The sequence below is a fragment of the Thamnophis sirtalis genome, unplaced genomic scaffold (assembly GCF_051295495.1).
Source record: "Thamnophis sirtalis isolate CommonGarterSnake01/CBP01778 unplaced genomic scaffold, rThaSir2_p1.2 scaffold_2, whole genome shotgun sequence".
In the NCBI taxonomy this organism is placed as follows: domain Eukaryota; kingdom Metazoa; phylum Chordata; class Lepidosauria; order Squamata; family Natricidae; genus Thamnophis; species Thamnophis sirtalis.
Genome location: NW_028261382.1, coordinates 35055936 through 35124992, shown reverse-complemented (window position 1 = coordinate 35124992; position 69057 = coordinate 35055936). Strand labels below are relative to the sequence as shown.

The 69057-nt window shown below is 45.7% G+C and overlaps 5 protein-coding genes across 11 annotated transcripts in view; 2 read left to right on the top strand and 3 right to left on the bottom strand.

Annotated features, from left to right (window-relative positions):
- GARNL3 (GTPase activating Rap/RanGAP domain like 3) overlaps positions 1–13417 on the top strand; it is a 64884-nt gene extending 51467 nt beyond the window's left edge. Inside the window, exons 15-29 of the mRNA XM_087704751.1 lie at positions 1–58; positions 194–298; positions 871–945; positions 1877–1988; positions 4097–4195; positions 4524–4637; positions 4840–5015; positions 6220–6378; positions 7183–7249; positions 7638–7745; positions 8004–8122; positions 9453–9588; positions 10415–10624; positions 10858–10972; positions 12598–13417. The exon at positions 1–58 is cut by the window's left edge and continues 58 nt beyond it. Coding sequence (XP_087560877.1) covers positions 1–58; positions 194–298; positions 871–945; positions 1877–1988; positions 4097–4195; positions 4524–4637; positions 4840–5015; positions 6220–6378; positions 7183–7249; positions 7638–7745; positions 8004–8122; positions 9453–9588; positions 10415–10624; positions 10858–10972; positions 12598–12808 — 1864 coding nt within the window. The 3' untranslated portion in view covers positions 12809–13417. The remainder of the gene's footprint in view (positions 59–193; positions 299–870; positions 946–1876; positions 1989–4096; positions 4196–4523; positions 4638–4839; positions 5016–6219; positions 6379–7182; positions 7250–7637; positions 7746–8003; positions 8123–9452; positions 9589–10414; positions 10625–10857; positions 10973–12597) is intronic.
- A 9274-nt stretch (positions 13418–22691) lies between these two features.
- On the bottom strand, positions 22692–39132 carry SLC2A8 (solute carrier family 2 member 8). Of its 3 annotated transcripts, none has more exons than XM_087704750.1 (11): positions 38904–39132; positions 35949–36105; positions 33981–34143; positions 32487–32693; positions 31423–31522; positions 30201–30412; positions 27948–28094; positions 26108–26216; positions 25226–25390; positions 24030–24175; positions 22692–23143 (listed from the first exon to the last, which is right to left on the bottom strand). In XM_087704750.1, the coding sequence occupies exons 2-11, from the start codon at positions 36044–36046 to the stop codon at positions 23003–23005; spliced, it is 1488 nt and encodes a 495-aa protein (XP_087560876.1). In that variant the 5' UTR covers positions 36047–36105; positions 38904–39132; the 3' UTR covers positions 22692–23002. The 3 variants fall into 3 exon arrangements, with proteins under 3 accessions (XP_087560876.1, XP_087560874.1, XP_087560875.1); XM_087704748.1 differs by lacking the exon at positions 38904–39132 and adding an exon at positions 37891–38151 and having other exon boundaries at positions 35949–36055; XM_087704749.1 differs by lacking the exon at positions 38904–39132 and adding an exon at positions 37891–38021.
- FBXW2 (F-box and WD repeat domain containing 2) lies at positions 38228–55001 on the top strand. 2 transcript variants are annotated; one of them, XM_014071031.2, is made up of 8 exons: positions 38228–38327; positions 41576–41681; positions 45746–46255; positions 47596–47790; positions 48859–48992; positions 50726–50812; positions 53072–53241; positions 54393–55001. In XM_014071031.2, the coding sequence occupies exons 3-8, from the start codon at positions 45766–45768 to the stop codon at positions 54679–54681; spliced, it is 1365 nt and encodes a 454-aa protein (XP_013926506.1). In that variant the 5' UTR covers positions 38228–38327; positions 41576–41681; positions 45746–45765; the 3' UTR covers positions 54682–55001. The 2 variants fall into 2 exon arrangements, with proteins under 2 accessions (XP_013926506.1, XP_013926510.2); XM_014071035.2 differs by lacking the exon at positions 41576–41681 and having other exon boundaries at positions 38246–38327.
- Positions 55002–60192: 5191 nt separating this feature from the next.
- LOC106552687 (uncharacterized) lies at positions 60193–61977 on the bottom strand. The gene has a single exon (XM_014071021.2). It carries the CDS (start codon positions 61731–61733, stop codon positions 60387–60389), a length of 1347 nt encoding a protein of 448 aa, XP_013926496.2. The 5' UTR covers positions 61734–61977; the 3' UTR covers positions 60193–60386.
- A 5999-nt stretch (positions 61978–67976) lies between these two features.
- The window catches only part of LOC106552692 (glycosyltransferase family 92 protein BAH-4), a 15175-nt gene continuing 14094 nt past the window's right edge, over positions 67977–69057 (bottom strand). For all 4 annotated transcript variants that reach the window (XM_014071028.2, XM_014071026.2, XM_087704746.1 and 1 more), the window contains exon 2: positions 67977–69057. This exon is cut by the window's right edge and continues 3609 nt beyond it. The gene's annotated coding sequence lies outside the window, so the exon portion shown is untranslated.

Sequence of the window (69057 nt, the reverse complement as noted above, 5' to 3'; positions counted from 1 at the left end):
GACACTTGACATGTTGATTCGGTCCTTGTACCAGGATCTGATGCCGGATATGCACAAGGTGAGCTCCGCCCTGCCCCGGGGGGGGGGGGGGAAGCACCCAGAGGTTATCTAGCCCAACCCGCTGCTCCGATCCCATCTTGGAAACGCCCAAGCTGTCCCAAGACGCCAACCCCTTTCTTCAACTGGTTTCTAGAACATGCTGAACCGGAGGTCCTTCAGCGACGTTTTGCCCGAATCCCCCAAATCAGCGCGGAAGAAAGAAGAAGCTCGCCAGGCGGAATTTGTTCGGCTTGGCCAGGTGTGTGTTGACGGGTGAGAAGGTGCGGTGGTTTTTTTTTTTTAAATCAGGTGTAGGACAGGCCTTCAGGTGCTTTTCGGAATAGGTTGACCCCCTCCCCTCTTCTCTGGAACAGCCCGCTAGATATTGGCAGGGGTGGGCTTCAAAAATCTCAGCAAGGGGTTCTCTGCCTGGATGCTGGGTGGGCGTGGCTATGGTGGGCGTGGCCTCACCGATCTCCTGCACCGCGGCCAGGCGTCTCGTTTTCAGCTTCCCCAGGCTCCGGAGGCTGGCCTTGCGCCTCTGGGAGGGCGAAAACAGCTTTCCATTTCTTGCCACGGTTGTTGAGTGAATCACCGCAGTTGTGAAGTGAGCGGCCCGGTTGTTCAGCGAATCTGTCCCCCCTCCCCCTGGTCGACAAAAAGGGATCACTTGATCCCAGGAACCATCGTCAATTTAAAGCCAGATACCAAGCATTTTACCTTTATCTTACATGAGAAACACAAGCAGACAAGCGGAATTCTACTTTATCGTAATGCTACCTTAACAGAATGTTGTTGTTATTGTTGTTGTTGTTGTTATTTCCTTTGAAGGCCCTCAAACTGAAAACCATTGTGAGGGGGGACGCCCCGACTATTTTAGCCACGACCAGCCTCTGTAAAAAAGAGGTGAGTGAATAATCCTCTGTAAAAAAGAGGTGAGTGAATCGTTTGGGGGGCAGTGGTGAACCTTTGCAAGGAGGAAGACGGTGGTCTTTGAACAAGATCGAACTGTTTTCGGTACCAAACCCATTGGATCCTTTGCAAAGTTCAGAAGAATGTCGTAAAAAAGGTTGCCCAGAGTTAAGACTTTGCTCTTAACAAACCAGCATCCCCTTTTTCATTTGGGAAGTTTGGGGCAATGGGGACGCTGTTATTCCTTGGTAATGAGGAGGGTGAAGAATTCTAAAGCAACACACTGCCTTAATTTCCATGGTGCCCTTTCTTTTTTCTTTTTCTCTTTCTCTTTTTATCTCTCTCTGTCTTTCTCTGCCTTTTCCTTTTCTCTCTGTGTGTGTCTGTCTCTTTCTTCTTTTGTGTCTTTGTCTTTGTCTCTCTCTCTCTCTCTCTTTCTCTTTCTCTCTCTCTCTTTTTGTCTCTCTGTCTCTTTCTGCCTCTCTCTTTGTCTCTTTTTCTCTTTCTGTTTCTGTCTGTCTCGCTCCTTTTGTCTCTCTGTATTTTCTCTCTCTGTCTCTCTCTGTCTCTCTCTCTCCTTTTTTTTCATTCTCTGTCCCTCTTTCTATCTCTGTCTTTCTTTCTGTCTCTCTTTCTCTTTTTGTCTCTCTGTCTCTTTCTGCCTCTCTCTTTGTCTCTTCTCTTCTTCTCTTTCTGTTTCTGTCTTTCTCCTTTTGTCTCTCTGTATTTTCTCTCCCCTTTTTTTTCATTCTCTCTGTCCCTCTTTCTATCTCTGTCTCTCTTTCTGTCCCTTTCTTATTCTGTATCTCTCTTTGTCTTTTTCTCTTTGTGTTTCTTTCACTGTGTCTCTCCTTCTCTCTCTCCCTCTCTCGGTCTCTCTGTCTCTGTCCATCCACTCACCATCCATAATTGCATTCTTCTGCAGCCCTGGGAGTCGCAATGCTTCTGCAGCAATTTCCCGCATGAAGTCATTTGTGCGGATTCCTGGGGACAGTCCCTGCTTGTCTCAACAGATGTTGGTGTCTTTCTGTTAGACGGTGAGTAAACCACCCCACGGCGGTGAGAATGTCTGCACCTGGCCTCACCCCACTGCCTTCCCCCTTTTGGAAACAAATGAATTTTAACTGAATTTCTGCTTTTAAAGTGCCCTAGAGAGTCTCAAGGGACGCGGTGGCTCAGTGGCAAAGACGCTGAGCTTGTCGATCAGAAAGGTCGGCAGTTTGGCGGTTCGAATCCCTAGCGCCGTGTAATGGAGTGAGCTCCCGTGACTTGTCCAAGCTTCTGCCAAGCTAGCAGTTCGAAAGCACGTAAAAAAATGCAAGTAGAAAAATAGGAGCCACCTTTGGTGGGAAGGGAACAGCGTTCCGTGCGCCTTTGGCGTTGAGTCATGCCGGCCACATGACCACGGAGGCATCTTCGGACAGCGCTGGCTCTTTGGCTTTGAAATGGAGATGAGCACCGCCCCCTAGAGTTGAGAAAGACTAGCACATATGTGCGAGGGGAACCTTTAACTTTACCTTTTAGAGAGCTCTCAGCAAAAACCTTTCTGGGGAGGTTTTTCATTCTCATTTAGAGAACTGCTTTCCTTTCAGTCTATTTCCTGAAAATGTAAGTGTCAGTCTTTGGCTTCAACCCCGGATAGAAATATAACACAGCTAGTATCCTTCTGCTTCATGCCTTTTTAAAAAGAAAAAAAGAAAAGAAAATAAATTAGGGACCTTTTGCTATAGAAAAGATATTCAATCATTTTATGAAATGTGTGTGTGTGTGTGTGTGTGTGTGTGTGTATTTGTGCTGATAAATAAATAAAGGGAGACTAGTATAGATCTATTTCAAGCAATTTAGCTCTCATCAGCTAGCCATACCCTTACTGGGAATTGAACCTGTGCTGTCTTGCATCTCACCTTTCACCCCAGCACAGCTGGTAAGGAGTCGAACTCTGTGGCTTAGTGGTTAACACATCTGCCTAAGATGCGCGCGCGCGCACACACACACACACACACACACACACACACACACACACACACACACACACACACACACACACACACACACACACACACACACATATATATATATATATATATATATATATATATATATATATATATATATGCATGCATGCAAAATATCACTCATGCATTATCACGAAATCTCCAGAACCGTAAAGCCTGCATACTTGAAATTTGGCACATATGTTCCTCTTGGCTTCTAGGTTCTCGCTAAGAAAGGATTTGTTGAAATGACCATCAGATCATTAATATTTCTTATACAGTAATTAACACACTCTGATGCTAAGGAGTTCTACTCTCCCTCCCCACCTGAAAAGAACTCTGTTCCAACTGCCAGTTGCCTCGCATTCCGTTACCATTAGTTCAAACTGGCAGACGTTCCATTCCTTCACTCAGGAGCAGTCTGGGGCTCCTTATAGTACTAAACACCTGTAACTTACCAAAATGTCTATGCCTTCCACCTATGGAAGTGCTTCCGGACTCAAGGGAGCCAGAGCGATATTCCCTTATGAGTTTCAATCACCGACTACCATGAAAGCCAACGGATTGAACTGAAGTGAATCGGATTTCTCCTGCATTGCCTGATCACAAAGTTCCATTGTGAAGCATTGGTATCCAGCTAGTATCAAATAAACAACATGCTTAAATGCTCTCTGAGCTTAGTTGTTTTGTTGCAAACATTTCACGATCCAACTAGGTAGCGTCGTCAGTGTTACAGAAGCAAACCCCGCTCCCTTCTGTCACTGAAGATGTTACCTTGATCGGTCATGAAACCTCTCCAAGAAACCAACCAAGCTCAGAGAGCATTTAAGCATTTAAGGACCGTACAGTCGTCGTCGTCCTCCTCCTCCTCCTGTCTATAAACCCCACTCCCTTCTAGTACTGATGATGTTCCTTAGTTGGGTCATGAAATGTCTGGAATAAAACAACCAACCTCAGAGAGCACCAAGGACCCCATAGTCCTCCTCCTCTTTCTCCTCTTCCTCCTCCTCCTCCCCTGAAAACCCCACTCCCTTCTAGCAGTGAAGATGTTATCTAGTTGGGCCATGAAACATCTGCAAGAAAACCGCTCAGCTCAGAGAGCACTGAGGATGTTCCAGCGGTTCCAATGCTCTGCAACCTTCCTTTTCCAGATGGACAGCCTCCCGTCCCAGTGTTCGATAAAACATTACAGATCAAACAGATGCACGTCCTGGAAACGTTGGACCTCCTAATCACCAGAGTAGACAAAGGTAAGAAGCACCACTGAGCTATTTGGGAGACTTAACATTCCCCAGCATCATAAGACAGAACTAAGGAACAGAGCTGTGTTTCGTTCCCGCAACATGCAGAATTTTCATCCGCATCCAGGACCAAAACGTCCTGCAACAGCGGAATTCCTCTGTTTTTCTGGTTTTGAGGACCCGTGTGTGTGTGAGAGGGGGAGGGGAATTCTGCGTGAGTGGCCGGCAAGTGTGTGCGTGCAACGCCATTCGTCCGAGCAGTGTGCATGCATGCTGATCAGGGCCCTTGGGATGAGGTAGCCCTCTTGACGTGCTTGCTTGCCCTTCCGTCCGGTAGGGAAGGAGGCACGCTTGCTGGTCTTCAGACTGAAAGCCCTATGGAAAAGCATCGAAGCAAAATCAACCAGGAGTAAAAGTGATTGCCGGGAAAACAAATTGGAGAAAACCAAAGGTATTGCGGAAGTTTCTGATCGGAAATCAAACCATGATTCCCGAATTAGTAGTTTTGATCAAGCCACCAGGGCTGTCTGTGGGAGGGGCTGTCACAAAGACCAGGGGGTTAGGCTATTTTAAGCTTAATATATAAGCTTATATGTTTGTTTGTTTGTTTGTTTGTGTGTGTGTGTGTGTGTCTGTGTGTCTGTCCCCATCAGGCTGCCATCTCTACGCCATCAATACTCACCACAGCAACGAACTGCGGATCATCGTCGCGATTCGAAACAAGCTGCTTCTCGTCACCCGGAAGTTCAGGCGGTGGGAGACTCTGAACGGTGCCCCCTTGGCGTCCCCCCAGTCCGAATCCCCCGTAGAGGAGTTCCAATACATCAGGGTAGGTTCGTCGTGGCCCACCAGCAGCCAGCAGAACTGGCGGCAGATTCGGACAGTGAGGAGGTTGGGGCAGATTCGGACAGTGAGGAGGTTGGGGAGGAAGATGGGCCAGTCCTGGAGTCTGGGGAAGGCTCTGAGGAGGGCTCTGTGTGGGAGGCAGGGAGAGGTCCAGGGCCGTACGCCGGTTATCAAACATCAGTGAGGCAGAAGAACAGCTGGAGCTTGTTCCCAGTGTGCGCATGCGCAGAGTTGCCAGACGAAGGGAACAGCTAAGGAACAAGGGTCAACTTGGGAGGAAGGCCACAGGTGGATGATGAATGGCCCCTCCCAGAGGGAATAAAAGAGGTGCGAAAGGGGAGTGGAGTTTGCAGGAGACAATTAGTTCATTCTTGCCAAGTATTGCGGCGTCTGAAAGATATCGGCCTGGCCACTCTCCAAGCCTGATAAATTTCGGTAATTGTGAACTATTTTGAAAGGCTGTGGGAGAGGAAAGACTTTGCTGGAGAGGAATTCACTGTCAAGTAAATAAAAGGGGTTTATTGGGACGAGGACCCAGCTTTGTGCTACTGGGGGAGCCTAGGTCAGAACAAGGTTTGAGGTAAAGCCTCAGCAGATGAGCTGCCAAGCTGAGATAAAACAATGACAGATGTGCGAGTCCGGTGTTTCCCAACCTTGGCAAATTTTAAGTTGTTTGGGCTTCAATTCCCAAAATTCCCCAAGCCTGGCTGAGTTCCACACCTATTAAAGTTGTTAAAGTTGAGGAACAAGGTTGATAGTCAACCAATAGTAGAGAATCTTGGTAGCTCAGGGTTGAACTGTGGGATCCCTTGATGCCCTCTGAGCTTGGTGTCAACTGTCCAGTTGGCGAATCCAGAAAAAGCAGTCATCATCATCTTTTAACTACCCCATAATCCCTTGTGGGCAAAGGAATGGAGCTAGCAGAGTGCTTTAATGGCCAGATGCTCTTCCTGTCGCCAGCGCAGAGTTTTGTTCGGCAGATATATTCTCTCTGTCTTGAGATGGAGAGAGCTCTTTAAATCCTTTTGGAAACACCAAAAACATTACAAAGAATAAGAAATCCATTTAGACGGACATCCTTAACTTGTCTGTGCTGGTCTTAATATTCAGCATTTTTTGTTTTGGCTTCTCCCTGCCAAATTTCACAGTCCCCTTTTTTTTCGTGCCTTGTGACTTTTCCGGCACAGGAAATCTGCTTATCCGATCCTCCTGTGGTCATGACATTGGTGGATGGACCCACCGGCGAAAACGACAACCTGATCTGCGTGGCCTACCGACACCAGTTTGACCTGGTCAGCGAGAGCACGGGCGAGTGCTACCGAATGCACAACGTTGACGCGAGCAGGGTAGGTCCAAGTAGAGAGTCCGGAATTAGTTTCGCGTCAGAAGATCCTTGTCTTGAGAATCGGAGGGGGGAAGAAACCCAGGTATTTTTCCTGGGAGTCCAATAGTAATGGGAACATTGCGCCACGGTGGCGCAGTGGTGAGAGTGCAGTACTGCAGGCTACGTCCGCTGACTGCCGGCTGCCTGCAATTTGGCAGTTCGGATCTCAACAGGCTCAAGGTTGACTCAGCCTTCCGTCCTTCCGAGGTGGGTAAAATGAGGAGCCAGATTGTTGTTTTTTTGGGGGGGGCAACAGGCTGACTCTGTAAATTGCTTAGAGAGGGCCGTAAAGCACTGTGAAGCGGTCTATAAGTCTTAAGTGCTATTGCATCCAGTTTTGGTCGCCATGATATTAAAAAAAGAGGTTGAGACTCTAGAAAGAGGGCAGAGAAGAGCAACCAAGATGATTAGGGGACTGGAGGCTAAATCACACGAAGAACAGGTGCAGGAGTTGGGAAAGTCTAGTGAAAATGACTTGTGGGGTGGGGGGGACGGACATGATAGCAATGTTCCGATATCTCAGGGGCTGCCACTAAGAAATCTATTCTCCAAAGCAACTGAAAGCAGGACATGAGGCAATGAATGGAAACTAATGAAGGAGAGAAGCAATTCCAGCTTCGGCGGGGACACGAAACAATCGGGAAAGACAATTCTATACAGTTTCTGGAAGATAGAGGGGAGAGCAGGGAAAGGAGAGATCCTTGCACTGGGTGGCAGTCAGCCTGGCCTCCAGTTTGCCCACTATCCTTGCCCACTATCATTGCAGGTTAATTTTGTTGCAGCTATTGATGTATATGAAGACGGAGAAGCCGGACTGCTTCTGTGCTACAATTGTAAGTACCGTTTTCTGCTCGGAAGCTCCGAAAAGCAGAGCCTTCTTTGGGCTTCGACCTCCTCCTGTTTTTATTCAGTCCAGTTCTCCTCCTCCTCCTCCTCCTCCTCCTCCTCCTCCACCACCACCACCACCACCACTACCACCACCACCACCCCCTCCTCCTCCTCCTCCTCCTCCTCCTCCTCCTCCACCACCACCACCACCACCTCCTCCTCCTCCTCCTCCTCCTCCTCCACCACCACCACCACCACCACCACCTCCTCCTCCTCCTCCTCCTCCTCCTCCACCACCACCACCACCACCACCACCACCACCTCCTCCTCCTCCTCCTCCTCCTCCTCCTCCTCCTCCTCCTTCCACTGTTGTTTCTTCTGTCGTTGTTGCAGATGTTTGCTATTACCGCAAAGTGTGTCCCTTCAACGGGGGCACAGCGTTGGCCCAGCCCCTGGCCTCGGACTACCATTTCAGCTGGAACCAAGTTCCTTACGCAATCGGTAAGAGAACCCAAGTGACTTTCAGCTGGGCTGGGTTGTCCAGGAGCACATCTGGACAGCTTGAGAAATGCTGGGTCCGAAAGAGCCTTCTAGGTTGTCTTCTTCATCAACATTCCTTTAAAAAAAAATACATTTTTTTACTTTTAAATATACATCCATATTGTATCAGTCACATTAATCCAATTCACAATAACAGTATTAGTAATCTCTTATCACATTTCTCCAACGTACCTAACCTTCTTCCACTCTCTCCTGCAGTTTGCGCCTTCCCTTACATCTTGGCCTTCACTACCGACTCCATTGAGATCCGGTTGGTGGTGAACGGCAACCTGGTTCATACAGCTGTGGTCCCAGCCTTGCAGCTGGTGGCATCCAGGGTAAGGAGATCTTGATCTGCCACATCAAGTTCCTTTGGTGGCTGTCCTCACCATTTGGAGTTAAGCTATGAGATACCCCTGTTTCCCTGAAAATAAGACCTTCCCTGATAGTAAGCCCTCCCCGGGGGAAACATAACTAGGATAGACTAGCGAAAGTAAGGGAATAAGAAATGATACTAAATTATATTTGGGTTGGCGGAAATACCATCACAAGGAAACATCAACTGAGTTTTAAAATATACACCAACAAACAATAGAAAAAGAAAGGGAGAGAGGAGGAGAGAATGAAAGGAAGATGGGGGAAAGAAGAAAGAGATAAGGAGAGGAGGATGGAAGGGAGAGAAAGAGAAGGAGAGAGGGTAGGAAGGGGAAGAGGAGGAGTAGGAGAAAGGGAAGGGAAGAAGGAAGGGAAAGGAAATGAGGATTGAAGGGAGAGAAAGAGAAGGAGAGAGGGTAGGAAGGGGAAGAGGAAGAGTAGGAGAAAGGGAAGGAAAGAAGGAAGGGAAAGGAGTGGAGGATTGAAGGGAGAGAAAGAGAAGGAGAGAGGGTAGGAAGGAGTAGAGGAAGAGTAGGAAAAAGGGAAGGGAAGAAGGAAGGGAAAGGAGGGGAGGATTGAAGGGAGAGAAAGAGAAGGAGAGAGGGTAGGAAGGGGAAGAGAAAGAGTAGGAGTAGGAGAAAGGGAAGGGAAGAAGAAAGGGAAAGGAGAGGAGGAAGGAAGGAAGTAGAAAAGGAAGGGAGAAAAGAAAGAGAAAACAAGGTGTTACAATAGGTGGAAGGGATGGCAAATAAAGCAACCCAAACTGAACATTATAACTTATTAAATGAAATAATAAATGTATAAGAACGATAAATGTAAAGAAGAATAACAATTATGTGAATGTATACTTAAAATAGTATGTAAGAGAATAAAAAAATAAAAAAATCTTTGAAAAAAAAAGTTTAAACCCCCCCCCAAATAAGCCCCCCCCCCCAAATATTTAAATGTATGCGCAGCCGGGCCAAAGCACCCGAAGGGTAGAGAAGAAGAACAACTAAGAAAACAGGGTCGATTTGGCAGTAAAGCCACACCTTGGAGGTGATTGGCCCCTCCCAGAGGAAACAAAAGAGGAGCGAATGGGGAGGGGGCTTTTGCAGGAAACAATTCGTTCCTTTGGTCGTTTCAAGAGTGGAAAGTTCTGTTTGTGACTATAAGAGACTCTGTGCCAAGTTTTGCCTTGCCCTGCATTTGGAAACTAGTTATCTGGCAGCTCTCCAAGCAAGATAAGGTTCGTGTGGATAAACATTCCTCGGAAAGTCTGTTTGCCAAGCCTCAATTCACTTCTCCTTCCAGTCAGATATCTACTTCATAGCTGCCACGGCAGTGAGCGAGGTGTCCAACAGCAGCTCGAAGGAGACCAGCTCACCCGGATCCCCCCAGACGCCTTCCGTCCAAGAAAATCTCATTTTCTCCCCTTCTGCAACAGAAGGTAAGGAAACTGGGCTGGAGGCCATTGATTTGCTGATTGCTAAAGCGTCGTTCCTTTCCGAAATCCGTTCCAAATATTGGGCTTTCTGTTTTACCCCATCCTAGAGGGACGTGGTGGTCCAGTGGCTAAGACACTGAGCTTGTCGATCAGAAAAGGTCGGCAGTTTGGCAGTTCGAACCCCTAGCGCTGCATAACGGAGTGAGCTCCCATTCCTTGTTCCAGCTTCTGTCAACCTAGCAGTTCGAAAGCACATCAAAAATGCAAGTAGAAAAATAGGAACCACCTTTGGTGGGAAGGTAACAGCGTTCCGTGCACCTTCAGCGTTGCGTCATGCCGTCCACGTGACCACGGAGACATCTTCGGACAGCACTGGCTCTCTGGCTTTGAAAAGGAGATGAGCACCACCCCCTAGAGTTGGGAACAACTAGCACATATGTGTGAGAGGAGCTAAATGCTGAAGGCGCACGGAACGCTGTTCCCTTCCCACCAAAGGTTGTCCCTATTTTTCTACTTGCATTTTTGACGTGCTTTCAAACTGCTACTTTGGCAGAAGCTGGGACAAGTCACAGGAGCTCGCTCCGTTACGTGGCGCTAGGGATTCGAACTGCCAAACTGCCGCCCTTTCTGATCGACAAGCTCAGCGTCTTAGCCACTGAGCCACCGCATCTCCTATCCTTATCTTTAGTTACTCTTATTGTTGGGGGTCACGAAACAAGCAGTTGTAAGTCAGGAATTACCTGGAACGTTTGGTTGACCGTTCAGCTCTTTGGCCAACTGTCTTGAACCACGTTGGGTGGCATCAACCCTCTTCCCTTCCTCCACTCAGGTGAAGCTCTGTGCAGGAATATCTACAAAATCCCCCTCAGCAATCTGGTTGGCCGGAGCATCGAGCGCCCGCTCAAGTCCCCCATGGTGCCCAAAGTCATCACCACCCCGACCTCATCTGGCGTGTCCTCGATTCTGGTGGCCCCTTCCCTCTCCTTGTCGCGGATAGAGATCAAAGAGATTGCCAGCAGAACTCGTAAAGAATTACTTGGTAAGGACTGCGAGAACCCGGGCTTTTCCGAACCATCCACCGAACGGGACTTTTGAGACCAACTTCGAGCCTGGGCCTCTGCAAAAAAAAAGTTCTTAGGTTGCATTATAAAAATGAATCGGATCGATCAGAATAGAGCTGGAAGGGGACCTTGGAGGTCTTCTAGTCCAACCGCCTCCTCAAGCAGGAGATCCTATACAATTTGAACAGATGCTCTTTCCCGGTTTCTCCAGGTCTCTTAAATGCTCCTCCTTCAAAGTCTGAAGGTGGCCCCAAGCAGAAGAAGCTTCCATCAAAACAATCAGATCCTCCCAAACAGGGAACTCTACGCTCCTCCAGCAGCGACAGGTAAACAACGACTGACAGGAGAGAGAGTTGGGGTTGAGGCTATAAGCCTGCACTCTTAGCTTGGAAGACGCATTTATCTCAAGGCGACTATTCCGATTTGATGTTTCTGTGATGGCTAAACCCTTTTTAAGATCAATAGAATAGTGTAGAGTAGAGTGGAGTGGAGTGGAGTAGAATAGAATATGAATTTAGAATAGAGTAGAGTAGAGTATACGTTTAGAAGAGAATAGAGTAGAATAGAATATGAATTCAGAATAGAATAGAATATGAATTTAGAATAGGATAGAATATGAATTTAGAATAGAATAGAATATGAATTTAGAATAGAATAGAGTAGAATATGAATTTAAAATAGAAATAGAATATGAATTTAGAATAGAGTGGAGTAGAACAGTATAGAATAGGAATTTGGAATAGAGTAGAATAGAATAGAATAGAATAGAATATGAATTTAGGATAGGATAGGATATGAATTTAGGATAGAATAGAATATGAATTTAGAATAGAAATAGAATATGAATTTAGAATAGAAATAGAATATGAATTTAGAATAGAGTAGAGTAGAATATGAATTTAGAATAGGATAGGATATGAATTTAGGATAGACTAGAATATGAATTTAGAAAAATAGAATATGAATTAAGAAAAATAGAATATGAATTTAGGATAGAATAGAGTGGAGTAGAATGGTATAGAATATGAATTTAGAATAGAATAGAATATGAATTTAGAATAGAATAGAATATGAATTTAGAATAGAATAGTAGAATATGAATTTAAAATAGAAATAGAATATGAATTTAGAATAGAGTGGAGTAGAACAGTATAGAATATGAATTTGGAATAGAGTAGAATAGAATAGAATAGAATATGAATTTAGGATAGGATAGAATATGAATTTAGAAGAGAATAGAGTGGAGTAGAATGGTATAGAATATGAATTTAGAGTAGAGTAGAGTATAAGTTTAGAAGAGAATAGAGTAGAATAGAATATGAATTTAGAATAGAGTTGAGTAGAATAGAATAGAGTAGAATATGAATTTAGAAGACAACTTTATTGTCATTTTAAATGTACACTAATCAGCATACATTAAAAGGAAATTTCGTTGCATTCAACTCTCAAAAGACAAGCTTTATGCACACGCACATACACATACACACACATAATATGACACAGAGAAACATCACAGTCTAGTTCGAATATATACATGGCGGGGGGAGGGGGAAGAATCCTGCAAATTTAAAACACGGAACAAAGCCATTACAGAATCTATCAGTCCCGCTACAGATGCTTCGTAACTTCCTCCCAGAGGGAAGAAACAGAAACAAGCCGTGAAGTTCTGTGGGCGTGGCTTGGTGGGCATGGCTTGGTGGGCGTGGCAGGGGAAGGTTACTGCAAAATCCCCATTCCCTCCCGATCAGCTGGGACTCGGGAGGCAGAGAATAGATGGGGGCAGGGCCAGCCAGAGGTGGTATTTGCTGGTTCTCCGAACTACTCAAAACGTCCGTTACCGGTTCTCCAGAACTGGTCAAAACCTGCTGAATACCAACTCTGCCGGGAAGGTGATCGCGTACTGCTACAACCCACCCACCCCTCTTCCCCGTTTCTGCTTTCCTCTCCCCAGGCTTGTTGTAACCTCCTTTGAGAGCCCTTCTGAAGAGCCCCCCTTCTCTACCGGTTTGGACGTTGACCCTGTCCCACTGGAGGAGGAGGAGCAGGAGCAGGAGGAGAAAGAGGAGGAGCAGGAGGAGAAGGAGAAGGAGCAGGAGGGCCAGCCCAGTGCTCGCTTCCAACTTGGGGCCTCCTTTGACGAAGGTGTCATTGACTTGAAGTGAAGACAGCTGGGACGGCCCCTCTTTGCACGCACTCGCCCCCTCCCCCCTCCGTTCTCTGCCATTGGCCCCCCCGCCCCAATTTTGTACAGCTCTCTTAAAACGGTATCCATCACAGCCAAAAGTCCTAGTAATGTTAGAAGTGATCACCGCATGCAGTCCAAGAGAGGAGCCCAGGGATCCAACTCGGGATGCCTGAATTGTCTCAGTCGATCGATTGATCGAACGAGTGGCCAGCTCCAGATGCCTGGATTGTTTCAGTCGATCGATTGATTGAACAAGAGGCCAGGGGTGTGGGTGCGTATGCGTGTGTATAGTCTTTTGGGTGACAAGAGAGCGGTCACCCAATTTTTTTGTGTTGTTGTTGTTGGAAAAAAATCTAGGTGAAGGATCGGAGGCGTTTTAATCAGTGAATTGATTAAACCTCTATATTTTCACATGGCACATGGATTTCGAGGAACAGACTGCTGACAGTTCAGGGGTGGGGCAAGTCCGAAGCGCCCCCTCCCTTCATGGCAACGACCAACAGTCATGTTCCCTTTCTCCATCAGTGCTGGAGAATGGTGATGACCTTGGACAGGCGTGGAGATTGTCCCCAGATTCGGAGATCAGAATGGAGAAGCAGCGAGTCATTGCAATCTGCCCTACGAGGAAGATCCTAGAAGCATCTGGCATGTTGCTGTAGGGCATAGGCTGCTGTACCCGAACATCACAATCCCAAGGTGTATTAGTGTGTGGAGTTGCCTCTCCCACCCCTCCAAATCCTGCACTTGACTGCCAAACTAATGGGATCAGAAGGGAGGGATTATTAGCAAACGATGGTCGAGCCCTCTTTACTCAGTCAAATGCTTTTGCACACTCAAAAGATTTGATTGTGCATTCTTGAAATAGCTTTTTGATCTGATCTGGGGGAGGGAAGAAATCTGGAATTCTTTAATTTAAAAAGGTGTGACAGAATAACAGAGTTGGAAGGGACCTTGGAGGTCTTCTAGTCCAACCCCTCCCCTGCTCAAACAGGAGAGCCTATCCCATATTTAGACAAACGGTTGTCCAATCTTGTCTTCAAATCTTCCAGGGGTGGGGCGCCCACAGTTTAACTCCCTTCCCCACCCCCAAATATATAACTCCTGTCCACTTAACGACGGTTGCTTCTACTTAGGAAAAAATCTTCTCGAGGAACCTGATCCATTGCACACACAAACCTGAGAGTTCTTTTAAACCATAAGCTTTTCCTCTTTGGTTGCAACAGATAGGAAGAAGAGAGCTGTCTTAAGCTGAATGTCTGTTCTTCCCCTTCCTGCTTCATTTTGATTCATGGATAAATGTTTTTCTATCCCCACATTTCTGCCAAGTAGAAAGAAGAGGTTAGATAGAGCATAAAGCTGTTCCTTTATCCATCTCCGAAAAATACTGCATTCCATCTCTTAGAATGAGTGGTTTTTCCTCGCGACTATGAATTGATTGGCCAAAGAGTTTAAACTTCAAGGTGGCCACTGTGATAAGAGCTGCCACTGGGACCCAGTAACCAGCTTTTAGCTTTTTCAAAAGAGACAAAGAAATCTTGCAAGAGACACCATATCTCCAGGGTATGGGCACTTGTTCTGACCCCAGCAGCACAAAACGGGGTCCCCGTCCCAATAAACCCCTTTTATTTCATTGACAGTGAATTCCTCTCCAGCAAACTCCTTCCTCTTCCCACAGTCTTTCAAGATAGTTCACAATTACCGAAGTTTATCGGGCTTGGAGAGTGGCCAGGCCGATATCTTTCAGACGCCGCAATACTAGGCAAGAACGCAGGAAGGAACTAATGGTCTCCTGCAAACTCCCCTCCCCTTTCTCCCCTCTTTTATTCCCTCTGCTGGTTTATTTATGTGTATTTATTTATTTATTTATTGCCCCCCCTCACCAAAATCGACCAACCAAGCAATACTTCCAAGTAACAATCCCCTTCCGAGAACCAAATAATTTGCTTTTGACCATGGGAGATGTCTTATTTTTATTTTTTTCATTTTAGAACCGTATCATTGTCTTAGCTTTCCTGAATGTCCAAATATGGAACAGAATACTGTATAACAGAGTTGGAAGGGGCCTTGGAAGTCTTCTAGTCCAACCCTCTATTCAGGCAGGAAACCCTATTCCATTTCAGACAAATGGTTATCCAACATCTTTTTAAAAACGTCCAGTGTTGGAACATTCACAACTTCTGGAGGCCAGTTGTTCCACTGGTTAATTGTTCTCACTGTCAGGAAATTCCTCCTTAGTTCTAAGTTGCTTCTCTCCTTGATGAGTTTCCATCCGTTGCTTCTTGTCCTGCCTTCTGGTGCTTCGGAGAATAGCTTGACTCCCTCTCCTTTGGGGCAGCCCCTGAGATATTGGAAGACTGCTATCATGTCTCCCCTTGTCCTTCTTTTCATTAAATTAGACCTATCCAGTTCCTGCAACCGTTCTTCCTATGTTTCAGCCTCCAGTCTCCTAATTATTTTGGTTGCTCTTCTCTGCACTCTTTCTAGAGTCTCAACAGTTTGTCAGTTTCCCTCCTTCCCGTGCAACGTCTATTCTGAGATTAGAGTGAAGCAGGTCTAGGAAGGGATTCTCAACCTCTGGGTGTGGTGATCTCCAGATTGCAACCCTTCCTGGAGTGGATCCTCCACTCCGCCTTCGATCTCCTACCTCCTTTGCCCACCAAGGTTCCATGATCCAGATTCCCCCGGCCTTCGCCCAATTGCCTTATATTTTCTCATTGGACGGAGCAGTTAAATCCATCTTGGGCAGGGTAGCTATATAGAAGCGAACCTGTTGGATTGTTTCGCCTGCCCCACTCTTCCCAGGGGGCCTGGTCTCTGCTAGGTTAAAAACCTCTCATCCTTGGCTGGTGGGAAACGAGCTGCTGGATTTCTAGATTGAATAGAAGAGCGTCGATTGGGTTGGGTTTGAAGGTTCACCCTACATGAAATACGGTGGGAAAAGGAAGCAAGTCAGGCCACTAGCTGATCGATGCAGATCTTCCTTTTCTGAGGACACAGCTGTCCATTCCCCACGTCTTCCCAAAAACGGCCAGTCGGCAAGGTGAGGACCGGCGCACAACGAAACGTCGAACCTGCCGTTGCGTCCCGAACCCATTCTAATTTCTAACCGGCTTGCGCTGAACCAGGCACAACCACCCTTGCTGAAGGAACCAGCTGGGGACGATGGGAGCTGGAATACACAGCCCCTTTGGGAAAGGGACACAACCTTCAGAAAAGTCCCAGGGAGAAAGAAGCTGGGATGAGGGACGGAGGGAAGGGTGCAACAAGCTCCGTAGGGTTGCCAAGACTGGGGCAGAAATAGACTCAGTGGCGTTTGGAATTTCTTTTGAATGTAGCATTTCTTCGTCAGTGTTTATGCGCTTTATTCGCTGAGAAGGACGTGTGTGTTTGCTGGAGACGATAAGGCACTTGCGTTTCTGCTTTGGTGAAAATCATCCTGCCCCCCTCATTCTCTCGGCCAGCCCCTCTTCGTTTCCCAAAAGAGCATTTTTATTTTGTGTTTTGTTTTCATTTCGGGAAAAGCAGGGTGTACTCTTGCTGCTGCAAAATCTGGCCGGGAGGAGAGCCAGGATGCTTGTTGTGAATTTAGCCGAATGATTCTTTACGTGTCGCTCCCATTCTGCCGTGCAGTGTGTTCTCTTCTGCCTCGAGGGTTGTGCACCGCTGACAATTGTTCAATCAAAGGTCTTCCAGGCGGGCTAGGTTGAGAAGATTCGAGTGCACACATAGGAAGCTTTGAAACACTGTTATAACCATTTCCACTCTAGATTTGTAGCTCTTGGTTGCGCTGTGGGGGTGTTTCGGTGCTCTCTGAGCGTGGCGGTTTTGCGCGCAGGCGTTTCGTGACCCAGCTAGGTAACATCATCAGTGCAAACCCCAGCCCCCCTTCTAAGCACTGATGATGTAAACTAGCTGGGTCACGAAACGCCTGCGAGCAAAACAACCAAGCTCGGAGAACACCAAAGACTTCACCAGGTCAACTCGTCTTCAATTTTGTTTCTTTTTGTGCCTTTTGAGTCGGTGTCGACTCCTGCAAACTACCTGGAGGAGTCCGGGTAGTTTTCCTCGGTAAAATGACAGAACTGGGTTTCCCCCCACTTCTTCCCAGGGCTGAGAGAGAGAGAGAGAGAGTAACTGGCCCAAAGTCACCCAGTTGGCTTGGCATCTAAGGCAGTCTAGAACTCCCGGCCTCCTGGTTTTTCTAGCCTGATGCCTTACCCTCTGCCCCAAAACTGGGTCTCCGTTGCTGGTGCTCAGCACTTTGACCACAAATTTGCCACGCTTTTTTTAACGCTTCCAAAAAAAAGAGGCGCCCTTGTGATGCCTCCAATTTAAATGTTGCCTTGAAGCCGAGTCTCCCAATGGAAAAAAAAGTGCCCCCCCCTGAACTGGGAAACCTGCTAATCCTCCCCCCTACCATTTTCATGGTGAAAAATGGTGCTGTATTTGTGTAATAAGGGACGCGGTGGCTCAGTCGCTAAGAGGCTAAGCGTGTCGATCAGAAAGGTTGGCAGTTCGGCGGTTCGAATCCCTGGCGCTGCGTAACGGAGTGAGCGCCCGTGACTTGTCCCAGCTTCTGCCAACCTAGCAGTTTGAAAGTGCGTAAAAATGCAAGTAGAAAAATAGGGACCCCCTTTGATGGGAAGGGAACAGCGTTCCATGCACCTTCGGTGTTTAGTCGTGCCAGCCACATGACCATGGAGACGTCTTCGGACAGTGCTGGCTCTTCAGCTTTGAAACGGAGATGAGCATCCCCCCCCCCTAGAGTGAGGAGCGACTAGCATGTATGTGCGAGGGGCCTTTATCTATTTGTGTGATGGTTTGTGACGCCCCTTTTGAAATTGCAGCGATAGTAGAATTCATCCATCCAGTATTGGGGGGTTGTTTTTTCCCCGCCAAAGGCAATTGTGGAAAACTCACAGAAACCAAATGCAGAGAAGGAAAACTGGTTAAATTTTGACTTTCTCCCCCCCCCCCCTCCCCGAAAGGCAATGACTGATTCTGTTCTAATATGCTCCCAGCCATGGCAAATTCTGATTTTCTTTTGCCGTGACTTGGAGGCTGAAGCCTCTTAGGTCAAACTTTGCGGTCTTCCTGCTGAAAAGAGAAGCAGGATTAAAATCCGCAGGAAGGGGTTTGTACTTGATTCCATGCTGAAGTTTATTTCCTATAGGCCAGGCAAGGTTTTCTGCTGGCCCAGGAGCTGCGTTTACAAATTGTAGGTGACAGTTGATTGTTAATGAAAGAATGTGCAATCAGAGTGGTGGGTTATGGTGGTTTTTTTTTTTAAAGAAAGGATGATCTGCGCTTCGATTTTTCATGTACATCCTAGCGGGGAGGGGGGGTGTTTGAGGCAAAGGGTCAGTCCCCAGAGTCTTCTGGCTCACGAGAACATTTTTTTTCCTTGCCGCTTAAAACTGAAGGGGTCGTAGCGTTTGCTACACCCATTTACTACGCATTTACTCCTTTTCCGCTTTGCCTCCCGACAAATGGGATTTACTCTTCGAACGACAAAACCAGGTTGAACCTCCACCGGGCCTGGCACCTGTTCAAGTGACAAGCCTCTTCCTCCTCCTCTTCCAGGCCCTTGGCTCAGGCTGGTTGGGGATGCTGGGAGTTGTAGTCTTAAGAGATGTGGAGGCCTGGTTTGTTTGTTTGTTTCTGTCTTCCTCTTGAGCCGAAGGCGTCCCGGAAAGGCTGAGCGGCAATTTTTTTCCCTGCCATCGGTAGTAGACTGTTTTGCAAATTAAAATAAAAAAATAAAAAAAAACACCGAGAAAGGAAAGGGTCTTTAGCAAAACGAAGCCCTCGTTTGCCCAGAAAACGTGGCAAATGTTTTGCCTCTTTCAAGGTCACAGCCGCAATTGTAGCGTTTTAACATTACACACTGATCTGCTGTGGTGGGCTTTGCACATCTGTTCTGTTTGTGTCACTTGACTTTGGTGTCTCAATTTTTCCATGTTTCCTTGAGGTATTCCGATGTTTCCAGAGGAAGAATTCTTCCTCCTCCTCCTTTCTTCCCTTCTCCATCCCTTCTCCTCCTCCTCTATCCCTCCTTCCTTCCTCTTTCTCCATTCCTCGTTTCTCCCCTCCTCCTCTCTTTCTCTTCTCTCTCTTCTTTCTCCTCCTTTCTTCCCTTCTTCTCCTCCTCCTTCTGCTTTCCTCCTTCTTCCTTCTTTCTTCATTTCTCCTCCTTTCTTCCCTTCCCTTCCTCCTTCTCCATTCCTACTTCTTCCTTCTTTCTCCATTCCTTCTGCTCCTTTCCTTCCTTTTTCTCCTTCCTTCTTCCCCTCCTTCCTCCTCTACTCTTTCTCCTCCTTTCTTCCCTTCTCCTCCATTCCTCCTTTTTCCTTCCTCTTTCTCCATTCCTCATTTCTTTTCTTCTCCTCCTCTTCCTTCTCCATTCCTCCTCCTTTCTTCTTTCTCTATTCCTTCTGCTCCTTTCCTTCTTCCTTTTTCTCATTTCTTCTTCCCCTCCTCCTTCCTCCTCTATTTCGCCTCTTTCTCCTCCTTTCTTACCTTCTCCTCCATTCCTCCTACTTCCTTCCTCTTTCTCCATTCCTTGTTTCTTCCCTCCTCCTCCTCCTTCTCTATTCCTCCTTCTTCTTTCTCCATTCCTTCTGCTCCTTTTCTTCTTCCTTTTTCTCCTTTCTTCTTCCCCTCCTCCCTCCTCCCTCTTCCCCTTCTCTTCCAAGTCTTCCTCCTCCTCCTCCTCCTAAGTTGCAGGTGGGAGAGAGCGGGTGCTTTCGGCAAGGATGATTTGCCAACATTTCCGAAATAACTCCCTCTCGCCAGACAGAAGGCACTTTGAAGCTGATGCGTGTACAAATCCCTTTGTCGTCGACGACACTGGTTGCTTGTTTTCCTGTCCTCCCTTTCTTTCCAAAGACTGTGCCCTTCAGCATCGTCCGGCACGAGTTAGGTGTGACTCCCCTGTGCCTCCTACTCCTCCCCAAAGCAATGGATGGAGTAGGAAAGCAGATTCGGCCACCTCCATCCCACCTTTCCCTGCCACCTCTCCCCGTTCTTGCTTTCAAGAATGATGTAGCTTCTCCCTTGGATTTGGCGATCTAGTGACGGCGGCGCCTTGGTGAGAAGTCACGTCTGGATGGTCCAAGCTGGCCTAGAAGAAGAATGGGGGGACAGCCGATCGATGGGCAGGAAGGAATGGGAGAATCAAAGCGACGTTTACCGCTGAAATCTACAACACCTTAAATCTCTCTCTTGTGATTTACTGCTGAGTAAAGGTGTCAGCCACCGTGGTTGATTTCACCGAGGTGGATCCCATGCCGGACAATATAGAAAAATGCGAGTGAAAGTGGCTGTGAAGATTCTTGGTTAACCCCATCGCATTCGTATCAGAAGTGATGTTTTAAATTTTTCTTTTGAAAAGGCCACTGGATGGAATTTTTTCCCCCCGCTGAGGAGAAAGAAGAGGTTTCGCTTCCCATCCTGGAAGCTTCATCGGTTCCATTGCATGGTGTGGGAGATGGAAGGGGCAGTTTTTGACCGTTGAGATGAGTTGGCGGGGGACGGGGAATGATACGTTCTGACGAGATGGATTGAGGAGGATGAGAATGGAAAAATTGTGTTTTCTTTGCAGGCAACTGGTCTGAGGTGCCCCTGAGGTGACGAATAAAACTCCAAGTAACCACAACGGCTCTCAGGGAGTTGTTACCAATTCTCTCCCCCAATTCTCTCGGCTCGATTTATAGCTCGGGGTTCAACTGTGGTGCTCTCTGAGCTTGGTTGTTTTCTTACAGACGTTTTATGACCCAGCTAGGTAACATCATCAGTGCTAGAAGGGGGTGGAGTTCGAGGAGAATGACTGTGAGGTCCTCAGTGCGCTCTGAGCTTGGTTGTTTTCTTGGAGACGTTTCATGACCCAGCTAGGTAACATCATCAGTGCTAGAAGGAAGGAGACAACTGTATATAAAAAGAACAAATCCCCCTCCCTTCTAGCACTGATGGTGTTACCTAGTTGGCTCATAAAACGTCTACAAGAAAACAACCAAGCTCAGAGAACACCAAAGACCTCACAATTTCAACTCCTCTTGGCTGTGTTCATTGTGTGCATTTGTTGTTGTACCTTTGAGTCAATCTTGACTCCTGGAAACTGCCTGGAGAAGGCCTGGCAGTTTTCTCGACAAAATTTCAGAACTCGCCTCTTTCTTCCCAAGGCTCAGAGGGAGTAAATGGGGCCAAAATCATCCAGGTGGATTCTGAAGTCACAGATAAAACCCCGAGTAACTACAACGGCTCTCAGGGAGTGTTAAGGCCATCTGACGACAAAGAAAACACAACTTTCCTATTCTCACCTTCCCTCACCACCATCCTGTCAGCACCTATCGTTCCCCTCCTCCACCAATTCACCTCAGCCGTCAATAACTTCCATCTCTCACACCACGCGATAGAACTGATGAAGCTTCCAGGATAGGGAGCGAAACCCACTCAAAATATCAACCCAGTTGCCTTTTTCCAAAATAATATTGATTTCAAAAATAAAATAAAAAAACACACCGCACTTTTGATTCAAGTTAAAGCGGGCTCGGGACGGCCTTTTCACCACGCCCTGCTCCATGGGTCGATCAGAGAATAAAATAACCTGAAATCTTTTTTGGGGCTTAAACCCACCCCACTCCCCCCTTCTCGACGCCTCTCGGATCATGGCTTTAATCACACCTAACTTAGTTGCTGGATTGTGCCCCTTTGACTGTTAACTCTTAACTGGGATTTTGTACTTTTCAATGATTCTGTGCTGTCAGCCTGTGGCTTATCCTCTTGTGAGTCTCAAAAGTTTAAATTATACCACCAAGTGTCTTAAACTTAATTGTATTGGCCATTGTTTTTTTTTTCCAATGCTACAAGTAATAATGTATTATTTTCCTTTTTTTTTCCTGTGTGTTTTCAAAGCTTGTAAAAAAAAAAATTTAAGAAAAAACACAGAGAGAGAGAGAGAGAGTGCAAGAGAGAATCATACTTTGAATATAATGGCAAACATTTCTTCTGAAAGTTCCATAGACCACAGCTGTAAAAAATCAACTGTTGGGGTATTTTTTTTTCCTTCCTTGATATGTAATAAATATTTATGACATTTGATAATGCGGTTTTATCATTGATTTCTTCCCCTGGAGTCAGCAATCTGCGGCTCCGGAGCCACATGCGGCTTTTTCATCCCTCTGCTGCGGCTCCCTGTCACCGGTTGGCTCCACATTTGATAGGGTTTTTGGTTAGGACAAATAAGAGGAAAAAGGGTCCCAACAGGAAGCAGTTGTTGGAGCTAAGCAGCCGCCGGGAGAAAGAGTTGGCAAAACAGCTCAGTTAAAATTGGATTTGACTGAGGAGGAGGCTCAGCAGAAGCACATCACTGAGCACTAGGAGTATAGGCTTTCCAAGCAGAAGGATGAACTGCGGGAGTGCAAGGCCAGGTACCGGCACCTGGAGGCTCAGTGGGCTGAGAGAATCAGCCAGTTCCAGGCCATGATGCAGTCCCACTGGAATGATGCCCTCCGGCTCTTTGCCACCAGCAGTTCTTCCCCCCAGCCTTCGCCCAAAGCCCCCCACCAGGAGGCCGAAGCAGACCCCAAGTCGGGATTTCTGCCCCCCTCCACAAAAAGACCCCAAAGGGGGAGACTCTCTGCAGCCACACAAGCGTTCACTGCATGTATCCATCCCAGGGGCCGTAGTTTGAGGACCCCGGATTTAGTGCCATATAAAAAATGCAAGTAATTTTTCTAGGGACCACCAAAACTTTCTCGCAGCCCATCTGTTGGTGACTGTTGATTTAGGTAACGAACGTTACACCACCCTCATCTCTGTTTCCACACTCCATACAGGTACAAATGGCTCGGTTACTACAGTGGTTTTTAACAGTCATTTATTGAAGCCACACTCAAACAGTATCCTCGTTTCAAATGTCAAAAGATTTACATCAGGAAACCTGAGCCCCCTGGGCTGGCACATCAGAAAAAGGAGCACCGCTTTCGTTAGTGTCATTTTCGCTCCTTTCTGGAACTGGGCCGAACCGCGGTGCCATCTTCATCAGATCATTCTCCTCGGAAAAACGAAACAAACAGGAGTCTTTTGGCCTCCCCAACCAATGTCTTCGCCACCAATTTATGGAAATCCACGATGAAGGGGCAAAAAAATAAAATATCGCGCGTTGAGGTCCTTAACGCGGCGTGCGAAAATGCGCCTCGATCTCTTCTAGGCTTTTCCCTTTAGTTTCGGGAACGCAGACGATGGTGAAGATCACGTTGAGCAAACAGGTGGATGAGAATAACCAGAAGGTCCCATAAGGGGTTAGAAAGACCTAGGCAAGAAAGAAGGAAGTTGCGTTAAGGTTGGGGCACGGCATGGGATTCAGGTAAGTGCCTGGTCTGAGCTGTCCCTGTTGTGACTGAGGTTTCCCAAGAGCCTGAAGCAACCTCCTTGTCCCGACAAAAAAAAACCTTTTATTAATTGACTCTGAATTCTGCTCCTTCACATCCAGCAAAGTCTTTCAAGGGAGGATTTACGGTCACAGACCTTATCTGGCTTGGAGAGCTGCCAGGCTGATCTCTGCAGAACTTGGCAAGGAGTCTCGGAGAGTCACGAACCAATGAAGCGAACTAATGTTCTCCTGCAAACTCCACTCCCCTTTCGCTCCTCTTTTACTTCCTCTGAGAGGGCCATTCACTGTCCCCCTGTGGCCTTACTCCCAAGTCGACCCCTGTTCTTTAGCTGTTCCCTTCGCCTGGCAACTCTGCACATGCGCACACTGGGAACAGGCTCCAGCTGCTCTTCTGCCACTGACGTTTGACTCTGAAGGCAGCTGATAACTGGCATACGGCTCTCGCCCCCTCTCTGCCTCCGACACAGAGCCCTCATCAGAGCCTTCTCCAGACTCCAGGACTGGCCCATCTTCCTCCCCAACCCTCCTCACCGTCTGACTCTGCTGCAACTGGTGGGCCACAACAGTGCCTTTATTATTTTTATAAGCAACTCCAAGTGGCTAGAATTAGCAGGCCAGTCGCCTGGCTCTTCCCAAAGCCGCTTGATCTTTCTCTCGGCGTTCCCTTCCCCAAACAGATCAAAACTACCGTGAAGCATCTCGGGACCAAAGCCCAACCAATCAACCGAAGGACCTTCTCCCCAACCAAGGACGTTGGTCGGCCAGCTGGGATCCCCTCCGTTGTGTTGCCGTTACCCTGGCTTACCGTGAGGTCGTGGAACTCCTTGGTGACCAGGAAAGCCATGAGCCAGTTGGTGAGGACGCAGGCCCCGCTGGCGATTCCTCGGGCCCTCAGGGGAAATATTTCGGACATCACCAGCCAGGGGATGGGGCCCCAGCCCAAGGCAAAACCTATGGGCGAAACAAAACGAGACTGTCAATGAAATCAGGCAATGGGAACAGAGAGCCGAGGTGGCGCAGTGGTTAGGGTGCAGTACTGCAGGCCACTTCAGCTGACTGCTATCTGCAGTTCGGCGGTTCTAATCTCACTGGCTCAAGGTTGACTCAGCCTTCCATCCTTCCGAGGTGGGTGAAATGAGGACCTGCATTGTTGTTGGGGGCAATATGCTGACTCTGTAAACTGCTTAGAGAGAGCTGAAAGCCCTATGAAGCGGTATATAAGTCTAACTGCTATTGCTATTTAGCAATGGAGTGATGGGCGCCACCTGGGGATGGAGGCATCTGTTGGATTGGACTCCCGGCCTATTAAGCTCAGGCCGTCAAGGATGTCGCAGGTGGCTCTGAAATTCCAGCAGAACCTCTTGTCAGGGTTCCAAGTAACACCCCAACGAAAGAAGACTCCGGAGTTTTGAGATTCCTCAAAGTTCCATTTGATAAGAGATGTCCTATTGGCACATCTGGGAAAATGTGAATCTGAAAGTTTCCAGATTTTCCCCACTCAAATGAAAGTTCAAGTCCCTGCCCAGCACTCATGTGTCCATCCCATGGTCCAATCAGGCACTGTCCCAACTGGAGATGCCTCCCAGTTACTGTTCTGGCCTGCCAGCGGCCAGTGGAGCTGGAGCAGAGTCAGACAGTGAGGAGGTTGGGGAGGAAGATGGGCCAGTCCTGGAGTCTGGAGAAGGCTCTGATGAGGGCTCTGTGTCGGAGGCAGAGAGGGGCCAGGGCTGTATGCCAGTTATCAGCTGCCTTCAGAGTCAGACATCAGTGAGGCAGAAGAACAGCGGGAGCCTGTTCCCAGTGTGCGCATGCGCAGAGTTGCCAGACGAAGGGAACAGCTAAAGAACAGGGGTCGACTCGGGAGTAAGTTCAGTTAACATCTGAGAATCAAAAGCTTCTGGAAAAGTTCCTGGATCAACCCCCACCCCCCCACCCAATAACTCCAGATGACGGGATATCTCATTTTTCCAGAACAGCCACTTGTGCAAGACCTTCACTCACCCATAATGAAGAAACTCATGCTCAGCACTGCTAACCAGGCCAGGGGGTGTCCTTCCTCCATAAGGGGGGCGTCCAGCAACTGGAGATGGGAGGAATTGCTGGGGCTGGGGACAGTAATTCTGAAATAGATCCCAAACACCGTGGCGCTGGCAGCCATGATGATTCCTGGGGACGAGAGCAGGAGAGAAAGAGAGTGCAGAATATTAACTCCTAATTTTTTTTGGGGGGGGGGGGCAAAACTTGGGGGAAGAAAGCCAGTCTTTTGTGGCCCACCAGGGGGCAGCTGAACTGGCAGCAGTCGGACAGTGAGGAGCTTGGGGAGGAACCTGGGCCAGTCCTGGAATCTGGGGAAGGCTCGGATGAGGGCTCTGTGTTGGAGGTAGAGACGGGGCCGAGGCCGCCTGGCAGTTCTCAGCTACCTTCGGAGCTAGACAGCAGTGAGGCAGAGGAACAGCTGGAGCCTGTTCCCAGTGTGCCCATGCTCAGAGCTGCCATAAGAAAAGAACAGCTGAGAAATCAGGGTCGACCTGGGAGTAAAGTCACAGGTGAATGGCCCCTCCCATAGGAAATAAAAGAAAGGGGAGGGGGCTTTTGCAGGAAACCATTCGTTCGGTCATTAGATTCGTTTCAGGAGTGTGAAGAGCTGTCCGTGAATCTCAGAGACTCTGTGCCCAGCCTTCCCTCGCATTTACATGGCAGATTTCCAAGCTAGACAAGGTCTGTGGTCATAAATACTCCTTTGAAAGACCGTTTGCCGGGCCTTGGCTGAAGGTGAAGGAGAGGAATTCACATGCGTTTAATAAAAGGGCTTTTGCTGGGACCAGGACTCTGCCTCCTGCTTTTGGGGGAAGCCTAGCTCAGAACACGGTCTTCCCATCCTACCCGAGATGATGAGAAGAATTTTTCGCCCGGTTTTATCAATAATGAGAGCTGCCGTTGCGGTGAAGACAACTTGGATAGAGCCAACGATGACGGTAGCAGCACTGCTGTTCTGGAAAGCACAAAGAACATGAAGGGAAGCTTTTTTTAGACCTCTTAATAATCCTCAATTTACAACCCTTCAAAATGATAACGACTTACGACTGTTCTTCATACTGCCTATCCTGATTAAGGGGGTAGCACCCCAAGCTTCCATGATTGCCATCCCCAAGAAGCAAAGTCTGTGGAGGAAGGTGGGTTCGCTTAAGGACCGCTCAGCTGTAGGGATTCCCTTAACAACTATTGCAAGCAGGTCGTAAAACCGAGCGTGACTCACTTAACAACTGCCTTGCTTAACAAAGGACACCGTCCTCTAGGATTGGGCGGCCTATAAATCTAATAAATAATCTAATAAATAAATAAACCGTGGCTCCCAATTCTGGTTGAGGACTATGTAAGTTAAGGAGATGTCCTTTGGAACAATGTGTAGTGTAATAAAAAAAAGGACTGGGGAGTGACTTGATAGTGGTATTCGAGTATTTGAGGGGCTGCCCCAAAGGGGGGTCAACTTAATTTCCAAAGCACCAGAAAGAGGACAAGGAGCAATGGATGGAAACTAATCAAGGAAAGAGGCAACCTGGAATTAAGGAGCAATTAACCAGTGGAACAGCTTGCCACCAGAAGTTGTGGGTGCTCCATCACTGGAGGTTTTTAAGAAGAGATTGGACCCCTGTTTTGTCTCAAATGGTATAGGGTCTCCTGCTTGAGCCGGGGGTTGGACTAGAAGACCTTCAACATCCCTTCCAGCTCTATTCTGATTGACTACCTGTGTGGTTTGATTGGGTCAATACGACCAAGGGGTGCAGTTCCATCATCCCAAATTAAAATCTAACGGAGCCGAAAGACATCAGCCAGGGTAGGCCAGGAGGAACAATCCTGTTGTGGCCCGCCAGCAGCCAATAGAGTTGGTGGCAGATTCGAACAGTGAGGAGGTTGGGGAGGAACCTGGGCGAGTCCTGGAGTCTGGGGAAGGCTCTGATGAGGGCTCTGTGTCAGAGGCAGAGAGGGGGCCAGGGCCGTCTGGCAGTTATCAGCTGCCTTCAGAGTCAGACATCAGTGAGGCAGAAGAACAGCTGGAGCCTGTTCCCAGTGTGCGCATGCGCAGAGTTGCCAGACGAAGGGAACAGCTAAAGAACAGGGTTCGACTTCGGAGGAAGGCCACAGGTGGACGGTGAATGGCCCCTCCCAAAGGAATTAAAAGAGGAGAGAAAGGGGAGTGGAGTTTGCAGGAGACCATTAGTTCACTTCATTGGTTCGTGACTCTCCAAGACTCCTTGCCAAGTTCTACAGATCTCAGCCTGGCAGCTCTCCAAGCCAGAGAAGGTCTGTGACCGTAAATCCTCCCTTGAAGACTTTGCTGGATGTGAATGAGCAGAATTCACAGTCAATTAATAAAAGGGGTTTTTGTGGGGACCAGGAGTTGGCTTCCTGCTCTTGAGGAGGCCTCAGTCAGGAAAAATCCACCCTTGAGGAAGAAAGGAGGTAAGGAGGGGGAGGAGAGAGGCAGAAGAAAGTGGTGTATGGAGAGCAGAAGAGCCAATAATTGGTTTCTATCTCTTTTAGTTTTTTTTTTCCGGGAGTTGATGGCAAGATGAACTGATGTAATTATTAATTAATACAATATGAAATTGGCTATGTAATAGTATACATGTGGATTATATGTTATGAAAATGGAAAATAAAAAGAGTATTTTACAAAAAAAAAGCCAAAAAAGTCAGGACAAATCCAGAGTTAACTCCCTCACCTTAAAGTTGGCCTCTTCGAAGATCGTTTCCGCGTAAAACATCAAGGCATTGATCCCGGATGCTTGCTGGAAGAACATCATGGCTACTCCAATCAGGAACGGCTTGTAGATGGAGGGGTTCTTGAACTCGGCAAGGCTCATTTCTTGCTACAAAGGGACAGGCAGGTAGTCCTCGACTTACAACGGTTCATAGTCACAACAGCACTAAAAAAAGGGACCTCAGACTATTTGCGGTGTCTACATACCTGGGTGAACAAAACGCTTGGCAACTGACATGTACTTATGACTGTTGCATGATCCCCTTTTGAGATACTTTTTGAGAAGCAAAGTCAACGAGGAAGCCAGATTCACTCAATAACAGTGTGACAACTTAACTGCAGTGATTCACTTAACGACAATGGCAAGAAAGGTCTCAAAATTCACTTAACAACCGTCACCCTTAGCAACAGAAAGTTTGGGCTCAGTTGTGGCCATAAGTGCAGGACTGCTTGTATTTTGCTTTCGCTTTGTTTAAACTTCCTTTGCATTTCTTCGGGGTATTTTTATGGCTAAAGTAGCCACCATAGAAAATAAAACAGGCAGCAAATAAATTTAATAATAAAACCAATGCCAAATCCTGCGAAACAACTGGCCGCTGTGATACAATTGTATAATAATAATCATCATCATCATCATCATCATCATCATCATCAATTCAGTAGCACAAATGATCCATTGGAATTTGTGCAAAACTTATAATATTAAAACAGCAACAAACTGGTGGGAACATCAGCCTGAAAAAGTCACCGAAAATCAGATGGTCAAGATCTTGTGGGATTTCCGTATACAAACCGACAAAATACTGGCGCATAATACACCAGACATCACACTGCTGGTTGAGAAAAATAAGGTCACAATCATAGACATCGCAATACCAGGTGATAGCAGGGTCGCCGAGAAGGAACATGAAAAAATCGCAAAATACCAGGACTTAAAAATCGTAATTCAACGATTATGGCACAAACCAGCAGTGGTAATTACCCAGTGGTAATTAGCACACTGGGTGCTATTCCAAAAGCACTGGAATTACATTTGAAAGTTAAAAATTGACAAAATCACCATCAGTCAAATGCAAAAAGCCGCACTGCTTGGACCTGCACGCTTATTACGAAAATACGTTACGACGTTCTAGGCCCCTGGGTGGTGCCCGACTAGTAACCAATGCCAAATCCGGCGAAACAACTGGCCGCTGTGATACAATTGTATAATAATAATTTCAGAGAGCGTATCCAGATCTGGCATCCTAACCAATGTAAGGGGAATTTTATTTTAAGGAAGGCTTAATATTTTATTTTATTTTTCCTTTTTCCCTCTCTCCTCCTCCTATCTCTTTTTGTATTTTATATTTTGGTAAACGACCGCATTTTTCAGAGTATAAGATGCTCCGGAGTATAAGACGCGCCTGGCTCTTGGGGAGGAAAACAAGAAAAAAAAAATCTGCCTCTGCCTCCTAGCAGTTTACCTCCTTGCGGCAAATAGCCAGTTTCAGTTTCACTTTCAGCACAGCTTGATTAGCATAAGCAGCTGATTGTCCGACGATCAGCTGTTTCACGCTGCAGGGATTGCCATAGCCTATTGCTGCCTCCATATGCCCCGTTTTTGGCCTCTGCATCCCGTTTCAGCCTCTGCATCCCGTTTTCAGCCTCCGCGTCCTGTTTTCAGCCTCTGCATCCCGTTTTCAGCCTCTGCGTCCCGTTTTCAGCCTCCGCGTCCTGTTTTCAGCCTCTGCATCCCATTTTCGGCCTCCGCATCCTGTTTTCAGCTTCTGCGCGCCCCATTTTCCACCCATTCCAGGCAACGGGGATCAGAATAGGTGGAAAACGGGGAGCGCGGAGGCCGAAAACAGAGCGTGCAAAGGTCAAAAACGGGATGCGGAGGCCAAAAATGGGGCATGCAGAGGCGGCAATAGGCAATTCCTGCAGTCTGAAACAGCTGATTGTCGGGAGGCCGATCCAACCGATAATCAGCTGCTTGTGCTAATCAGGCTGTGCTGAAGCTGAAACGGAAACAGGCTGTTTGCCGCAAGGAGGCAAATTGCTGAGAGGCAGAAGTCAAAGGTGTATAAGACACACCTAAATTTTCACCCTCTTTTTTGGGGGGTGGGGGAGTGTATCTTAAACTCCGAAAAATACGCTAATAAAAAAAAAGTGAAACAAAAGGATGGCTTAGATAAAGAGGCAACCTCGGGACTGCCCAGTCGATTCTTTTGCTCACCTGTTTGTTGACGTTGGCTTCAATCTCTCGGCATTCCCACTCGTGATCCACCAGTGGGCCCCGCAGGAATTGCAAGGCCGCGATGGCTTCCGACTGCTGGTTCTGGCGTAGCAGGAAGCGAGGTGTCTCGGGCATGAAAGCCATGAGCCCCAGCAGGAAACAGGGAGGGACGGAGCACAGCACTGCCAGCCAGCGCCATTCCAGAGCCATCCCTGTGGGGCAGAATGGACAGCTCATCTCAGGGCCGCCAAGGGATGGAGTCAGTAGTTTTTTTCCCCACAAGTTGGGACTGCTGCAGGTGGCTCGAGGCCTGGCCTTTGGAGGGCACAGAAGGTCCAGCAAGGGTCCAACTCAGAGGTGGCAATCCATGCCAAGAGAGATGCCCTGGGTTCTCTTTTTCAAAACGTGTCTTGATCTAGGCTGGCTTTTTAAAAATCACTGTCCTGTTGTTTGTTCTGTTATCCACTTTTTTCTTTCAATCTTTTTCCTTCCTTCCTCTTTCTTTCTTCCTTTTTCTCTCTCTCCCTTCCTCCCCTCCCTCCTTATATCTTTCTTTCTCATTTTCTTCCTCCCTTCCTACTTTTTTCTTCCTTCCTTCCTCCCTCTTCCTTACTTTTCTCTTTCTCTCTTTTCTTTTCCTTCCTCCCCTCCCTCCCTATATCTTTCTCATTTTCTTCCTTCCTTCCTCCCTCTTCCTTCTCTTCCTTCCTACTTTCTTTCTCTTTCTTTTCTTTCATTTCCTTCCTCCCCTCCCTCATTTCTTTCTTTTCTTTTTCTTTTTCTTTTCTTCCTTCCTTCCTCCCTTCTTTTTCTTTCTTTTTCTCCCTTTCTTCCTCCCCTCCATCCCTTATCTCTTTCTTTCTTCCTCCCTCTTCCTTCCCTTTCTTTCTTTCTTTCTTTCTTTTTCTTTCCTTCCTTCCTCCCTCCCTCTCCTTCTCCCTTTCCTTCCCTTCTGTTCTTTCTCATTACTGGCAATTGAACAATTCTAATGCCAATGATATTTACTACCCCTCCTCACTTCCCCTCCCCTCTCCTCCCATTCATCCCCTCCCTTTCCCTTCTGTTCTTCTGTTCCCTTCTTCCTTCTCTCTGCTCCCCTTCTCCTTTCATCTGGCCTTTTCTTTCCTTCCTTTCTTCATTGTTCCTTCCAGGGAAAATGGGACAAAACACCTCCCTCTGTCCAAGTCTGGATTTAACAACCCATCTTAAGCCAGGACATGACCTGCTAGATAAGCTCCCAGGATGCCAGTCACGACCATCAGTTGAACGCATGAGCCCAGGACTCCTCGGATCTTAGAGTGAGATGTTTCAGATATATATATCTAAGACATAAACATAAAAAAGGTTATATTAACCACAGAAGCTCTAATGGAGAAGACCAGGCAGCTCATGAATCTTACTGTTGCCCTCATCTCCTAATTAAAACTTGGTAGTTCTCCTATTTTCCCATCTCATGTTGTGACCTGCCAGTGGCCAGTGGAGGTGGCAGCAGAGCCGGACAGTAAGGAGTTTGGAGAGGAACCTGAGCCAGTCCTGGAGTCTGGGGAAGGCTCGGATGAGGGCTCTGTGTCATAGGCAGAGAGGGGGCCAGAGCTGTATGCCAGTTATCAGCTGCCTTCGGAGTCAGACATCAGTGAGGCAGAAGAACAGCTGGAGCCTGTTCCCAGTGTGCGCATGCACAATTGCCAGATGAAGGGAACAGCTAAAGAACAGGGATCAACTTGGGAGTAAGGCCACAGGTGGATGATGAATGGCCCCTCCCAGAGGGAATAAAAGAGGAGCAAAAGGGGAGTGGAGTTTGCAGGAGACAATTACTTCGCTTCATTGGTTCGTGACTCTCCAAGACTCCTGGCCGAGTTCTGCAGCTCTCGGCCTGGCAGCTCTCCAAGCCAGATAAGGTCTGTGACCGTAAATCCTCCCTCGAAAGACTTTGCTGGATGCGAAGGAGCAGAATTCACAGTCAATTAATAAAGGGTTTTTTTGTCGGCACTGGGAGTTTGCTTCATGCTCTTGGGAAGCCTCAGTCGGAACATCTTACCTTAATGAGAAGGACCAAAAAAGGAACTTCAAAGACAAGGATCAACTGACTTGATAACTCAACATGAGGTAGCTTAGGTTATTTTTGGAATTGCTCCAATTCCTGTATCCCGGGCAGGTAGGATGCAGGGACAACTTCCACTTGCTTGCACCTTCTCAGCTGCTATTGCTGATTTAGCCGTAGGGATTTTCTCTTATCCTCTGGGGAAATCACACTGGGAAAAAAGACTGACACATGAGGCCCCTTACCGGAACTACCAAGGATGTGACACCACTGGCCAAGCCACACAGCAGCCGTCCCAGGTAAAGCATCCAGATGTTCTGGGCTGAGATAATGACCAAGAAACCAAACACGTACGGGATCGCGCAGAGCATTAGGCTAAGTTTCCGGCCAATTTTGTCCACCACGTATCCCCCAAGTATCCCTCCAGCAGCGGCCCCCAGCGTAACCACAGACTGCCGAAAGAAAGGGAAGAAAAACGAGAAAATCAGGGAAAACCTTAGAAATGGTGGTGGATTTCAGAAGAAATCCTACCGTACTATCACCTCTTACAATACTCAACACAGGATCGACAGGAGAGACCTTCAAATGTCTAGGTTCTACCGTATCTCAAGACCTACCGTATCTCAAGACCTCGGGGGAGGGCCTTCTCTGTGGCTGCTCCAGCCCTCTGGAACTATCTCCCCGTGGAGATCCGGACCCTTACTTACTACCTTTCCAGCCTTCTGCAAAGTGGTTAAAACCTGGCTGTTCCGGCAGGCCTGGGGCTGTTGAACTATCCAGCCCCATTCGAGGTTACGGTTGTTGTAGAATTTTAAATTGGTGTTTTTATTTTATTTTTTTGTATCCCCTCCCTTTTTTATTGTGAGCCACCCTGAGTCTCTTGGGAATAGGGCGACATACAAACTCAATAAAACTGAAACTGAAACTGAAACTAATAAATGGGACACACCTAACATCAAAAACGTCATCAAAAAAGCACAACAAAGAATGTTCTTTCTGCACCAACTCTGGAAGCTCAAAGTGCCCAAGGAGCTGCTGATTCAGTTCTACAGAGGAAGGATTGAGCCTGTCCTCTGCACCTCCATAACCGTCTGGTTTGGCTCTGCAACCCAACAAGACAGACACGGACTTCAGAGGAGAATCAGAACTGCAGAAGGAACAATGACTACCAACCTGCCTTCCATGGAGGACCTGCACACTGCAGGAGTCAAAAGGAGGGCTGTGAAAATATCTACAGACCCCTCGCATCCTGGACATCAATGGTTTCAACTCCTACCCTCAAAACGATGCACTGTACACAAGAACAACTAGACACAAGGACAGTTTTTGACGAATGCCATCACTCTGCTAAACAACTAATTCCCACAACACTGTTAAATAATTTACTAAGACTGTATTGCTATTCTTCTTCTCTTCCTTCCTAGTCCCTATCTCCTCCCACTTATGATTATAACCATTTGCTTGTATTTTTCAATTTATTTTGTTTTTATTTGCTTCCTAGTACGATTTGATAGCTTATTAGTAACCTATGACTATCACTGTGTTGTATCTTTTTTTATGCTTGATCAATGTATTCTTTTATTCTCCTTTTGTACACTGAGAGCATCTGCACGAAAGACAAATTCCTCGTGTCTCCAATCACGCTTGGCCAATCAAGAATTCTACTCTTTAAAAACAAAAAAGTGACAGCGGTTTCAAGGGTGGCTGATTGGCCCACAAGACCTCACGTGGCCACTCACCCCAAACCACGATGCTTGGGTGTCATCTAGCCTTAGCTCTGAGTTGTGGCTTCGCTTCAAACTAGGGATAGCCGGCGAGCTGTAGCCCAGGACGAAGCCAAAACTGAGGGGTCCTAAGACAGCGGCGAAGGTGGCCAAGTAGAGATTGTGGTTTTGGACTTTGCTGTGAGAGAGAAAAACAAGGATGAGACAAATTGGTGGCAAATATCGGTTTTTGGGGGGCAAAAGGGCTGATCCTCAAGACTGGACTACTGCAATGCGCTCTACATGGGGCAGCCCTTGAAGAGCATTCGGAGACTCCAGCTCATCCAGAATGCAGCCGCGCGAGCGATTGTGGGTGCACCTCGGTACACCCACGTTACACCTATCCTCCGCGAGCTGCACTGGCTGCCTATTGATCTCCGGATACTCTTCAAGGTGCTAGTCGTCACTTATAAAGCCCTTCATGGTATTGGACCTGGGTACTTGAGAGACCGCCTGCTGCCAATTACCTCCCAAAGACCCATGAGATCACACAGATTAGGCCTCCTCCGGGTTCCGTCTACTAGCCAATGTCATCTGGCTACTACCCGGGGGAGGGCCTTCTCTGTGGCGGCTCCGGCCCTTTGGAACGAGCTCCCCGCAGAGATTTGGACCCTCACCTCTCTCCAGGCCTTCCGAAAAGCCGTTAAAACCTGGCTGTGTCGGCAGGCCTGGGGTCGATGAGTTCCCTTCCCCTCTCGAATCGTGTGGCTGTTGGTTGTTTTAAATTCCCTGTACTTTTTGTTGTAGTTCTTGTGTTTCCCTTCCCCTCCTTTGGGTTTGTGCGCTGCCCTGAGTCCCGCCGGGAATAGGGCGGCATATAAATAAAATGAACCTTGAACCTTGATCCACCAAGGAACAGAAGCATTAAAAACCTGTGGCTTGTTAAGTGCAATGAGGACTTTGCACACCGATGTTTCTCTGTGAAAGGAGATGTTTAGGTTTTGTTGTTGGCAAAAGGAGGTTTTTAGATTTCAGGTTGCAGCAAAGATGCCTTTGTTTAGGATTTTGAAACGCAGGCAACTGACTGGATCCCCAAGCAATTCCAGTGTCCCTAATTCAACAGATACGAATGGGCTGCATGATTTCACCTGAGCTGTGGAATGAGATTTCTCTACGAGAAACCGTCCACTGTTTTCTAGTTCTCGAGTCCCTGAAAAGTCTTGAAATAGTTTGCTTCAAAACTGGGTCAGCCGTACAGATAGTCCTTGACTTATGATCAGTCCCTTAGTGACCATTGGGAGTTATGACGGATCCTCGAAAATCTACATACAACCCAGTTCAAGTCTACCTCAACATGACTGCATTTTGAGCCCTTGAAAACTGATGGGGAGAGTGAGGTGGACAGCATATAAATTTAATAAATAAATGTCCATGTCGTTAGGGTAGAAGGTCTTAAGAGTGGTGAGGTGGAGCTCTAGCCTGTGAGTTTAATTCTGGGTAAAGGCAGGTATTTCTCTCTCTGGGCACAATGAGAATTTATCTGCTGAACAAAACTCCGCACTGGCAACAGGGAAGGGCATCCAGCCATGAAACTGCTCTGCTAGCTCCATTCAGTTGCCCAGACTCCACCCCGCAAGGGATTATGGGGTTGTTAAAAGAAGATGATAGGGTCTTCAAATTTATTATTTAAACATTTAATTGCCTCCCCCTCCATCTAGTTGTGGGGGGACGATGACAAACACACTGGTGTTCTTCACAACATTGTTGTGTCTGTTTACAACAATTTTTCAAGCTGGTCTGGGACAGAGCTAGTGACTGGCCCATGTGGCCTTCAGCAGAAGTTAGAAACTGAGACAATTAAGACATAGAGTTCACCATTGATTGATTGATTGATCCATCCATCTAAACATCCATCCATTTATCCATCCAATTTCTACTCCAGGCAGCTCACCATTTAACTGACCTGGCCAGCCTCATTTCAGAAGCAGGAATATGTACACACACCTCAAATAAATCTCCAGCTGAGAAGGTCTTCCGGCAGCATTCAATTCCGTCTCTGGGTTAGTCTCCACAAGGGGTCTATATTCTTCTCCGGAAGCCATTCTCTTTGGCTGTGCCCCAAAGTAGACGATTAGCGATAGGGCAACGTGGTTTTAAGTCCCTTGAAATTATAAGGAAATGGGAGGTGGGGATGGGAGGACACACGAGACAAAAAAAAAAAACAAACCACAATAAGCAGGAAGAAGCAAATCATATGACTTCAAACCACTAAACTTCCTTAGTTATAAACTTGGAGACTCTGCATTTTAATTTTCCATCAGAAAAAGATGCACAGCCTCCATTCTTCTTGCTTCACTCACAAAGGAGATATTTGCAGTGGGTTTAATAGTTGGAATAGCTTTGAGGACCATGTAATCGTCTTTACAGCCAGTAATTCTCTTCCCTGATCTCTTTCTTAGATTTAAGGTAAAGGTTCCCCTCACACATCTGTGCTAGTCATTCCCAACTCTAGGGGGCGGTGCTCATCTCTGTTTCAAAGCCGAAGAGCCAGAGCTGTCCAAAGACGTCTCCATGATCATATGGCCAGCATGACTCAATGCCAAAGACACACAAAACACTGTTCCCTTCCCATCAAAGGTGGTCCCTATTTTTCTACTTGCATTTTTGACGTGCTTTCGAACTGTTCGGTTGGCAGAAGCTGGGGCAAGTCACGGGAGCTCACTCTGTTACGTGGTGCTAGGGATTCGAACCGCCGAACTGCCAACCTTTCTGATCGACAAGCTCAGTGTCTTAAGTCGCTGAGCCACTGCGTCTTAGACTGAGACTTTATTGTCACTTTATGTGTATACTAATCGGCATACATTAAAATGAAATTTCGTTGCATACGGCTTCTTGCTGAGACGGTGATCTCTGTTTTCTCTATCTGATCAATCAGCAAAGCAAGAATGAGGTAAAGAGGAAACTATGTTTTCGAGGACAAGATGATGGCAGTCTGAAGAAATCTCTCTCTTAAAGAAGACCCACAAAAACCCCTAGAGCTTCAGGATTCAGATCTACACTGTTGCAGAAAATAACAAGACTTAAGACGTCTCGGGTCACCACAACACGGAGCAAGTTCATTTCTTGGCATGACACAAGCTCACACAAATCACCGTCCATTTGACACTACATCAGCTAGCCTTATCCAGTCTGACACACCCAAGCAATGGATTTCCTTTTCAATCATCAGTCCAAACTCTAAACTGCCCTGAAACTGACTAGACCTTAATCAGTTTCACGCCTTAAGGCTTTTGCCCACCCAATCAGCTCAAGCACAATCCCGTGATTGAAAAAACCCACGTTTTCTGATGTTTCGGGGTGGGTGGGCAATCTCATATACGTCTATGTAAGCTTAAGTAATTGGGGGGGGGGGGAGAGGCGCACCTTTTCTCTGTAATTTCTGACCTGCCTCCTGCAATCCCTGTGTGTCTTTCTGCTCAGAAAGCTTCAGGAAAGGGGGGCTATATATGGGGGGGGGGGAGGACGACAAAATGCATTTATCTTGGAAAGCTGGCATTGATCTCCTCCTTTTCCCCCTTTTTCCTCCCCTTCTGGGGATCAGACGCCACACCCAACGCGTCCAAAGGAGGAGGAATTCTGGGAGGAATTGCAAAACGATTGCAATCCTCTTCCACCCTCCAACTCTGCCAAGCGTTTCCTAGGTTGAAAAAGGTCCATGGAGATGCGGCTCTTTGCAGAGGGCGCCAGGTTGGGGAAGGACCCAGGGAAGGGGATCTGGGCAAAGCAACCATTCCACCCTTATGCCCTCCAAAGGGGCAATATTGCCCCCCCCCGGGAATCCAGAGCATGCAACAAAGGCTGACCCACTCACCTTTCCCCCCCACTCCTTTTTTTTATAATCCCAGCCCCACCAAGAGCGGCGCTTCCCCGCCGACCCAAATCTAACCAGGGGTAAAGACGCACAGCCGGTTTGCAAGGCGGAACCAAAACACCTGGATCCTAGTTTCCGAGCGGGACCAGAAGTCGTCGGAGCGGAAGTCCATCGACTGTAATAAGGAAGTGGCATCCGGTCCTGGGTAGACCTTTCTAGGAAAAGGAACGGGCGATGCGCAACTCGGGTAGATAACAGTAACAGTAAAGTTGGAAGGGACCTTGGAGGTCATCTAGTCCATTTATGTATGACTTTTTACTCCCCCGAGTCTGGCTTCCCCGGACAAAACTCGACAACCGAGGCCGGGAGGACGCTCTACCCTCTCCATCTCTACGGACTGCGCCGCTTCCTCTTCTTTCTGGAGACGCGGCGCGTGCGCGGGGAGATGACGTCAGCGTCCCCGCGCCGGAAGCTCCCCGGCCAGGAGCTCTGCTGGGATCCGGTGGCGGCAGGTTCGACCCCCCAAATGAGAGCGGCGGGTGGGAGGGGGCGAAGGGGAGAGGGAGAGGGGAGGCGAGGGGGGGGCAAAGCCTGGGGTAGGGGGGCCGGGAGGGGGTGCACAGGTTGCTATGGAGACCCCCCTGCAGCCAGGGGGCGGGGCCAGCAGGGTGGGAAGGAGAGGGGGCGGGGACAGGTTTTGGGTGGGGGGGACATGGAGGCCTCTGGGGGGGCATAGAGTCAAGGGGGGGGCTGCTATTGCTTCCCCCCTCCCTCTCCTTCCAGGGATGAGCCTCAGCTTGGCCCTTTGGAAGCCAAAAAGGGGTGGGGGGCATCAGAGGTTGTGAGGAGGGGTTCTGACTTGAGGTCAGAAATCCCTTTTAAATCTCCCTCACCAAAAGGTCAGAATACAGAAAAATCACAGAGGTGGTTAAATCCGAATCTGAGCTGGAAGGGACCTTGGAGGTCATCTAGTCCAACACCCTCTGCTCAACTATCCCGTTTTTCAGACAAATAGCTGTCCAGTCTTCTAAAAAAGGACACACACACACACACACACCAAAATAGTTTACAGGCGGTCATCAACTTACAACAAGTTCATTTTGTAGAGTGTTCAAAGTTAGGGGACGCAGTGGTCAGTGGCTAGGACGCTGAGCATCTTGATCAGAAAGAGGTCAGCAGTTGAAATCCTTAATGGAGTGAGCTCCCGTGACTCATCCCAGCTTCTGCCAACTAGCAGTTTGAAAGCACGTAAAAAATGCAACTAGAAAAATAGGGCCCACCTTTGGGGGGAAGGGAACAGCGTTCCGTGTGCCTTTGGCGTTGAGTCATGCCGGCCACATGACCACGGAGACAGTAAAATAGCAATAGCAGTAGACTTATATACCGCTTCATAGGCCTTTCAGGCCTCTCTAAGCGGTTTACAGAGAGTCAGCATATTGCCCCCAACAATCTGGGTCCTCATTTTACCCACCTTGGAAGGATGGAAGGCTGAGTCAACCCTGAGCCGGTGAGATTTGAACCGCTGACCTGCTGTTCTAGCAGTAGCCTGCAGTGCTGCATTTAACCACTGTGCCACCTTGGCTCTTTTAGAGACCCATTTAAGTCACACACATAATAACAGAAGGGACCTTAGAGGTCCTCTAGTCCTATCAGGAGACCCATATCATGTCAGGCATATGGCTGCCCAGTCTCTTCTTGAAAACCTAGAAGGTCCAGAACTTGACCTTCTGGAGGCAGCCAGTGATGGGGGGTTCTTGCCCATCAGAGCAGGATAGGAATTGGGGGGGGGGGAGTGGAGAAGGCACCTCTGTTTTTTTCATCTAGGTAAGCAACCAAGCCATCAATGTCAGCATCTCGTAAGCATTTCTGAAAGATGCTTCTCCTTCCCTTCCTTTCCCTCCCCAGAAACCCAGGGAGGGCCCCATCTAAGTCACTTTCCACACCCCCGTTCCTTCTCTGCCCTGAAGTTTTTGCTTATCGGTTGCGGCTCTTTCCTCCCACAGTCTCCCACGGCTTTCCAGGAATGCTGGAGACATGTCTGAACTAGTTCCAGGTTGTCTCTGCCCAAAGAATAACAGCTTCTCTGTGTGAAAGCGCATATGGCTGCAAGTATTAAGTCCTTGTAGGGAGAAGCATGCAGGAAATGTACATAGGGTGTACATTTACATAGGCTTAGGGGGGAAAATATTTGAGATGGTGTGTTTTAATAGTTGTGCAGGACAAGTTCCTGGAGACGGTTGGCTGCAATCCAGAGTCAGTTTTGTGCTGCATGTCAGCCGCTGAACAGAGGCCTTTTACATTATCACCCCCATATGGCCCTTGTTCCTTATTTATTTATTTATTTTAAAAATCCCTGTCGTTTTCACCTGTCAGTTTGTTAATCCTTAACGTTACCTCCACCCTGTAATCAAATCTCTAGTAAGTGCCTTATATAAGGAAGCAAAGCAAAGCAAAACAAAAAGGGACAGCAGGTTTTTTCCATGAGGTGACTTCAGCTTTTTAGCCTGAGTGATCTGCTAAAAGGGGTGGGGTGGGGGGAGAAGGGAAGGATGAAAGAGTAAAGGAAGGGGGGAAGGGAGGAGAGGAAAGGAAGGAAGGGAAGGATGAAAGTAAAGGAAGGCAGGGGGAAGGGAGGAAAGGAAATGGAAGGATGAAAGTAAAGGAAGGGAAGGGGAAGGGAGAAAAGGGAAGGAAGGAAGGGAAAAATGAAAGAATAAAGGAAGGCAGGGGGAAGGGAGGAGAGGAAATGAAAGGATGAAAGAGTAAAAGAAGGGAGGAAGGGAAATGGAAGGATGAAAGTAACGGAAGGGAAGGGGGAAGGGAGGAGAGGAAAGGAAGGAAGGGAAGGGTGAAAGCAAAGGAAGGCAGGGGGAAGGGAGGAAAGGAAATGGAAGGATGAAAATAAAGGAGGGGAAGGGAGAAAAGGGAAGGAAGGAAGGGAAAATGAAAGAATAAAAGAAGGCAGAGGAAAGGGAGGAGAGGAAATGAAAGGATGAAAGAGTAGAAGGGAGGAAGGGAAGAAGGATGAAAGTAAAGGAAGGGAAGGGGGAAGGGAGGAGAGGAAAGGAAGGAAGGGAAGGATGAAAGAGTAAAGGAAGGGGTGGGGAAGGGAGGAGAGGAAAGGAAGGATGAAAGCAAAGGAAGGGATAAGGAAAGGGAGGGAGGGAAGAGTAAAGGAAGAGAAGGGAGGAGAGGAAAGGGAGGAAGAGAAGAATGAAAGCATAAAGGAAGGGAAGGGAGGATCAGTTTAACCATTCCCTTCCCCCCCCCCCCCACTGACATTTTCCCAAACGGGTGGCCCCATATATATGTGTGTGTGTGTGTATATATATTAATCTCATTTCTTAATCCTAACTGAAATAACTAAACTCTGGAAAAGTTCATGGCAAATAAAACCAGCTATTCAAGACCCCGTTTCATTGAGGCCTGTTTTGGAGATGCCTTAGCAACCACAGCTCTTAGACAAAGCCTGGGTCTATAAGATATATTAAATTTAGCCGTAATTTAGGGACCTTCAGAGGTGGAGTCTTCGGCGTGCTCTGAGCTTGGCTGTGAGTTTCACGACCCAACTAGGTAACCTCATCAGGGCCTCCCCATATTTTGGGTTGCATCCAGGCGTTTTCCAGGCAGCGGGAAGCCGCTCGTTGCAGAGCGGCGTACCTGGAGGAGGATAGCTCACCTGAGCAAGGCAGACCTTTAGGGTCTTTGAGGAGCCTATGATGGCCTCGGTTACTGACACGAGTCTTTGTGATTTGAACAGGAGAAATGGCCACAGAGGAAGGGCAGCCCCTGCTCGGTGCCAAGGAGCAGAAGGAGAATTGGCAGCAACCCACTGAGCGCCATCCTATCGCAGGCAACTATCTAAGGTAGATGTTAACCTCTTTCCCAAGCAGCTGGGAGGCTAGGAATAAAAACGGGGAGCAGAGAAGGGCCAGAGACATGACGAGGTTTCCCGTTCCCCACTCCTCACCAGGCCTCTTTCCCTTTGAGTGGTTGGAGCGGGGGTGTCAAACTCAAATATTGTTGAGGGCCGCATCAGGGTTGCTTTTGACTTCAGGGGGCTGGGATGGGCGATGGACAGGATGGGCGTGGCCAGCTTGACGTCACTCGTGTCGAGGGTGCTCTGCCAGTGAAAACGGGCTCCCGAGTTGCATTTTGTTCTGACCTAGGTTTCCTGAGAAAGCATAAATCCCAATCTCAGTCCCAAAGAGCCTCTTTTATTTAGATCGCTGTGAATTATGGTCACTCACAGCCCCTAGTGATTCACAAACAGCCTGTGAAGATCCCGACAGATGCCTGCTCGAGTTGCCACAGCCTTTCAGGGTAAGGTTGATAAGCGCCCACCTTTTATCTCCCTTGAAACGTTGCCGTTTAGTTTTGCACAGCCAAACGGAACGGGACTTCTCACAGCTTGAACCGACTAGATGAACGAATTGTTTCCTGCAAAGGTTCACTTCCGTTTGCTCTTCTTTTACGTCTTATGGGAGGGGCCAATCGTCTCCAAGCCTTACTCCCGAGTCATCCCTCCCCCCCCCTTAATTGTTCTTGCCTTCTGGCAGCTCTGCCCCTGTGCAAACTTGGAACAGACTCACACTGTTCTTCTGCCCCGCTGATGTCAGGTTTCGGTGGCAGCTCATAAGTCCCAGATGGCCCTGGACCCCTCTCGGAGCCTTCATCTGAGCCTTCCCCAGCCACCAGGACTAGCCCATCTTCCTCCCCAATCTCCTCACTGTCCGACTCTGCTGCCAGCTCCGCAGGCCACCGGCAGACCACAACACATTTCTGGCTGCACTGGCCTCCTGCAACTGTCTGCCAGCAAAAACGAAGCTCCATTTTCGCTGGCAGAGGCACCGTGGGCCGGGTCTTCGCTGTTTGTGGCGTGGCCCCGTGGTCCAGATCTAAGCACCCTGTGGGCCGGCTCCGGCTCGCGGGCCTTGAGTTTGACACCCCCTGTGTTGGAGCCTCAAACTGCCCCTACAAGCTATTCCTTTCCAAGCTGCGCCCTTCTCTTGTTTTAAGTCTGCACAAGACCGTCGCTAAGCGTGACATTTTCTCCCGTGAGTTTTGCCCCCGTTAAAATTCAGCGAGCTTCAACAGCCTTTCTTGGCCGCAGAGGTTAAGGGGTTTCCCTGCCAAAGGTGAAGTTAGCGAGACGGTCGTTAAGCCCGTCCGGCTTCCCCTATTGACTTGGCTTGTTCAGAAGGCCGCAAATGGAGGTCACGTGACTCTGGGACACCGCAACTGTCCTAAATACGAACCAGTTGCCGAGTGTCCTGATTTTGATCACGAGGCCGCAACGGTCTTAGCGTTGTGGAAAAGGGGTGAAGTCCCTCCTCCCCCCCCCAGGGCGGTTGTAAGTCTGATCGAATGGCTGTTAAGTCAAGGATTCTCTGTATCAGCACAGGGTGCAAACACCGTGCAGATTTTGGGGTGTGTGGGTGTTTTAACATCTTTGTAGCGGTGTTTGCCTTGGACTTTTGAGTAGGACTTGGTCCTTAATACCAATAAGACCAAGAAGCTCATAGTGGACTACAAAAGGAATAGATAAAAAAGAATTAAGTTAGATACAGTTACGTTTTGATTATTAGGGCGAAAATGTTATGATACAAGATATAGTCAAATAAAGGAGGGATAATGATGCCAACCTATACATATGTATGAGTATATTATAAGGAAACTAGATGAAAATTGCCAACAGTGATTTGGAAAGGAGGATTAGAAAAGTCTGTTATTAAATATTATGGATGTTTAGCTAGAACAGGACATAAGGATTCAGTGTTATTGGAGGATTTTAGAAATATTAAATGAACTGCCAGTATGTGGTTATGTATTAAATCTTGGTATATTTTATGATGAAGGACGTTTAAACAATTATAGTCAAATAAAAATGGAGGTATAAGAGCAACATGTATAAATATTTGAGTTAAAATACTTGAGTTAATATGAATTATACTCGATGACTGTGGAAGAGATGCACGAAAACCTTTTGTAACCAACTGATGCACTTTCTACAGTATGTAAAGAAGGAAGATTTTATGTGTTGTGTTTGTTTTGAAAATAAAATCTATTTTTTAAAAAAAGGGAATAGATCAGACATCCAGCCATTGCTTATCCGTGGGGACCGAGTGGAGCAAGTGGCCAGTTTTAAGTTTCTGGGTGTTGTCATAAAATAAGGACCTGACTTGCAGCCCTGGTCAAAAGGGCCCAGCAGAGATGATACAACCTGAGACTTTTCGGGAAACAACAACTGATTGGAAAACTACTGTTGACCTTCTACTGCTGTACCATAGAGAGTATTTTAACTTACTGCGCCTGCGTCTCATTTGCCAATTGCCCAGGGGCAGATAGGACAGTGCTCCAGAGGGTCAACGTCGTTGCCCAGAGGATCATGGGTTGCCCTCTCCCCTTTTTGGAAGAGTTTTATAGCTCCCGCTGCCTTAAGAAAGTTCAAAACATTCATAAAGATCCATCTCATCCTGGGCACTCTTTTTTTTTTGAACTATTACCATCTGGCAGCCGGTACAGGACAATAAAGACAAGACCACATAGGCTGAAAAACAGCTGCTATCCCAGAGCAGTAACCATATTGAATTCTACTGTATAGTGCAATATTAATAGCAGTTAGACTTATATACCGCTTCATAGGGCTTTCAGCCCTCTCTAAGCGGTTTACAGAGTCAGCATATTGCCCCCAACAACAATCCGGGTCCTCATTTTACCCACCTCGGAAGGATGGAAGGCTGAGTCAACCCTGAGCCGGTGAGATTTGAACAGCCAAACTGCTGAACTGCAATCAGCTGAAGTAGCCTGCAATGCTGCATTTAACCACTGCGCCACCTCGGCTCCTTAATGCAATATCAGGGGTTTTCAATTTCGATTATATAGCATGCGAAGGATGTGTGTTTGTGTTTTTATTTTTATAGTTACCCTGTTTCCCCGTAAATAAGACCACCCTGGAAAAAAGCCCAATTGGGATTTTGAGCGCATGCGCTTAAATAAGCCCTCCCCCGGAAATAAGCCCTCCAAGAAAATATTGCAACACAGCAGCAGCCAGGAGGTGACCATGCTCTCCACCTCCTGCACCTCAAAAATAATAAAACCTCCCTGAAAACAAGGCCAAGCGCTTATTTCATGGGTCAAAAGAAAATAAGACCCTGTCTTATTTTTGGGGAAACATGGTATAATGTACACTGAAGATGCATTTAATTTCCTTGTACGATGTGCAATGAGAATAAAGTAAAGTAAACTACCATATGTTTTGGACTATAAGATGCATCTTTTCCCCCCCAAAAAAGAGGGTGAAAATTTGGGTGTGTCTTATACATGGAATGTGGCCCCAACCACCCCCACCAGAGGCCAAAAACGTGAGGCACGGAGGAGGCGATGGTGTGTAGCAATCCCTGCAGCCTGGAACAGCTGATTGGCAGGTATCCCAGCAGTCCGATCCACCCGCCAATCAGCTGTGCTGAACCAGGCTGCAATAAGTGCTGAAGCTGACCTGGCGGGTTGTTTCAAGAGCAGCAACCACCTTCAGAAAGCACAGCAACTGATTCAGCAGGATTCAAAATAATGATCATAATAATCTATAATACATTATCCAAAGCAGGTTTTCCAAGGTAGAGTAAATGCAAGCAAATCACAAGCAGTTTCACTTTCAGTTCTCCGCTAAGCCAGGCTCCTTCCCGTCTCCTTGTTGCTCACACGGCAAATGTCAGAGTCCTCATTGGCTGATTTAGTTGCTATGCCTATTCATTGGCTGACCTTGTTACCGTGTGTCAGCTGAGTACCATGGATGCTGGTAGGCAGAGGCAGAATCTTTCTTATTATTATTATTTTCCTCCCAAAAAAACTAAGGTGCGTCTTATACTCCGGAGCATCTTGCCCTCCGGAAAACACAGTAAACTAATCTCCTTGTTTTGATGTTCCGCAGGTAAATGTTTCCATTTCCTTATGGAGAGGAAGGAGTTTGAAGCATGGCTTGATAACCTGTCTGTCACGTTTCTCTCTCTGGTGGACTTGCAGAAAAATGAGGCGCTGGACCACCTGATTGCCTTGAGCGGGGCCGCTCAGCTAAAGCACCTCTCCAACAACCTCGAGGCGCTTCTCAAGCGGGACTTCCTCAAACTGCTCCCGCTGGAGCTGAGTTTCTATTTGCTAAAATGGCTCGACCCGCAGACCTTACTCACCTGTTGCCTCGTCTCTAAGCAATGGAACAAGGTGATCAGCGCCTGCCTGGAGGTGTGGCAGGGGGCCTGTCGTAACCTCGGCTGGCAGATCGATGACTCTCTCCAGGAGGCCCTGCACTGGAAGAAGGTCTACTTGAAGGCCATCCTGAGGATGAAGCAGCTGGAGAACCACCAGGCTTTCGAGACCTCCTCGTTGATTGGACACAGTGCCAGGGTCTACGCACTTTACTATAAAGACGGACTCCTTTGTACAGGTAGGGCAGCCCACCGAGGTCCGAAACCGAAACAAATTCTGCTTGCGAGAATCGGGAGTGGGTGCGCTTTAGTTGAAGTCTACGGGGTTGTAATGTGGAATTGAACCCAGGAGCCCAAAACTAAGGGCACCGCACTCGCGTCGGAGGCACCGAGGCGCTTCCTGGGTCGAAAGGATTATGTTCTGTTCTGACCCAGCTCCCCAAACATGACAGATCCTCTGTTAAACACTCAAAGAGCCATTTGGACCCGTTTCCCACAGAAAAGAAAACAATGGGGAGCCACAAAACCTGGGTGGGCGTGGCCAACTCAACGTCACTCACTCTCACCCAGTCACATGACACACACCTCAGTCACGCCTACCCAGGTTTTGTGGCTCCCCATTGTTTTCTCTGGTAAACAGGCATCTGTTTTTTTTTCTTTCTTTCTTTCTTTCTTTCTCTCTCTCTCTCTCTCTCTCTCTCTCATTCTCTCTCCCTCCCTCTCTCCCTCCCTCTCTCCCTCCCCCTCCCTCTCTTTATGTCTGTCTCTCTCCTCTGTCTCTCTCCTCTCTCTCATCTCTTTCTCCCTCTCCCTCTCTTTCTCTTTATGTCTGTCTGTCTCTCTCTCCCTCCCTCCCTCTCCCTCTCTCTCTTTCTCTTTATGTCTGTCTCGTCTCTCTCTCATGTCTCTCTCTCCCTCTCTCTCTTTCTCTTTATGTCTGTCTCTCTCCCCTCTCCCTTTCTCCTCTCTCTCTCATCTCGTCTCGTCTCTTTCTCCCTCTCCCTCTCTCTCTCTTTATGTCTGTCTCTCTCCTCTGTCTCTCTCCTCTCTCTCATCTCTTTCTCCCTCTCCCTCTCTTTCTCTTTATGTCTGTCTGTCTGTCTGTCTCTCCCTCCCTCCCCCTCTCTCTCTCATGTCTGTCTCATCTCACTCTCATGTCTCTCTCTCCCTCTCTCTCTTTCTCTTTATGTCTGTCTCTCTCCCCTCTCCCTCTCTCCTCTCTCTCTCTCTCATCTCGTCTCTTTCTCCCTCTCTCTCTCTTTCTTTTTATGTCTGTCTCTCTCCCTCCCTCTCTCTCTCTCTTTATGTCTGTCTCCCCTCTCTCCCTCTCTCTCTCATTTCATCTCTTTCTCCCTCTCTCTCTCTCTCTCTTTCTCTTTATGTCTGTCTCTCTCCTCTCTCTCTCTCTCTCTCATCTCTCTCAGGCCAGGCGAGGAGTTACTGGAAGGGCAGGGCCAGCCAGTGGTGGGTTCAGCCCACACAGAGCCCCAGCAGGGGGACGAAAGAACTACACGAGGCTCTGGAGTTGCCAGCACCCGCCCTAAGCTAACCGTTCTTTTCTTTCCTTTCGCGGCTGTAGGCTCAGATGACTTGTCGGCCAAGCTGTGGGACGTGAGCACGGGTCAGTGCATCTACGGCATCCAGACCCATACCTGTGCGGCGGTCAAGTTCGATGAGCAGAAGCTGGTCACCGGCTCCTTCGATAACACCGTCGCCTGCTGGGAATGGAGCTCGGGAGCCAAGACCCAGCATTTCCGAGGCCACACCGGGGCAGGTACGCCGGGGTCTTGAAGAGAGCGTCACGTCGGTTATGCAATTGTCTATGTGGTCTTGTCATGTGGAGCGGCTCCCACTTAGCAACCAACCCGCCTCCCTCCTTTGCAGACAGCTTAGGACAGAAATACCGATGGGGGGAAGTATTTGTAGCTCGGAGTTGAAGTGATGGGTCCTGGGTGCTCTCTGAGCTTGGTGGTTTTCTTGCAGATGTTTCACGACCCAACTAGGTAACGCCCTCAGTGCTAGTAGACAGTGGGGTTTGTGGAGAGGAGGATTTGGGCCCTTGGTGCTCTCTGAGTGTGATTGTTTTCTTCCAGACGTTTCATGACCCCACTAGGTAACATCCTCAGTGCTATAGAAGAGAGTGGGATGTGGAGAGGAGGAGGAGGAGGAGGAGGAAGAAAAGGATGACGACTGGGGTCCTTGGTGCTCTCTGAGCTTGGTGGTTTTCTTGCAGATGTTTCATGACCCAACTAGGTAACATCATCAATGCTAGCAGGGGGTAGGTAGGTGGATTGAAGGAGGGGAAGGAGAAGGACCGTGGGGTCCTTGGTGCTCTCTGAGCTTGGTGGTTTTCTTGTAGACATTTCATGACCAAAGTTGATAACACCATCAGGGGAATCAAACGCCTGCAAGGAAACAACCCAGATCAGAGAGCACCAAGTAGCAATAGCAAAAGCTCTTAAACTTATATACTGCTGCCCAGTGCTTTTATGGCCCCCTCTAAGCGGTTTACAGAGCCCGCCTATTGCTCCCCCAACAATCTGGGTCCTCATTTTACCGACCTCAGAAGGATGGAAGGTTGAGTCAACCTTGAGCCTGGTGAGATTCGAACCGCCCAACTGCTGACAGTTGTCAGTCAGCAGAATTAGCCGGCAACACTGCACTCTAACCACTGCCCCACCATGGCTCAAGTACCTCTCATGCCAGCATGTTCCATCCACTGTTACCCGCCCACCCCCTTCAAATTGCTCTTCAGATTCTACCTCTTAGAGGGTCTTTGGCGCAGTCCATTCTCACCCGCCGTCACAAGATAGAAGGAAGACAAATCCCCCTTTCTCTCTAGTTTTCAGTGTGGATTACAACGACGAACTGGATATCCTGGTCAGCGGCTCAGCGGATTTCACGGTGAAAGTGTGGGCCTTATCGACCAGCTTCTGCCTCAACACATTGACCGGACACACGGAGTGGGTCACAAAGGTGAATAATAGCCTTTCTCTTCTTCAGTTGCTTGAATAGAGTAGAGTAGAGTAGAATAAGGGTAAGGTAGGGTAGGGTAGGGTAGAGTAGAATAAGGAATAGAATAGAATAAGAATAGAATAATAAAATAAATAAAAATAAGAATAGAATAGAATAATAAAATAAGAATAAGAATAGAACAGAACAGAGAATTATAAAGCAGGATTGAATAGAATAGAACAGAATTATAGAGTAGAATAGAACAGAGAAGAATAGAATAGATTAGAATAGAATAGAGAATTATAGAGTAGAATAGAACAGAGAAGAATAGAATAGAACAGAGGATTATAGAGTAGAATAGAATAGAGAATTATAGAATAGAATAGAACAGACAATTGTAGAGTAGAATAAAACAGAGAAAAATAGAATAGAATAGAGAATTGTAGAGTAGAATAGAACAGAGAAGAATAGAATAGAATAGAACAGAGAATTATAGAGTAGAATAGAATAGAGAATTATAGAATAGAATAGAACAGAGAATTATAAAGTGGAATAGAATAGAGAATTATAGAATAGAACAGAATTATAGAGTAGAGTAGAATAGAACAGAGAAGAATAGAATAGATTAGAATAGAACAGAGAATTATAGAGTAGAGTAGAATAGAACAGAGAAGAATAGAATAGAATAGAATAGAATAGAATAGAATAGAATAGAATAGGATTCTTTATTGGCCAAGTGTGATCAGATATACAAGGAATTTGTCTCAATGTACATAAAAGCTATAAGTGATAAATCAAGATGATAGTCACTGAAGAACAGAAATGTTGGGCACAGTTGTCATAAGCTGAGGACTAGCCTTGTAACACATTTTCCTGTCCCGGGAGGATGGAAGGATTTACATTCCTGATGACTATCCTCCACCGTTCACTCAGAACTGAAGAAGCTTCTTGGATGAGAAGCGAAAGCTCTTCAAAGAAAAACAAAAGTCCAGTTGCCTCTTGGAAAAAGCACCTGTGCCTGGTTGTTGGCGTGTCTTATAGTGATGTCCCAAGGGTGGGGGGGGGGGGTCTGCAGATATTTTCTCACACCCACACAATCTACAGGTCTTCTATGCAGCCGTGACCCGTCAAAATCGCGGTCCACTAAAGCGCGCCCGATTAAAGCGTGTACCTGACGTCGTCAGCAGTGCGACAAATAAAATAAGAATTAAATTAAATTAAAATTAAATTAAAATTAAAATTAAATTAAAATTAAATTAAAATTAAATTAAAGCAAGCCCATTCACATAAAGGTAAGGGTTAGGTTTAGGGTTAGGGTTAGGTTAAGAGTTAGGGTTAGGTTTAGGGTTACGTTAAGTGTTAGGGTTAGGTTAAGGGTTAGCGTTAGGTTTAGCGTTAGGTTAAGGGTTAGGTTTAGGGTTAGGTTAAGGTTTAGGGTTAGGTTTAGGGTTAGGTTTGGGGGGGTTAGGTTTAGATTTACGTGTTAATTTTAAGTTTACCGCTCACAGCGTGCTGTTTTCGTCGTGCTGTGATGATATCACGTACGCGCTTTCGTCGAGCGCGCTTTAGTCTACCGCGGTTTTGTGGTGGAACCCTATGCAGCAGCCTTAACTCCTGTTTGGAGGTGACGTCAAATCTGATTTTGTGAATCAGGCTCAGGAAATTTGATCTGAATTCATCCGAACAAATGTGTTAAGTTGGCTTGTGTCATGTATGTGCCTGCAGCCTTACTGAAATCATTTTTTTAATGGCAGGTGGTCTTACAAGAGAGCAAAGTCAAATCCCTCATGCATAGCCCTGGTGATTACATTCTTTTAAGCGCGGATAAATATGAAATCAAGGTACGTCCTTGATTTTCTTTCTTTTTTCAAAAATATTTTTTTATTGTTTACATTTATGCATATTGAATACGGTGTAATTGTCCTGGCATCTCACTTGCCATAGAAACCAAAGTGAAAACAAATAATATATACACTATTTTAAACAGTGCTAGTGTTTTACAGTTATTTTATTGATTCTAATACAACGAAGCATATATAGTGTCTTTTTCCAAGTCCACCTCACCAAATTTTTTCATATTCCAACTTCCACCTTGTGCTTCTAACCATTGATAGAATCTGTTCCGTGTATCGTAATATTCTGTCTCTCCTTTGTCTTTTGTTTTTAACGTTAGTCTATCCATTTCTGCACAAACTATGCTACCTTCCTTATCATCTCCTCCTCTGATAGGGTTTTCACTCTTCCACTGCTGCATATATACCATTCTTGCTGCAGTTAGGATGTTTAATATTAGATATATTGTCCCTTTATCATAGCCATCTGTTTTCCCGAAAATAAGACAGGGTCTTATTTTGTTTTGACCCCCGAAACAAGCACTTGGCCTTATTTTTGGAGAGGTCTTATTATTTTTGAGGTGCAGGAAGCCCCTTAACCTCGGCCCGCAGATCAGCTGATGCAGAGAGGGCCAGAAGTTCTGTCTCTGTTTCTAGCACATTCTTAACTGCCATTAAGAGAAGGGGCGCATGTGGAGAGGAGAAGTGAGATAAACAGTAAATAACTTTTAGTCAACTAAAGAAGCTTCCAAGAAGCTTCTTGAATAACAAGAATGTTAATGGATAATATTTAATGATACATATAGGTGTGTTATGGGGGGGGCGGGGAAGTGCTTAAATATCTTACTTAACTGAATTTGTTTTAGAATATGTCATAAAGGTGTAATGTTATTGGAGATCTATTGAAACTGCAAACGAATGCCAGTAGGTGGTTGTGTCTTTAAATATAAATGATTCTAGATAAAAACATGTTCAAATAATGGTAACCAAATGAGAATTGTGGTACAGGGATAGTAAAATACATAATTTTTCTTTCTTGACTTAAAATGTACAACTCGATTTGAATGAAGTATATGTAAGGATTGTGGAAGAATCGCACAGAATATATTTGTAACCAATCGATACGCTTTCTACAAGATGATTCTTTTTTGTGTGTGTTTTTGTTTAACGAAAACAATAAAAAAATTCTCAAAAAAAAAGAGAGAGAAGGGGCACAGTAGCTAGGGTTTGCGGGAGCGGCCTCCGCGAGGCCGTTCTGCATTGATGGCTGGTGCATGTGGGGCTCATGGAGCGTGTTCACCCCCCTTTCCCCCCAGAAAATGGTGGGGACCAGCTGTGCATGCAGTTCAGTATTTTAGGGGAGAGCTTATTTTGGGGGGTGGGCTTATTTTACTGCATGTGCTCAAAAGCCTAATTCGGCTTATTATCCTGGGAGGTCTTATTTTCGGGGAAATAGGGCAATGCCTAATAAAAATCTTTCTGGCTTGAACTCTATATGTTGTCTAACCATTTTTTCTAACCACACATGGATTTGTGTTCTGACCCCCCTCGTTCCACACCAAAGCACACTCCGAGCCAGAGATAAATTACGGCATTTAATTAACAGACAAACAGGTCCTTGGCATCAACCCAGCACAGACAAGCTTGGGCACCAATAAACACAGATAAGGCTTGGCAGCAGTCCAGCCTGCCAAGCTCATACAAAGTTCTCCGACATTCGATTCTGTGTTGACTTGTGCAAAGAGGGCCGTGTGCACAAGTAGCCTTTTTATAGTCTGGAGAGGAGCCTAATGACCACCAGCTGAGTGCAATCACCTCCTGTAATTGCGTAATTGTTCCTGACGCCTATTAGCTCTTTGATGGCGTGCATCTAGGAACAACTCACTACTGGCTTCCGGCTCACTCTCCCTTGTCTCCTCCCCGCTGGTCCAAGGCTCAGGTGCCTCCTGGTGGCCAACCAGCCTCTCTGTGCCCTGCTCGGAGTCAGAACCCTGTCCAGGGTCCTCCACATCCTCCAGAGCCGACTCATAGGGCCCCTCACTGTCGGAGTCTGTTTGCAGCTCCAATGGCTCCTGCTGGGCCACAACAGATTTGTATCCAAAATTTCCTTGCTTTTTGAACAGGTCCACCACATGTGATATGTGCCTGGTATTTTTTTGCATTTCCAACAGTTTGGGGATATATTGCTAAACCAAGCCAATCTTGCCGGGAGAAGGAGATGACCCCTATAGATCCCCTGGTTTTCTAATTTCCTTTCTTTGGTTACAGATCTGGCCAATCGGAAGAGAGATCAACTGCAAATGTCTGAAAACCTTGACGGTTTCCGAAGACCGAAGTATCTCTTTGCAGCCTCGGCTCCACTTCGACGGGAAATACATTGTGTGCAGCTCGGCAATCGGGCTCTACCAGTGGGACTTCGCCAGCTACGATATCCTCAGGTAGCCCTTCTGAATTTTAAAAGGGGATGGTGAAAAGAGAACCTTCTCCAGCTGCTGCATTTTACCCAGAATGCGTGGGGGAGGCCATGACCGTAACTTTTTTTAGGATAGCAGTTATAAAGAAGAAAAGTGAAACGAGATATACAAAAATTGTCACCATAGAAAAAACGAGATATACAAAAATTATATCACCGTGCACCAAGGTTTTGAAGAGGCAAATTTTAAAAAATAGTTTTTGCACTCTGCAAACCTCCCAACAATGGATCGTTTTTCGCAAAAACGGGCCCATTTTTGTTTCTTTTTTCTTTTCAAAAAAAGGCATGAATAGCCTTTAGGGGGCTTGCAGAGTGCTTCTGGGGGGTGGCCCCCCAAAAATGGCCCGTTTGCGAAAACGGGCCCGTTTTATGTCAAAAAACTTGCATGCATAGCCTTTAGGAGGCCTATAGAGTACTCCTGGGGGCTGGGGGGACAAAATTGAGCACAAAACAGCCCAGTTTTCATTCATTTCTGCCCTCCCCAGCTCCCAGGAGCTCTCTGAAAGCCTCCTACAGGCTCTGCACTGCCATTTTGGTGAAGGGGACGGGGTTTCAGGAGGCAAAAAGTGCTGTATTCAGTGTATAAGACGCACCCAGATTTTCAGCCTCCTTTTTTAGGGAAAAAGGTGCGTCTTATACTCCGAAAAATATGGTAGTTGGGTAACCTTTAGCATGAATTACGTCTTCCCATGGAGTGAACCAAGTCTTTTAGTTCTGCAGCTGTTATCATGTAAAACCAAGGTTGAATTATTGCATCTATTAACTGGGTGTTATTGCTGGATCGCTTCTCACTTTTCTTTAGTCAGCTCTGTAGATTTTCCACTGGGTTAAGGTCTGGGCTATTCCCAGGCCATTCCAGCAGTGGAATATGGTTATCTTAAAACTCCCCCCAAAAAGTGGTGTTATTAGCCATCAAATCTCAAAAATGCACTTTCCCCAAAAAGTTTCCACAATTTTGGCCATTACTGTATTCCCAAGATTCCCCTCAATTCAGGCAGCTGAATTTTGTTCTGAGCCAGGGGAAACTTCCCATTGTCAAGGGGCAGGATTCCTCTCCACCCACCCAAAAAAATAGGGTGCATCTTACGATTTCTCATTTTTCTCCCCTTCCTGCAGGGTTATCAAACCACCTGAATTTGCAAACTTGTCCTTGTTGGGCTTCGGTGACATTTTCGCCCTCCTGTTTGATAATCACTACCTGTACATCATGGACCTGAGGACAGAAAAAACGATCAGCCGTTGGCCGCTGCCGGAATACCGGAAGTCGAAGCGGGGTTCGAGCTTCTTGGCGGGAGAGATGGCTTGGCTGGATGGCTTGGACGGTGAGAACGACATGGGCTTGGTGTTCGCCACCAGCATGCCTGACCACAGCATTCACCTGGTCTTGTGGAAGGAACATGGCTGAACTTGGCCAAAGACTCTGGAAGGTGGATTTATATATATATATATATATAATAAATATATATATATATATATAAATAATAATTTAAAAAAAGAGAGAGAACGGAGACTGCCAGCAACGAATCCAAGGGACGATGCTTTGCATGAACCAAAGTTAACAAGAGGTTTCATCCTGCAACGCACAATCGTTGTTTTTTTTTAACCATTTTTCTTTTCCAATGCCATTTTGGAAAGTAGCGGGACGGGGAAGACGAACCCTCCCCGTACAGAAGCCTGTTGAATTTCTTTCTTTTTTCTCAGAATGAAGGTATCCCAGCATCTTAATTGTTTCCACCATTATCTCTCTCTCTCTCTCTCTCTCTCTCTCACACACACACACACACACACACACATATATATATATATATATATATTCGTGTTCAAATATATCCATTTGAGCATATTTTGTGACTGGTTTGGGGTTTCTTGGGAATTGGCGGGGCAGGGGGGAAAGCAACAACGATTCAAGACTAGCATATTGAAATGCATTTCTTTCTTCCCCCTTCCTGTTTGGGGGGGGGGGAAAATCAAAATCAAATCTTTTTTTAAAAAATGGCTCTGATTCACCGCCATTACTGTAGTTTTTGGAGTATAAGACACATCTTTCTTCCCCAAAAATGAGGGTGAAAATCAGGGTGCGTCTTATTCACTGAATACAGCATTTTTGGCCTACTGAAACTCCCCCCCCCCCTTGCAACAATGGACGTGCAGAGGGTTTAGGAGACTTGTAGAGTGCAAAATCTTAAACAATTTACCTCTTCAAAATCATGGTGCGTCTAAACTCCAGTGCGTCTTATAGTCTGAAAAATACGGTATATAAGATTTGAATACTGGTACCGTGTTTCCCCGAAAATAACACAGGGTCTTATTTCCTTTTGACCCACAAAATATGACTTGGGCCTTATTATCAGGAGAGGGCTTATTATTTTGGGGTTGCCGGGCGGCTGCTCCCTTGTAAGTGGGCTCCTGAAGAGCCGGACACAGCCTCAGAGGCAAAGCAGCCATGAGGTGACCACACTCATGAGCATCCGCCCGGCAAACCCCCTCTCCAGCTGGGTAGAGCGCCATTCACTGACCTAGGGGGTATCCCTAAGGCGCCAAGCCACGTGGCACTCTGCCCGCCTCCCAGCTCTTGTGGCTTGACGCTTTCGAGATACTGCTAGGTCGGTGAGCGGTGCTCTGCCTGGCTGGGGGGGGGGGATTGTCCAGGGGGCTAATTTTCAGGGGGGGCTTATATTTTTACCCATGCGAAAAATGTGGCAAGGCCTTAGTTTCAGGACAGGTTGTATTTTCGGGGAAACATGGTAGTCCTCAACACACAACCACAATTGAGGCCCCCAAATCTCTGTTGCTTAAGCGAGACAGTTGTTAAATGAATTTTGCCTGTTTTTTACCACCTTTCTTGCCAGACTTGTTAAGTGAATCGCTGCACTTGTTAAGTTAAGACAACGCGGTTGTTAAGCGAATCCTTGACTTTGTCGAAAGGGGGAATCACATGACTCCGGGATACGGCGACCGTCATGAGTTTGAGTCAGTTGCCAAGGTCTCAGTTTTGATCTTCTTCCCATTTTACGACATTTCTTGCCGCCTTTGATACGCGAATGATGGCCGTTGTTAAGTTAGTCACGCGATTGTTAAGCAAATCTGGAATCCCCCTTGACTTTGCTCGTCAGAAGGTCACAAAAGGATCCCCGGGAGGCTGTGACCGTCATAAAATATGAGTCAGTGGCCAAGGATCCGAATTTTGATTGCATGACCATGCAGACGCAGCAACAGTCGTAAAAGGGTGAAACATGGTCGCATAGGTTACCTTTTTTTCAGCGCTCCTTTAACTCTGTCGCTAAATGAATTGTTGTAAGTCGAGGCCTGCCTGCACAGCTAAAAGGTCATTTCTGTCCGTCTTACACATGCACATATAAAGACAACTTCAGAAACCAAAACTGCATTCAGTTTTGGTGGCCACGATGTAGAAAAGATGTGGAGACTCTAGAAAGAGGGCAGAGAAGAGCAACAAAGAGGATTAGGGGACTGGAGGCTAACAAATATGAAGAACGGTTGCAGGAACTGGGTAGGTCTAGTTTAATGAAAAGAAGGACTAGGGAAGGCACCTGAGGGTAGAACAAGAAGCAATGGGTGGAAACTAACCAAGGAGAGAAGCAACTTAGAACTGAGGAGAAATTTTCCGACAGTGAGAACAATTAATCAGTGGAACAACTGGCCTCCAGAAGTCGTGAATGCTCCAACACTGGAGGTTTTTAAGAGGATGTTGCATCGCCATTTGTCTGGAACGATACAGGGTTTCCTGCCTAGGCAGGGGGTTGGACTAGAAGACCTCCAAGGTCCCTTCCAACTCTGCTATTATATTGTATTGTATTAAATGTAATGAGCGATGTGTCTGGGAGGAGCCTTCAGTTTTTGTTCACTTCCCCGCATATGAAGATTTAAACCAGGACTTCCTGTGAAAGATCCTATCTTTCTACCTGCCTACCTATTTATAGTAATCTATCAAACAAATGAGAATCACCAACCAAGGTTTGGTTAGTTTTTTCCGGTTTTCTGTACCATGCTCAGCTCCACCTGTGGGTCTCCATGAAAACCAAACCACAAATTCCGTAAGGCTAATGATGGGGAAACGTCTTTGTGTTGATCTGAATCAATCCAGCAACAGCCATCCTTATCTTTTCTCCTTTTGCTAGGATAACAGGGGAGGCCACCGCTGTAATTGATTACAGTTATCAATGTAATTAATCAATTACCACTGATTGGCCCTGCAACTTAGTAACAAGGAGGCCATCAACCTTGGGTTGTGTGAGCATGATCTCGCTCTCCTCTGCCCGTTGCGTTCGGCCGTTCCGTTAAACCCAAATGTTCTTTTTTAAAGGAGGCATAATGAATAATTCAGAATTGTGATGCTGTAAAGTGATTGCTTGGAATCCGTTCAGCTCTTAAGTGTTCTAATTTTTGGAGTCGTTTTGCCATAATGCCATTGTTTCAAGGCTCTTGATAAATCTACATCAACCATCGGTCTCTCGTTGCCGCTCCTGGCTGATTCACCGCAAGCAACTTCTTTTTCCATGCAATCTCCTCCAATGCTTGGCTTTTCCAGAGTGGGGTGAAGAGACAATTTTATACAAGAAGACCTGCGGATGGTTCTCAGACCTTAGTTAGATGGTTCAACAAATCAGAGGTTTCTTATTTTTACAGCAAACCGCATCTTGGAAGGTTCCAGGAACATTAAACCAAGTTTGAGGATGCTGCCAAGGATGAAGGATTTATGGCAAGGTGAAAACCCGAAGCTTTCAGATTCGGGTTAATGTCAGGATTCCAAATAGCATCCAAAATTAAATCAGAGTGCAAGGCAAAGTATTGCTCAAAGTTCCAGTTTATTAAGAGAGCCATGTGAAATCTGAAAGCTTCCCGGTTTTCCCCACCCAGTTGAAAGTTCAAGATCTTGCCCCTACACCCACAAGTCCATCACATGGTCCAATCTCCCACTGCCATGTTGGCAGTTTCCACCCATCCAGTTCCAGCCAGGTGCAGAGACAAAGGAAGACCTTGACTTTCTAGAAAGAATGTTATTATGGCTACATATCATCTAACTCCATACTATCCCCCCTCCCATTTTCCCACAATAGAAAAGGCATAATAGAAAGTGTGGCAGGCCGAAGATCCAACAGAAAGGATGGCTGCAGGTGTGACAGCCGTCGTAAATGAAAAGAGTACATGGTTTTGCAAGCATGAACATGTAACTTGCTGCCTTGGGACATCCTTAGGGAAGATGTCTAGCAAACATCACAACTTATAGGTTCCATGCAGATCAAATCTAGCACTGCACACTACCCCGTTTCCCCCAAAATAAGCCCTCCAAAAATAAGCCCTCCTGGAAAATATTGCAACACATAAGGTGACCATGCTCACCGTCTCCTGCACCTCAAAAATAATAAGACCTCCCCAAAAATAAGGCCCAAGTGCATATTTCGGGGATCAAAAGAAAATAAGACCCTGTCTTATTTTCGGGAAAACACAGTAGCTTGAAATATTACCAAAGAAAATGCTGGAGAACTGGTAGAGTTCTTATTCAAATAGATTAAGGCCTTTATAATCTTATCATGGTTTGAACCTCGATCTCTCCAGTGACACACGCCCACATGTCAAATCAACATGGATTTCTTGTGCCACAGTCATGAGAAAGTGGGCAAGATTTGCATTGCCCAGGGCAACTATTATTCCATCTATCTCTTTTGCATACCGAAGCTTGAATAACAGCATTGAGTAATCACCATACAGCTAAAAGAACATACAAAATTTATTCTTGGCTCACACAGATACGGATTTCTCTGCTTCCTATTTTTTCTCTCTGCTTCCCCGAAGAATTCTTGCTATCAAAGACAGGTTTCCCTGCCCCCTCCCCTTTGTAGCAGGAGGGAAAAAATCTTGTTTGAAAAAAGGCATCTTGACATCAGAGAAATAATAATTTGATGTTCAGCTGACAGACACAAGGGATGATCCACACATAATGTCACTGCAGGCTACTTCAGCTGACTGTATTTCTGCAGTTCGGCTGTTCAAATCTCACCGGCTCAGGGTTGACTCAGCCTTCCATCCTTCCGAGGTGGGTAAAATGAGGACCCAGATTGTTTTGGGGGGGCAATATGCTGACTCTAAACCACTTAGAGAGGGCTGAAAGCCCTATGAAGTGGTATATAAGTCTAACTGCTATTGCTATTTCTATCGTCCAAACTGAAGCTATTTCTGTGAAAAACAGGATGCTTGAAGAACAAGTTACACAAATATTCATTTATCCAAATTTGATATCAAACTCATCCCACTCCGAAATAATTAAATTTTCGTGACAATCCCATTCTTCACAGAATAAGAAATAACCACAATTTTGTTACAGGCGTGATGCCTAAAGGTGCTTTTAATTAAAAATCTGTGTGTTTTCTTTCTTTTTATTTTGTCCCAAAGGTGCTTTTTCAAAAAGCTTCTTGAATGACAAGCGAAATGTCTTCAAAGAAAAACCAGAAAGTCCAGTTGCCTCTTGAAAAAGTACCTTTGGGACAAACAGGATCTGGATGACTTGAGAATCACCAGAGACATTTTTTTTTACAGTACATTCATTCAATCCTTGCCTGCTATCATAGGTTAGAACAGGAGTGGCTCTGGAGCCACATGTGGTTCTTTCATCCCTCTGCTGCGGCTCCCTGTCACCGTTTGGCTCCGCAATTGATAGGGCTTCCGGTTAGGACAGGTAGAGGAGAAAGGATGCTGCACTAGGAGGAGACTCTATGGTGGGGGAACCGGACTTCCGATCAGCTTCAGAATTGAACGGGGGGCTTCTGGTTAGGACATATGTGGCTCTTTGAGTGTTAAATGTCGCCGACCACTGGGTTAGAATGTAGTGGTGGAGAGTGTTACCAGTTCAATTAATCAAAATGTTCTCGGTACGCGTTCCTGACAAAAGACAAACGACGTGTTTGAATTAAAACTTTTTATTAAACAGCAGGTAAAGCAACTCAGTTTTCTGCAAAGTCAGGATATAAAGAGGAACTAATCGTACTTTTAATCCTTCTGGTTTTCTCTAAAGGTGTGAATGATACACGCAGGCTGCTTGAAGGAAAAATAACACTTCCTTGTCGAGCAACTTTGTTCAAGTGAAAAAAAAACAACCTAAAAGATTTTGGCAAGGCTTCCCAAGAACATGCTCCAAACGTACTGGCTAATGTTATCAACTTCATTGCTGAGAATGTGTTCTAAAACCTTATTCACGTTGCTAATCAACGATATGTTGAACCGCCAGATGGTTGTGTCCCGTATGAGATACTGTTCCCCAAATTCATTTTCAAGGTGTCTCCTACAGTTGTAAAGAATTGCAAGGTCCCTGGAGACTTCAAGCGTCCGTCCGTACCCTTTGAGAACGGAATGGCTGGACGCCTGAACCACACTCCTCGGGTTGACAATCATTTTCTTCAAAATATTGATGTGCAGTTTATTGGGCTCGCGATAAACGTGCCGCAATATGTTAATCCCCGGGATGGTTTTCCAGAGAGTAATGTTGAATTTATCCAGAGACGAAAATACGTTCTGAGAGAAAAAGTGACTCTCGAAAAAGAAGATGCCAACTCCTGGATTTTGATCCTCCAGGCTGTCGATCATCGTTTTCCAATTCGAGTGCTTTAGGGGAAGGATGATTTCGTTGATATCGTTAAAAACCACATATTTGCTTCGGTACATATTGCGGTAAATGCAGTCGTTTAGAACAGTGGTTTTTCCGTAGCCCCAGTCCTGGTAAGAATACCAAAAAGAAGACAAATGCACGTAGGAAGTAATGGGCCAAGGTATGACCTCCACAGTGCCTTCTTGAACATAAAAATGTAAGATCCGGTCCATGAGCGAACTGCAGTTCATTTTGTAAAGGTACACTTTCTCGGCCCCGAGAGTTTTATACATTTCCATGCTCTGCACGAATTGCAGGACGTTGTCGTAATTTTCGGGCATGACCGACAGACAGACAGTGTATTCTATCACAAACCAAGTCCTGGCAACCCGATTGTTGATTTCAAACCACGGCAGCTCAACCATGGATCCTTTGGTCGATGGATGAATGGACACATACTGGGGGAGGCATTCATGTGGCTCCAAGCACACAATATCCGCCCCGCCAACCGGGAGGCCAAACCTCTCCGGATGGATGTCTACGCTGGCCCGGATGATAGAAATGCGTTTGTTATGACTGCAACAAAACCAGCAATAAAGATCTTGGATTTTTTTGTAATGTACCATTGCAATGGCCCGGGTGAGATTTTGTTGCCGGTGATCGTGGTACAATGAAACGACAAAGGTTTTGTTGTGTTTTAAGGCGGTGATGGTCCCGTTGACCAAATCACCTCTGCAAGGGCCCACGTTTAGCTGGTTTTGTTGGGCTGGGGCCGACGGCCTTCTGGGGTACATTTCGAAGAACAGAAGGATTAGGAAAGGGACTGCCATCCAAAGCATCTTGGTCTTAAAGCGAGGCATCTTATTCCTTGGATGAGGCTACAAAATATATAGAGTTATTGGACAAATGAGAGCGGTAAGTGAAATTACATTGTTCCTCTTTAAAATATTTATTTATTTATTATTACTGCGTTTCCCTGAAAATAAGACAGGATCTTATTTTCTTTTGAATCCTAAAATACACGCTTGGCCTTATTTTTGGGGAGGTCTTATTATTTTTGAGGCTCAGGAGGCGGCGAGCATGGTCACCTCACGGCTGCTGCTGCGTTGCAGTATTTTTGGGGAAGGTTTATTTTAGTGCGTGCGCTCAAATGCCCGATTGGGTTATTATCCGGGGAGGTCTTCTTTTCAGGGAAACGGTAGTTTGTCAAACGTACAGGAGAGCAGGAATAAGTATGAACATGAACAAAGGAAATGAGTACGAATAAATGGGGAAAGTAGGACAGGGACGGAAGGCACGCTGGTGTGCTAATTCACGCCCCTGTTACGGACCACTTAAGGAATGGGGTGAGGCCCACGGTACACAGTTTGAGGTTGAAGTTGTGACCCTAAAAACAAAGAATCGTTTTCACGAGGAATCGCATACCCTCCAAAATACAATGGAAACTGAACAACTGAACAAGGTGTGTCTGAACTTGAGCATTTCCTGAAATACAGGCTCCTCTTGCTTGCTTTCAAAAGGCCCAGCTGCCTCACCAGGAATAAGAAGCCACCTTTGTCCAGCATCACCTGTTCCACCTGGTGACTAAATAACACAATTTTATCAGACATTTATCAGTTATCTGAAGGAGAGCTACTTTGAGTGCAATAGATGGAGCCTGCTGACAAAGGGGAATATTTTTTAGATTGGAGTTTGAACAAGCAATATTTGTAGAACAGGGTTGAAAGAAGGCAACATTATTAGTATTAGGAATAAGTGAGTCCACTAACATTGATGATGTTAGCTAGTTGGGTAAGAAAATTGCCAAGCTCAGCACTGGGAACCTTCAGATCGAATCTAACCACACCTGCTAGGCATGCTTAATGTACAAAATTCCACCTCCCCCCCAATTAATATTAACTACATCCTATTTATATATCTATTATCTATATATTTCTTTATATATTTATATAAGAGCCGAGGTGGCGCAGTGGTTAAATGCAGCACTGCAGTTCAGAAGTTTGGCTGTTCAAATCCCACCAGGCTCAAGGTTGACTCAGCCTTCCATCCTTCCGAGGTGGGTAAAATGAGGACCCAGATTGTTGTTGGGGGCAATATGCTGACTCTGTAAACCGCTTAGAGAGGGCTGAAAGCCCTATGAAGCGGTATATAAGCCTAACTATTACTATTGCTATTGCTATCTACCTTTGTGTCTACATCATCTATATCTATTAATGTCTATATATGTCAATTATATCTATTATCTATCAATATCAGTATCCATATCTATATCTATAGCTCAGTATCTATATTTTCTCTATCAATCTATTAATCTTTTTATCAATAGCTCAATTTCTCATTTTCTACATCTATCTGTCTGTACATATTATTGATATCTATTATACATCATTTACATTGATCATCTCTATCTTATCTATCTCTATCTCAACATCTATATAACTATATCAATTTCAGCTATATTTATATCATCTAAATAGCTATCAATTTCTCTAATTCTCATCTACATACATTTCCATTAATATAGATATATTATCTGCATATATTATTATATCTATCGATGTCAATATCAGCTATATTTCTATCAATACCAGCTCTATTTATTATCAATATCTCTATCATTTATTTCTTGATATCTCTCTCTGTATGTATATATGTGTGTGTGTGTGTGTGTGTATGTATGTATGTATGTATGTATGTATGTATGTATGTATATGTGTTTTTTTATTTGTGCTGATAAATAAATAAAGCACAAATAAAAAAACACAAATATAACAAAGGCAACAGTAAAAATATTGGGTTTCTGTCGTGATGGACTCTTGTGACGAGCCGATTGACAGATGATGGAAGCAGTTAGCTTCCTCCCATAATTGGGGCTTACCAGTGGTTGTAAAAATCTAATATATGTGTGTGTGTGTGTGTGTGTGTGTGTGTGTGTGTGATATTTGACACATATATATGTATTTGTCAGCACAAATATAACACACACACACACACATATATATATATATATCAACATCTACATAACTATCAATTTCAGCTATATTTATATCATCTAAATATCTATAAATTATCATCGACTTTCTCAAATTATCATCTACATATATTTCCAATTTAGATATATTATCTGTATATATTATTATATCTATCAATGTAAATACCAGCTATATTTCTATCAATGTCAACTATATTTATCAATATCTCTTATCTATTTCTTGATCTATATTTCTATCTATCTGTCTGTCTGTCTGTCTATCTATCTATCTATCTATCTATCTATCTATCTATCTATCTATCTATCTAAACACTGACTATAATCTGTTTATATTTATGGAATTCAATGGGGAAAGTTGAGAATTATCTTGATATTAATTGTAGATATGTAGTTGATATTGATATAGTTGATATATCAATATCAACTATATCTACATTTAATATCAAAATTTTACAGATAGATAGACACAAACACCCTAATTCTCAATTTGCCCCATTAAATATTTTCTTCTTTCCTGAACAACACACTAAAAAAAGTGAAAAGGCTTTCTTTTTCCCCTGGTCGTTTTTTCTTCTCCATTGTTTTAATATTGGCCTCTAGAATGTCTGGCTATTCTAGAAAATGTGGCAATGGAAGGAATACATGGAAATAAAATAGATTTCATTTAAACTAAACTAAACCAGGAAACCTTCAAACCGTTGAGGGAGCTGAAGCCAAGGAAGGGAGGAAAAAAGGATTATTTCCCTGACATTAAAGGCTACCTTTTTTAAAAAAAAAACCAGGAGAGCAAAATCAACCCTAATATCCTCACCTCAAGGATTTCCTCAGGAGGCTGGAGAAAAATGCTATCTTTCACCCCTCAAAAGTAAGTTAAAAAAAAAGAGGGAGGGAAAGAAAGAAGTAGAGTTAACCCCTGGCAAGTTACATGAGGAAAGGAGGGAAAAAAGAGTAAAAGTGTATATAAAAATTCCTGCTTTTTCCTCTCCTCTTGCGATGGCTATTAATAAACTGTTCAAAATGGTGGAAAATAGCGCCATCCTGGTGGCCTCCTTATTCCTCCTCTTCCTCCTCCTCCTCCTTTTCCCTCTTGAGGGTGGAAGAAGTGCTATAGCCATGTAAACTTTAAAAGGCCCTCTCTTCCAAATTATATCTATCTATCTTATTTCTTGTCTGTTACGTTTCTATATTTTTCTCTATTTCTATATCATGTATCTATCCATATTTATTTATTTATCTCTATATCTTTATGTATCTATATCTATCTGTCATCTATCATCTCTGGTCTACCTACTGGTATATTTATTTCTATTTCTATATCTTATGTATCTATCCATATTTATTTATCTTTATGTTTCTATATTTTTCTCTATTTCTATATCATGTATCCGTATTTATTTATTTATTTATCTATATCTTTATGTATCTATATCTATCTGTCATCTATCATCTCTGGTCTACCTACTGGTATATTTATTTCTATTTCTATATCTTATGTATCTATCCATATTTATTTATCTTTATGTTTCTATATTTTTCTCTATTTCTATATCATGTATCTTATCTGTATTTATTTATTTATTTATTTATCTTTATATGTATCTCTATCTGTCATCTATCATCTCTTGTTTTTCTTTATGTATATATTTCTATTTCTATATCTTATCTATACTTATTTATTTTATGTTTCTATATTTTTCTCTATTTCTATATCATGTATCTATCCATATTTATTTATTTATCTCTATATCTTTATGTATCTATATCTGTCATCTATCATCTCTGGTCTACCTACTGGTATATTTATTTCTATTTCTATATCTTATGTATCTATCCATATTTATTTATCTTTATGTTTCTATATTTTTCTCTATTTCTATATCATGTATCTTATCTGTATTTATTTATTTATTTATTTATCTTTATATGTATCTCTATCTGTCATCTATCATCTCTTGTTTTTCTTTATGTATATATTTCTATTTCTATATCTTATCTATACTTATTTATTTTATGTTTCTATATTTTTCTCTATTTCTATATCATATATCTATCTATTTATTTATCTTTATATGTATCTATATCTATCTGTCATCTATCTCTTGTTTTTTATGTATCTATATTTCTATATCTTATCTATCCTTATTTATTTATCTCTGTTTCTGTATTTTTATCTTTTTCTATATCATATATCTATCTGTATTTATTTATTTATCTTTATATGTATCTATATCTGTCATCTATCATCTCTTGTTTTTTATGTATCTATATTTCTATTTCTATATCTTATCTATATTTATTTATCTCTTATGTTTCTGTATTTTTCTCTATTTCTATATCATGTATCTATCAGCTTGGAGCAAAGCCAGGCTTGCAACTTATGGTCAAAATATCTTTTATCGTCAGCAGAAAATGTGAGATGCCAGCCTGGGTGTGGCTGAGACAGGTGAGACAGACTCCACCTTCCTAAAAGTATCTTACGGCTATGTATCTTTAAAAGATCGAACTCACAGCAAATAGACAAAAAATGCAAAATAACCCGAACTCAAATCACCAGCTCCAGTTGCGAAATTCAGATGCTTGTTCCTGAATTCTCATCTGGGTATCTGCCAAGTTCCCTGTCCAATTTCTATGTAGGGCTGGGCCAATGCATTGTTGTTATGAAAAGGTATGGAATAAAGGAAGTGCTTTACCGTGCTAAAATGCGGACAGGCGGTTTGGGGTTGTCACAGCTTAACAAAAGAACAGCTTGGATTGCAAAGCGTAACCAGACAGGAAATATAACACAGAAAAAGAAAAAAATAACAAGCTTCAAACAAGGGGAGAGAATTTTGCAGCACTTGTCTGAAAGTCCTCACCTAAGGCAGAGCTTCCCCCTCCCTCCCAGCCCCGATAATTGCAAACTATGTTAGAGAATCATTTCTGGTTGGGTTTATCTATATCTACATCTCCGTTTCAAAGCTGAAGAGCCAGCGCTGTCCGAAGATGTCTCTCTGTGGCCATGTGGCCGGCATGACTCAATGCCAAAGGCGCACGGAACGCTGTTCCCTTCCCACCAAAGGTGGTCTCTATTTCTCTACTTGCATTTTTGTCGTGCTTTCAAACGGCTAGGTTGGCAGAAGCTGGGACAAGTCACGGGAGCTCACGCCATTATGTGATGCTAGGCACTTGAACCGCCGAACTGCCAACCTTTCTGATCAACTTTTTGGTTTTTTTGTTTGTTTTGTTTTTTGCCAACCTGATCAAAGCAACTTGCATAGCAGTTGTTAAAACTGTATAAGAGATCATACAGCCCCCTTAGTTAAGATAATACTCTGGAGTTAAATATCTTAAGAAAATAACCAGGGCAAAGTTTTAAAAAAGGGTCTGGTGGGAAGCTTGCTTTTTTGCAGATGTTTCATTACCCAAACTAGGTTAATACCACCAGGGCTACTAAGGAGTGGGGTTTGCTCTCAGTTTATCACATTACCAGCACTGATGATGTTACCTAGTTGGGTAATGAGACGTCTGCAAGAAAAATATCAAGCTTAGAGAGCACCTGATCTGGTGTGTGTGTGTCTGTGTGTGTGTCTGTGTCTGTGTATGTATGCACAAATTCAGACGGAGAAGTTGTATGCACAAAATCAGATGGAGAAGTTGCATGCACAAATTCTGATGGAGAAGTTGCATGCACAAAATCAGATGGAGAAGTTGCATGCACAAATTCTGATGGAGAAGTTGCATGCACAAATTCAGACAGAGACGTTGCATGCACAAATTCTGATGGAGAAGTTGCATGCACAAATTCTGATGGAGAAGTTGCATGCACAAATTCAGAAGAAGTTGCATGCCTGCCAGAATATAGACTTAAGAATTTGAAGACTCTTCTATCTCGTGCCTTGAGACGTGGACCTAGAAATAAATATTATTTTGCCAGCACACAGAATAGGTTTTATCTAATTAAAATTTAATGTGTTTTCCTAAGGCAACCACTTACAGCCCTTGTTTAAAATTGATATTCAGAAGAGCAACAATTTCAGTCTTGCTCCAGCTATGCGTTTTCCCCACAGCTGCATAGTTGGGGGGGGGGGGCGGAATCGCAGCGAAGGAGCCAGGAAAGGACACCACAAAGTAATTGTCAAGAGACTGGATCCGTAAATTTATTGTCCTTCAAAGTTCCTGTATCTTTGGAAAGAGATTTTTTTATCCATTTAACAGAAAATCATAAACACGAATAGGATACAAGCCTCATCGCCCCGTTTCCAATAACGCAACTTTGACAACTGAACAAAAATATTTATCCTCATGACACTATGACAGAATTTTGCCCTGAGTACATTGAAATATTTTTTTCTTTCTCCCTCTGGCTTCCCATTTTATCAATCAAATACAGATCGGTTAGAACGCTATTCCCGCTATCGGGCCACGGACTGTTTGAAACCGGGCCATGCGATGGACAAGCGTGTGCAAAGCTTGACTCACTTGAACGGCAGACTAGTGTGCAAACAGAAAGGCACTTGAAAAGGTGGTGGTGGTGCTTGCGTGCAGAGCTCCATTTGCACAAGGAGAGCTTTATGTGCGAACACAAGGAACTTCATCCGTGAATGTAACCACCCGGCACTCAAACACGAAGCTTGACTTGACATTGCATGCACCAACGGAGCTGTGGGCATGCATGTGCCTGCCTGCCACGCACACAAAAACACATCGCACTGGGCCAGGTGCCAAGCTGCAAAAGGTGGACACCATGGATTGGAAGAGCTGTCTTCTTTCCCCTGATTCAGGGGTGTGTCAAACTCAAGGCCTCCGAGCTCCATTTTAGCTGGCAGAGGATTGCAGGCAAAGGTGGGTTGCCTGCTGGATCGGGCGAACCGGTAGTCATGGCCGTGGGAGTCAGTGTTGCGCATACGCGTGGGCGTACACAGGAGAACGAGCAAACGGGGAAAAAATAGAAAGCCACCACTGGTTGCAGGAAGCTGTCACAGAGGAAAACGGAGCTCGGGAGCCTATTTTTGCTGACAGAGCACTTGGGATGCCACAGGCACCCCAAACATAAGTGATGTTGTGGCCCGCCAGCGACCAGTAGAGCTGGCAGCAGATTCAGACAGTGAGGAGGTTGGGGAGGAAGATGGGTCAGTCCTGGAGTCTGGGGAAGGCTCGGATGAGGGCTCTGTGTCGGAGGCAGAGAGGGGGCCAGAGCCGTATGCCAGTTATCA

Excerpts from the sequence above, each read along its gene's own strand:
- SLC2A8 (XM_087704748.1), bottom strand. The coding sequence starts at position 38,010 with ATGCCACTTCCTTATTACAGTCGATGGACTTCCGCTCCGACGACTTCT. Across the intron at positions 31,523-32,486 it reads TCACATCCTTGGTAGTTCCG|ATATATATATCTGAAACATC; the intron begins GTAAGGGGCCTC and ends TTTATGTCTTAG. Across the intron at positions 30,413-31,422 it reads CCTGGGAGCTTATCTAGCAG|GGATGGCTCTGGAATGGCGC; the intron begins GTCATGTCCTGG and ends TCTGCCCCACAG.
- LOC106552687 (XM_014071021.2), bottom strand. The coding sequence starts at position 61,733 with ATGCCTCGCTTTAAGACCAAGATGCTTTGGATGGCAGTCCCTTTCCTA.
- FBXW2 (XM_014071035.2), top strand. The coding sequence starts at position 38,261 with ATGACGTCAGCGTCCCCGCGCCGGAAGCTCCCCGGCCAGGAGCTCTGC. Across the intron at positions 47,791-48,858 it reads CCGAGGCCACACCGGGGCAG|TTTTCAGTGTGGATTACAAC; the intron begins GTACGCCGGGGT and ends CTTTCTCTCTAG. Across the intron at positions 53,242-54,392 it reads GCCAGCTACGATATCCTCAG|GGTTATCAAACCACCTGAAT; the intron begins GTAGCCCTTCTG and ends CCCTTCCTGCAG.